Here is a 68,179-nt window from a genome sequence, read left to right on the forward strand (position 1 = left end):
GCTCATTGCAGTCCATGCTGTAGTTAGTCCACAGTACATTCAATAATTCTATTAAGGTTTTCTTTCACTCATGTTTCTGTGACGTGCCCTTTTTTCGCTGTAGTCGTATTACTCTTGATGCAGGATACGCTCGAGCAATCCACCATACTGGTATTCCCATCAACTGAAATGAAGGAAAGTAGTAGGTTCGGTATAATCGACCCCAAAGTTGACGGCCCATGTCTGACATGCTACGGTACCAATTTCCTCAATTCAGCGGAATTGAGGTTGATTACGTTATACAAACTGGAATGTACTGAGAACGCATCTGCACATGCAATGCAGTATATATCCAAGTATCGTACAGCAGCTCTAACAGAATAAACTACAACATCTTCAACCTTCCCGACCTGTTCCCACCAGTTATTTCGTTCATGTTCATGCGTCATGCAACAGAGCGTGCTCAACAATTTCTTGGAAGCTTACCGTAATGACGGCTCGGTAATCTCCGAACAAGTACTTGTACAGTCATTGAACTAGCTGATCTTGACACGACCATCTAATACTAAAAATTTAAAACTTGGTTGATGCTTTCAAGGGATGTGCACATGCAGTTGTTTGTTGCATACAGTGGTGCGTCCTACACGTAAACAGTCTAGGGGATACTTTGCTGCATATTTGGTGTCAATTTTGCAAAAACGGGTGAGGTGGCTGTGGTACAATGGTGGGTTATCTTCGAAAATGAACCCTCCGACCTTGTCACTTTCACTGTAAACCGTGGCATACAGCTTGCAAATATGTCAGATCGTGACGCTGAACTGACCCTTTCTTGACCGGTGTGACTCAGACATTCACTCAGGCATTTAGACAGACCTGAACCGCACACGCCCTCACCTGAACCGCACACGTATGCGTATGATTGGATACAGTAGACACAGTAGATGCTCGATCGTCTGCACCCAGGACATAAGGATCCGCCACACTCTACACGCCCAGCACTGCCCTCAAGCACTTATGAAGCCATCGGACTCAGCCTGATTGCAACTCCTTATCAAGGAGCGATAGGATTGTGCTTAAAGTGCTCCGTACGACACTGGGAAGAGCGCACCACCCGCCGTTCCTATCACAGCAAACTGGGTGTTATTATTTAGAATGTTGATGGTCTCCAAAATCTAGCAAAATCTTTGGGTTGTTTGCTCGCAGAGAGTTTTATCAGTCGGCGGTTGGATATCATGATATCATCTAGGGCAGCGGCCAGATCCAGACTATCAAACGCGTTTTGTGAAACTTCACAAACAATTTCTACTATGTGAATGTTCACAAACGCATGGTGTTTTGTGAATCTTCACAAACCAGTTCTACTATGTGAATTTTCACCAAGGCCGGGCACTCGGTTGTCCGTCCGCATGCGCCCCGCCGTCATCGCCAAGGCCGCCCACCCCAACCAATTGGCCTGCACCTGTGCAGCATCACTTCTCCTCAAAATTATATCTCTCCTGTATACTATCTGCAGCGCACCGCGTGCATCCCACGCCAAGTTCTTTTCCCGCGTTCACCGTTTTGTGTGGAGAACAATCAATGGGTAAGCATTTAGGTCGCGGTGCAAGAACCACCTCCCTGTTTCCGAAGCAGCCCCTTCTGGATCGGCATCAGCTCATATCTTCTGCGTCCAACAAATCGACACTTTCGAACGTGAAAAGAGCGCGAAAGCTCCTACAACATTTTGCTGGTGTTCACGAAGCTCGCAATCCGCTTGTTGTCGATCCTCAATCTTCGAAACTAGTTCTAAACCTCATTTCCCAGTACTGCAAATTTGGAACGCCTCTTGCACTCTGGGATGATGCCATGGGAGCTATCGTCTAGGGTCTCAGAATTTTTTATTCGGAGCACGGCCACACAGGAAACTGGACTATCAACTATACAACCAACCAAGCGCATGGCAATCTGTTGAACGGAAATCCAGACATCAGCTCTCTGCGCCGTGCGCAGAGAGTTAACTTGGCCAGATTGGGAAACGTTGCCCTAAAAGCACGCCCTGTAACTGCAGCTATAATTTGTGATCATGTGGAAAGGTTCTGGTTTGCTTTCACAGATACAAAAGCAGTAATCATGTCAGGGACTGCCAACTGCACGCAATCTTAGTTCTTGGTATTCATCTTGGACTGAGATTCGACGAGGTCAGCAAAATCAAGGTTGAGCACATTTCAGTCACTTCTACAGATGTTGTTCTAACGGTTACCGAAGCAATTAAGAACTCTACTGTGCCACGAAACTACACAATAGAAGAGTGGCCTGGAAATACTGTTTTAAGACATTCACTTTACATGGATCCGTTTGTCGCATTTATCACCTGGCTAGGGATTCGGGGACCGGCTCCAGGGCCGTTGTTTTGCGATATATCAGAAACAAAGGCTGGTGTTAAGCTAATGACGTCCAGACCACTAACTTCCGTGAAGTTTGTAACATTTTTCAGGGATAGGTTGGCTCGAATTGGGATTGGGCCTGCAGACTTAGTCATGTACTCAGGGCACTAAATAAAGCGTGGATCGGTACAAATATATCGCTCACTCGGCCTCCAGGATGAGAATATCATGGAGAAAGTGCAGATGTTTGGCCAAAATGCATACATGAACTACTTGTAGCATAAAAACCCCCAGCGATAGGGGTGTATGCGCAGTTCGACCGAGTCCCTTGTCGATCTGGAAGACGGGGGTGAAGCGTGACACCAGCTAACGGCACCGGGCAGCGGGCCCGGGTAGCGTGGTAGAGCGGGAACGGGGAGGACGCCGGTACGCGCGAGCGGTTCGACGCCTCGACGCCCCGGCGCGGTACTGGGTAACGGTCCAGTACCGACGGGCGAAGGCGGAGCCGGCTCGTGGGCGTACCGCGCGCGTCCTCAACCCGCACTCGGTGCCGCTCTAATGTAGTTAGCGAGCGCTACCTTAGAATAAGCGGGAAGTCGGACCTTGACGGTCGGTGGGTGACAAGTCCGTGCTTTTCCTCCTCCACCGTCGCCGGTCCGCTCCATATTTAATATACAAAACAATCTATAACACTATAGTACCGAAGTACTGTAGTGGACTACTGTAGTACAGATTGCACCGTACTGTAATACTGTCAGCCATCGGGGCTGACAGTACACGTGTGTGCGCGCGCTTCCGTCCCGCGCGTACACATGTGCACGTGTGCACGCGTGCGCCCTGCACGCGGGGGGGTACACGTGGCAACGCGCGGTAGTACTGTAGAGCATCGGGCTTTACAGCACTAGATCCCGTTGTTGATCTAATCTAACTAAAAAGCCCCAGAGGGGGTTATACTACACTACTGCTCTGCTTACAACGACTGCTCACCGAAACAGTTGCCTCGTTTTTCAAATGTAGAAGACTACATCACCCTCGCAAAACAAGTTGGTAGTGAGACCGGTTCATGGAGATGTGACTCCTGAGTGTTGAAAACGCTTTTAAGCTCTGTTTTCAGTTCTGCTCTTTCTGTCTCAGTTAGAAAATCCTAAATCTGCCTGCAAAACATAGACGTCGTAGAATAGCTGGCTCGCTAGGGCATCGTGATTGAGAGTATGCTTTCTCGCTCATCACAGTGCCACTTTGCACACCGATCCCCTCGTACAGTATCCCTTTCTCCCGTGACGAGGGGGAGCGTTCCAATCCCTTCGTAGCTACTTGGGTGCCATATCCCCACATACCAAAATGAAACGATCTCCTGTTCTCTTCTACGTGAGAAGCGGAAGAACAAGCACTCTCGATAGTTCTGAGGCACTATTCATGACGCACCTTGCTCATTTTGCTCAGAATTGTAGTCCTGGCATTCGCTATGATAACATGTGGTCTCGTCGACGATTCACGGCCTGACCTATCTCTCATGTACGGGTCCCGCAAAAACTACCCAACATGTTAGCCGTCCGCTAATAGTACAACCCAGGCACAAAGGCTACTCCGGAACGTTGCTCACCCACCGCGTAGTCGACGCGTAATAGTGTTTCTCCAGTTTGGAGAGTGCGTTTGACCCATTCCCGAGCAACTCTACCAATTCATTCAACGAGTGGCGAGTCCCTCCGTCGTAGACGCTGCGCATGAGCATACATTCCCTGTTCCTTTCTAGAAATTCCTGTACAATGACAGCAATTTTCAACACCGAAACCTAACGCAGAAGCTCATCAGCCGCTTTTGCTAAGTTTGCCAATTCCACCTGGGACTGGAAATCGGTCCGCGCATTGGTAGCCTTGTCTTGATTCTCACAGCAGCTGACCACATCCTGCCGAAAATGGAGACCAAACCAGCGAACAAGAGAGTTAATACACTTCATCCGCGCGCACTACAGTAAAAGATATTGTTGTGTCCGGCTTTGTAGTTTTTCGGAAAAGTTTTGTGGGTTTGCAAAAATCAAACATTTTTTTGCTCTGTCACTGGCTGGTAATTACCACCCCCCCGTCCGCACCCCGCCTTTCTCTAATCAGGACAGGGCGGTCGAGCTTACGGCAGAAGGCATTCGGGAACCCTATATTGGCAAGTAGCAAACACTCCGTTGCCCACCTGCGCCACAGAATTTCAACTAACCATTGTTCTAAGCGCAATGTAATCCCAACTAGCGCAGGGAACGACAGCGGGGCGCTGCACGCAATCCTCGGAGAAGGTTCGGGCAGCGTACAACCAGCGCTTGGACGATCAAGTCACGAAGGCGCTGAACGCGTTTCGGGTACGAATGCCCATTTCTTTGAACGGAGTCTTCATGACTTTAACAACATCCAGCATGGCGGGTGACAAGGTCGGGGTCATGAAAATAATAATATTAATATAATCTTTCTAAAATAAATATGTCGAACGAATCTATACACGGACCAAGCGTAGAATGGTTCACAAGTCTCGTGGGCGGCTAGGGGGACCTACCCAAAACTGTCGCCTTCCTTCGCGCTTTTCGAAGGTGGTAATTGAAAAGAAAAAAGGGTATTTGTCTGACTTGGTCGAAGGTGAGTCAGGCTTGCAGCCCTCTTTGCACTCTTTGCCACCATGCCACACTTCTCCTCTTTCGGATAGTCATATTCTCGATTGTTGACTTCAGTGCCAGTGCCATGAACAGAAGATCTGTAGTCATGTATCAACGGACTATTTAACTACGCCATATCCGAAGAAGCGTGCAGCTCATTGAAACCTCGGAAATATTGTAGTGGAACCTAGTTTAGTATGGGCGACAAATATAGGTCACGGTTGAGAGTGATAGAAGAGATTTTCTCATCTATCTGAAATATCGAGAGATTATCCTGCGCTCTCAAGCATGCTTGTTGTAGCAAACCGAAGAATTTTCCCGCTTCTAGAATACGTCATGTCTTTAGGGTGCCAGTGAACATGTGAATTTGAAATGTCTGTGACTGTTCACACATTTCGTGTGTGTGAACATTCACAGATATCAAATTCTCAGAAGTTTGTGAACATTCACAGAAATCACATTCACAAACGGTTGTGAACATTCACAGAAATCGCATTCGTAGAAGTTTGTGCACATTCACAGAAATAACATTCACTGAAGTACCTGTGGCACTGCGACGAAATGTTGGCACTGCAGTTCTGTGTTTGAAAGACTTTTAAAGCAGCCTATATGACGCTTTGAAACTTTAGTCCTGGAGATATCACTTCGACCGAGTCCTTCAACATGCAGAAGGAATTCTTCCAAGAAGGATACTTTGGTGATAATCAGAGCCCTTTTCAGAAACCGATAATAAAGAGCTTAGGTTGCCTGCTAAAGTTGAGTAGGGTTCGGGTTTGCGTTTTCTTTCTTTTGGTAAATGATATGAGCGGCTGTTTTATTCAGATGGATAGACATCTTAGTTGCGTCACAACCAACTTTCAGGCCAACACTGGTGAATATAGACGCAATAGGATCCTGAGAGATGTGGGACGGGTTTGTGATTTATAAACGCTTTGTATCGGAATGTGTGCGCTTGCCTGTAGCTTTGTTTCTTTTCTGAATCAGAAGTCTTTCAGTATTCGAGAAAACTTAGCTCTAATGTTGTACTTTGTACATTTTACAGAGAATGAAGGAATGTGGAAGGACATGTCTGTGAACGTATGAAGTGGGGCCTATTGTCCTCATTGAAGGTTGTTTCGACCTTGCCGACACCCAGTCATGATTGCTTCACTCAAGGATACAGATACAGGCATGGGAATGAATCCAAGACTTTGCTAACAATGCGAGAATAATGAAAAAGGGGAAAGTTGGGGCGAAAATCGCTTTGAAATAGGGTTCTTCTCGAGGTACCCGAAATCCCGATAAGTCTTATGTCGGGAAAATGTACCCCCTGCGAAAGAACTCCAGAAAATGCATATTTTCTCCGATGCACCAGGCATGACACTCCGTCGTGTTGTTGGCTACAAGCTACCGTTTCAGGCCTTTTTCACATACCTGAATGCTGTCACTCCTTTTTCGACGTGACTCGTCACGAAAGTGTCGGACTTTTTCCGTTACTTCAGGAGGTTTTTTGTCAGCTTACGCACTGAACTTCCCCCATTCTCTTGGAGCCTCTATTTCATCATTTATCATACCGGGCCCGTGGAACAACGTTTTTTATAAGGTACGGGGCTCTGCTAATGGATATGGCATCGCGTCGGGGTGTGACAGGTGTACAGGTGGAACTCGTGGATCTGATTCCGGATCCAACCGTTTTGCTGATCCAATATTAGAGTGGAGGCTGTAAGCCCTCCTTACATTAGTCATACTGTAATTATAGTACATTGTCACCGGCGGTACTTTACCCAACCAGCCGGTGCCAGCTTCCCGCTCGTAAAGTAAGCATTACCCGGCAGCCTTGGACCTCTGGAGCTACCACGACTAGCCTTTGGTAAGCCTCCTCGCCAGGTTGTCCTCTTTAGTTTGCTTCCGCTCGATCTTGGGTGTATGTTACCAACCTCCTTCGCGTTTCCTAATTCCCTTATTGTTTCTATCGATTCGCTATCCTTACGGCTATTCCGATTCTATTCCTCTTTCTATCTCTACCTCCTCTACCACAGCGCCTCCGGTCTACGCTGTTGCAGTTCACACTGCGTTGTCCCTCGACGGGACTGGTTTCCCAGGAGAGTCTCGGGTCGACGAGCCCCGGTCTGTACCCCGATCTATACCGAAAGATTGGCGGTACCACAGTGGCGTTCTGTGTAAAAATACTGGAGATATTATTCGGAAAATAATGACAGACACACGGTTCCCTTTTGACATCCGTATCCCTCCGGCGTACGGATAATAGACTTCAAGTCGAGACTGATGTGCTTTCTTTTTCTACCCGTTCTCTCCTCAGTAAACGACGGCGGAGCCCTTTCCTCATGTATGCAGGTATTAGATTGTCCCAGTTACAATAATTGCACCGCAGTTTTTCCTTGAAATGAGGTAGTATTGTGCAATTACTTCATTTATTACTTTGTTACGGATTTAAACTTATGGAGAGGTTGCGGCAGGATCGGTCACCCAGTTCTTCTATTCCTAATCTGCTGGGAAATTACGTGAAAAACACTGCCCCAACTGCCAATAAATGCCCGGTATATTTATGTCCTTAAAATCACGGGTAATATCACGACCAGTGGGGGAATTGGTGCCATTTGGCTGTATCAGTCAGCGAAGTTTTGAAAAATACAGTTGCTCAATAGGCGAAATTTAGAAAAGTAACAGTTCAGTAGGGGAAACGACAATTTCGCGAACCTTGACACAAGCAGTAGGATAACCGACTAATGTAAGCAAAAACAGTAGGGGAATTGACCCATCATGACAAATATAGTAAGTGAAATCTTCGTCGGCAAAAGCACTACTTCAATCATCTTTGAAAAGCTGACGCAGTTCGCATTTGCGAGCCGTATGTCCTTTCATATGGCACAACGAGCAGGTGTACGCGCGTTTTTGAGAGGCAGGGCCTGTTTCGTACCAAGAACGTATCCTTTTCCCCGCATTCCGGATTGGTCTCCCCCGGGGTGGAGCAAGAGAAACCGGTATATTGATTGCAGAACCGGATAAAACCTTCTCCTGAGCTTCTATTACCACTCCATCAACGTCGGTGGGCAATGGCATCCCAAATACCACACTTTCGTACTGTTCCTTCCTGGTAGCTGTCAGGTTTTTAGGTCCAATAAACTTGAACATATTCATAGTCCCATATTTTTCACAGAGATCGGCTGCTCCGTGCCAGCAAGGAAAACCGGATTTGTCTAGGGAATAAGCACAGCATTCGGGAGGTCTCTGCTCTTCTTTGGTAAGAACCACTCGCCTTGTTTGGGTGCTATCCCTTTGACTAACTACAGTCGCTTCCATATGATTAGTTCCATCTAAAAATCGGACATGCCTTTGGTACGGCCTTCTTCGACGGATTATTGTCGCCAAATGTCTTTCTATTTGTGGAGGAGCAGGCGTCGTACAATTGACGGCTAAATTTTGTCGTTTGAGGAATGACTTGCGCTGCGATTTGAGAACAGTTTTTAGCATCGACTGTCGTTCGAAGCTGCGAATTTGATTCTTGAGTGACGCGTTCATTTGGCTTTCAGCACCTTGTGATGAGATGACCCGTTCTTGTAGTCCAGCATATGCCCGGTAGAGATGAGCATCCGCAAATCGAGATAGGTATTTTGCCGTCTTCACTCCATGTGTCCGTTTCACGGCATCAAGAGCAATGCAGGATTGTAGTGCCCTGTACTTTGTACTGGGACAGCTGTCTTAATCTCGCCAAAATCGCGCTCGCCGCCACCACGTGTGCCACGGGTACACGTGGACCTCTGTCTCTCTGCCGGACCATACCGGTGAACACGTGTGAGCCCTCTGCCACCTGTCGGGCCTATAGGGGCCGTTACTTGATCCCCTCGGGGCTACACCCGTTATATTCTAGTTATTCTAATTTACAGTATAATTTATCTTCGTCATGATGACGACGGGGACTATATAGTCAACCCGATAATCAAAGTAAAGAGACACGAGGCCTCGGGTCTTTTACCTTGGTTTCTAGATTCCAGGTTGTAGCCTGGACTCGGTACTGGCTCGTCCATACCGACCGAGCCATCTACACCCCTGGAATCCCAACTGCCTTCCCCGCGCGCGTCGACCGAACTGCGCGAGCGCTACGTTAACTACGGTGCTGCCCGTTCTGTTAGTCTGATTTTCCTTTAATTCTTCCTCTTTATTGCTGACTCCAGTTCTACCTTTCTACCGCACAAGCCGCGCCCGGATCCCGGTTCCGGTCATCCACCGGGTGGTCTCCCGAATTCCCTTACGCGTACGAACGCGCGTCGCTCTGCCTACAGCCGCCATACGTGGCTGCAGTGCACGACAAGGATGGTGCGTGTACTGTGCGTTCAAACTGGGCAATACCTGCTGCTTTCTCCTTTCCCAATGCCTTTAGCATAATTTTCTTGACATGTAAAGGGTCTAGGAACAGCTTCGCATTGTCCATCACTTTCTCAAAAGAACAATCAATGGATTTTTCTTGATCCACAACAGTGAAGCGGCCCTGCACATCGAACCCGGACACCCTCTTTAGATTAGTGAAAACCATGGCCCACGATTCTTCGCACTCGGTTCCAACCGTGTGTGCAAACAATATTGGAACTAAATTGTGGTAGCATCATATCCTACCACTTCATAGCTTGTTCGGTAAGACTGCGGTCCGCATCCCTGGCAGTGAGAAGCACCAGCTGCTGTAGCCGCTCCACGGTACTTGCAGAAATGGGACACAATACTGGAGACAAAAATGAAGCCTGAATAATACTGACGGCCTTGCACAATGGCTGAGCAATCAACAACGCTTTGGTCAAATTTTGCATCATCAGGAACCTGCCCGTTTCCCTGTTGGCGGAATATGAATCTTGCGGTCTTCAAACGAATTTGTTTCATCTCGTCCGCTGAACAAGTAAACATTTCCACATGATGCCCCAATTCTCGTAGCAAGATGGCATAGCCTTGCATAGTTGCCATCTCCTCAAGGCGACGGGCGGCCATCATGTGCGATAAGTCGCTCTTAACAGCACGAAAGTGACGGAGAGCTGGCTGGCGGGTGAGGATTTGTTTTGCCGTGACAATAGATAAGATAAAATTTGTCGTGAAGAATGGGTTTTGTTGTAGTTCTGGAAGAAATAATCGAGCCACTTGTTTAGCCGTATAGGCAGATGTGCAGTTTCCGCTACTATTTTTGTCAATTGTCAATTCTTGCCCTAGGCATTTCTGCAGATGGGCTTTATATCGATGCAACCTCCAACTTCCAGTTTCAGATTCTCGGGGATACCGTAATGTAGCCTTGCATGGAATTTCTCGACACGTTAATGACACTTTTGTAGCTGTCTGGTGAATATTTACACCTCTCTGTACACCAAAAACGACGTATGTGCCCGACAATGCCGCTCACATTTCCATCTGGCATCCATTTCAAATCCCTCTACAGGTTGTTGTAGTACAACGGCGTGAAGGCCACGGCACCACCGCTGCCGCCCCGGCGTACAGTACGATGGGCTTTAAGCGGGAGAGGAACTGTAAGGAGTTATACTTACCGCAGACGGTCGGTTTGGAGTACAGTAGTACCCCACCGGCTACACGTGTAGGATCCGAACGGTAAGTAATTAGTAGTTAATGGCACAAATTGGCCAATTTAGCACAGTGGCTGGTATACAGTAAGTAACAGCTACTGTAGCGGAACAGGTGTCCTGGCGTCCCACTTAGGGGTTAAGACCGGGTGCACCTGCCCCGTTCCAGTAAACGGGAGGCAGACTCGCCTCCCTTCCGTTTACGGCTTAGTGTTAACACCGTTCCGGTTTTCCTTTTAGTCTCAGACTTCTAACCCGTGACCGGCCGTCCGGATCTAACACCACCGACCGGCTGCACGTCACCGGCCACGTGATACTTCCTTCTTTTCGAGTCCTTCCGTACGGTCTGCGTTCGCGCGTGGGTTACCCAGCAGCGCGCGCTCCCTTACCTCTAACCCCCCTCGTTTCCGAGTGGTCGGGACGAAGGTAGTTATACCACATGTGGTATACCTACCTTCGTCCCGACCACGTGCAGTTGAATTAAAACTGCAGTTGTAATTCAACTGCACGTTGGGGGCGCCAACTCTGAGAAGCTTTTCTCTCTCTCTCAAGTGCTTGAAGTGCCTCATCCAGAACTATGGATTTGTAAGCACGCTTACTCGCGGGAATTGGCTCCAACTTTTGGGTCTCTCTTGGCGCTTTTTGAAAGGGAGGGGTACTGTGTGATGTAGAAAAAACGTTTGGAGTTGCCGTATTACATTCTGAGAATGTTTCCGAAACACAAACAAAACTATCATCAAAACTACTGTTCCCAAAATTGTGAGGCGATTCGTGATCGCCTGACTGCCTCAAATCTATTTCGTCCCGAGGAAAGAAGCTATCGAAAATATCATCAACATCATCGCGGAATCGTTCAGGAGAAAAAAGGAGATTCATTGCCATGAAGATCTTCATCAATGACACCTTTGAAGCAAACAGTATCTGGAATCAAACATTTGCCGCCATTTAGACAACTCCTAGCGTACTCCTCGGCTACCTCATAGCACTTAGAATTTTTTTGGGTGCAACGGGTCGCACTTTCGACATTGACTGCCCCTCTTCTGTCTGGATGAACCTGCAGGCATAATCTCACATAGGCTCGTCGATTGTTCGAGAGAGCGATACTTTTCTCTCTGCTGTCTGGGAAAAACACTCTCAAGACAGAAGTATTTTCGGCGATCGCATCAATTCTCTGAAGCTGTTCATTGTCATCCGTACCCATTCTCAACGGACTTGAAGATCGGTAAGGTACCCTTGTTAGTTTAGGGTTTGGCGGTTTAGGGGGGAATGCCAAGACTGGTAGGATAATAAGAGGGCGGTGACGAGATGAGTAGGGGAAACGCATATCTGTGACAGATATGGCAGGATTTTTAGGGGAAAACCCTACTGATCCCGTCAATTGTTTTGTTTCGCTTACGGATGTGTAACGTTTCACGAAAATTCTCTACCAAAGGCGTCAAAAAAGAGTCTTCTCCTACTGTATGATTACTTTTCACCCATTTCTCCTACTGATCTTGAAATCTCCCTAAAGTCAACGCACGCCGAACCAAAACCCTTGGAGCACCCCTAGTGTCTATTCGACATCTGTCCTCATATGAGGACTGGTGCCTCATATGAGTACAGTGTTAACACGTGTCCCACCTTTTCCATGTTGGCGGGAAACCGAAACCGATACATCCAATCAAATCCACTGCGACCTTGCAAAGAGGGCCTGGCAAGAAAATCACGTATAAAAGACACGTAAACTTCCTGCAAGCCATTTTAGTAGTGTCACCAATCAAAAGCTCATTTATCAAAGCCACTCCTTTTCCACCCCATGGCCCCTCCAGACTTGCGACTCGTTCCCAATTCCATTGTCCATGCCAAAGCTAGACACGTTTTGGAACGTTTACCGTGCCGGCAGATGTACGGGTCGCAATGGAATTCCAAGGAGCTCAAAGGCATTGTCATCTGTACTGAAAAAAATGTCCGAAAGTCAAGACACAGACATTTATTAGGGCGCATTGGGAGGTGGCATCTGGAGAGACTATCAAAAGTGTGCTCGTGCCTCACGTGCGTCCAGGCGTGCCCCACCCTCGAGACACAAATGGAGATATTTTGCATCATGGGCGTCACGAGACCGATGACATCAATGAATTTGCCGAAGACACTGCAGATTCGGCGGGTATTTTACCACTCTCAGTGTGTGACGAACCGCTCCCGGTAGATAGTAATATGATTTCTCAACACAACGAAAGTCCTGTCTGTACCAGTGATTGTGAAATTACCGCAAACGGCCAGGTTTGGAAATCCTACAATGACGATGATCACATCAATGGAATGGTACGCTGCAAGCGCTGGGAGGTAAAATGCTCAGACGGGTATATGGTTTCAGAGGGTAGCGAGTGGCGAGAGAGAAAATCAATAGACTATTTCTTGATGATGTTTCCTATGGCGTACCTGCCAGCTATTGTCAACATGACCTCCAAAAGTTTGGAGGAGAACGGACACAAGCACACAACTGTATCTGAAATTCTGAGATTTTTTGGTGTGCTTGTGCTGATGACAACATTTGAATTTAGTGGCTCTCGACGCTTCTTATGGGAGACCAAACCCGCCACCAATTACGATCCGATCCCTAATTTTGGAAATATTATGCCAAGGAGGCGTTTTGATGCCCTTTTTGTGCATACGAAATTCAGCAGTGGTCCAATCAGAAACAGCAGCAATGGATCGTCAAATGACCGTTGGGGTATGGCCTCTGATTTTATGGAAGCCATCAACAATCACAGAATTAAAACTGTCACTCCGTCCGAACTGCTGTGCGTTGATGAGTCCATGTCGCGTTGGTATGGGTTGGGAGGTAGTTGGATTGACATTGGGCTCCCCCATTACGTCGCTATAGACCAAAAACCTGGAGCAGGATGTGAAATTCAAAAAACTGCTTGTGGCACAAGCGGAATTATGTTGCGTATGGAATTTGTGATGTATGCAGAGGACACAACTTAGAAAACATTCGAAGACGATATGAATCACGGCACAGCCGTTATCAAGCGATTGGTGGAACCTTGGGCGGGATTTAAAAGAGTCGTTATTGCGGATTCTTATTTTGCGTCAGTGCAAACGGCGGAAAAGCTCATGCAAGTTGGGTTGAGATTTACTGGGGTTATTAAGACTGCTACAAGACGTTTACCGATGTTATATTTAGGGCGTGTTGAGTTGAGTGGACGTGGGGACGAAGTTTGCCTTCACCCGACCATCCAACCAACAGGGACCTCTTTACTGGCCGTGTGATGGGTTGATAGGGCTCGAAGATACTTTGTATCCACTGCTGGATCGATGAGACCAGGTAAGCCGTATGAGAGGATCAGATGGCAGCAACAGGAGGACGGGCCCTCTCGAGTCACCATCAGAGTGAACCAGCCGCAGCTAGTTGAGCAGTACTACAGTGCATGTCCAGCTATTGACAGGCATAACCGCTGCCGCCAAGATGACTTGGCGATGGAAAGAAAAATTCAAGTCAAGGATTGGGATAAACGGGTTAGTTTGACATTGCTCTCGGTTTGTATAGTGGACTCCTGGCTAGTGTACAAAGGTGAGAGGGGGGCAAACGGGTTTATGACACAGCACGTTTTCTACGAGAAGTTGGCTGAGGGTCTGATTGATAACAAGTTTGGACCTTCCACTTTTCGAAGGGTTACAAGTGACAGTTTCATCGACGATGGCTGCTATGTTCCGAGCAGTGGAGTCGAGGAGCACCTTTTGCCCACCAAGCGTAGAAGACCCTGTCTGGGTGGGTTGACAAACACAGTTTTTCAGTGACGTTGCGCTGTGTGCCAAAGTCGAAGTTTTTATGCTCCGGCTGTCGTGATAAGGCCAAATTGGAATGTTTTATTTGCCACAGCCAGACAGGCCGTTGCTGCTTTACGAAACACATGGAAGCTGAGCACAATCAATAAAAGTATCTCACGGCGTCCTCGCCGACAGCGCACAGGACTGGCTACTTCTGCACAGTTATGTTTGTCGGAATTCTCATCTTCTCATCTTCGTTTAGTTGTGAAGGCGACACGCAGACCACGGTGGTACTTGAGGCGGTGCATTAGCACTTATGCTAGCATGCCTCATATGAGAAAAACGAGGCCTCATATGAGGAAAAATTGGTGTCGAATAGACACTAGTGGTTGAAGTAAATGAGTAAATTTTTGATTTTTGGAGATAGATTTGGTCACGACCAACTCTAGTGTCTAGAAGACCGGCAATTTGCCTCATATGAGGTCAGGCTTGGACTCATATGAGGCCGTTTTTTTGCAAAAATGTATACATTAAATCGAAATTATATAAAATCAGTTTAGACACCATTTCTTTAACCAATATTCCCTCGGTAATAGCTTCCTGCAAAACATCGGGATAGCAGTTATGAATACACAGAAATACTAAGAATCTAATATAGTTTCAACAATCGGATGATATTTTAAACAGGCGTTTTGGTTTCGAAGATATCAACAAAAAACGTTTTGATGTTTTTTAAAAAAGCTTCTTCTTTAGGTATTCTCAAAAAGCCTGGAAAAGACGTGCAGATCTCACCAAGCGCCACCCTTTCAAAGCGCAGAAGTCAACTGCGGTGGCGAGAGTATCTTTTTCCATTTTGTTCAGCTCGCACAAGTCGAGAAAAATTAAGTTGAAAAGTGACCTCATATGAGGCCATTTGCCACCTAGACACTAGATCTCTCGCGATACCGAACCCTTAGCTTGGTCCAGCTTCCATTATATCGCCCCGAGAATAATGTCCGCGTGCACCTTCCCACTCCCACCACAGCATCTTCCACCAAATCCCTTCTCCCGCGGAAACCCCTCCCCCCTTCCGTCCATGCATCCATGCCGGACGACTCCAACTCCTGGCGCATCCGCGTCCACCAAGCGCTGCGCTGCGCGGTCGGTGCGGCGGCCATTGCGGCCATCGCCCTAACCACGGGCGTCACCTCCGGCGGCATCCCGTCCCTTCTCTTCTTCATCAGCACCATCGCGGGCACACCCGAGAACCTGCAGGGCTTCCAGCTGCGCTCGGCCTGCTTCACCTACGTGGGCGCGCTGTTTGGCGTCCTGTCTTACGCCGCCGTCGCGGCCGTCACCTCCGACTCCAACATCGCCACCTTCTTCGCCGCCGTCCCCGTCATCTTCTTCTTCTCCTCCCTGCGCGCCGAGAAGGACCTCACGCCCATAGATATCAACAAAAAACGTTTTGATGTTCTTTAAAAAGCTTCTTCTTTATTCTCAAAAAGCCTGAAAAGGACGTGCAGATCTCACCAAGCTCCACCCTTCCAAAGCGCAGAAGTCAACTGCGGTGGCGAGAGTATCTTTTTCCATTTTGTTCAGCTCGCACAAGTCGAGAAAAATTAAGTTGAAAAGTGACCTCATATGAGGCCATTTGTCACCTAGACACTAGTGGAGTGAGTATCTCTAAAAAATTTACCATTTTGAGTAAATCTATCTCCAAGCAGCCGACCGGATGGAGACAGATTTACTCATTTCCGCAAATAGAGATGCGAGTAGAATTGCGCCACTTGGAAAAATTACCAAAAACCCACGCCAATTCTATTGACTTGGCGCGAGCAATGTTCTCTGTGCACAGGGAACACACTGTTTTCTGTGCACACGGAACACACTGTTTTCTGTGCACACGGAACACCGCCAACACCCCCATCCCAAGCTGAACTTACCCGCCACTACCACCCTCCTGCATTCTTCCTGACGCCCTACCTTCTCCCTTACCGCCCTTCCTGGAGGAAGGGCGGGGAGGAGCGCCTCCAGGGCATGATGGTGTCATGTGGGGCTTGAGGAGATGGGAACCGGAGACGTCCCCCACAGTATATCCGTACAGCACCACCACTACCATCCCTCGTACTGGATGACCGTCACGGCTGCCGAAAGATCCAATCATTGCACAACAAGTTTGAATTTGCCCTCTACCCGGTACAGTCGATGTCCCTTAATATGCGCTAGTATGGACAGAGGTCATTGCTGCGCATATTGCGGGCATGCGCATATTGCGGGAGTCTGCTCTGAGAGCCTCTCAGGGACGATTTTCTGAAGCAGACGGCCAAGTGCACCATCGGCTTCTATATGTGTATTCAGTAGTTTATGGAACCCTCATTTAATTGCTCTTTCTGGGGAAGTAATCTGCAATAACGGCCTGTCGATTGCAACATGGTTCTCTCTCGCGCCGGATGCGTATAAACGATTGCTTCGCAATTCGTAAGCCACGCAATGCTCCCTGAGCGTCACAATCCAGCGCCAATTGCTCAAGATCTGCGAACATGCGACTGAGTTCTAGTAACCTGGGAACTTGCTTTGGCACAGCCTCAGCAGCATTTTCATCCTCTTCTTCAGGATCCCCTTCATCCACGTCTTTGGGATCCTCAGGTTGCCCACGAGAAATAACGCCCTGAACGACACGCTGTATGTCCGCAATATCCTCAGCCGCGTCGTTACCCAGCGCTTCGACCACCTCTTCGAGCTCTTCCAGGCGTATCCACTGTCTGATGTCTGCACCCCTCTGCACTGCATCAACTCCTGTCCCTTCAAAGGCCGAAATATCGAGTTTCATGATGCACTCGATCATTTTCTCGTAGTCTTGCGCGAGCGCGCATGATTCAGCATCGTCATCTACCTCGGCAATCCCGTACATGTCCCGGATCTGCTTGTTGACGCCAGGAGATAGCGTTCGCGCCTTCAACCAACATTTTGCAATAGAGATAGGCTCCAGCTCTTTCCAGCACTCAACTAGAATTTCCATTGCGTCCAGAACGTGCGCAGAATAACCCTCAGCAATGCCCCGAGTACCAGGCGTTCGTCTCTTATACATCTCGCGTAGCTCGTCGCGCTCAGCAAACACCTCCGTTGATTGGCGCAGAAGAACATGACGATATCGCACTTTCACAGCTGCGATGATGCCCATATCCATGGGCTGGTGCACGCTGGTGCAATTTGGGGGATAGAACTCCACTCTCACCTGCCCGCGGGGATCCGTGATATCCATATGGGAGCCAGCATTATCCATGAGCAAGAGGACTTTATTAGAGGTTACACAGCGAACATGCACTAGAAAGACTTTGTGAAACCATACTTGGAAGCATTGTCCGTCCATCCATGCATTTTTTTGCGCCTGGTAGTGCATCGGAGGAGCTCGAAGGCGAAAACACTTCGGGTTCTTCGATTTGCCGATGGCAGAGAGACCAACTTTTTGCGAACCTGAAGCATTCGTGGCCACCATAAATGTCAAACGGTCCTTTGCTTGCATTCCCTTGATACCTCTCGCAGACTTTTTCTCCCCTGGGAGTACGTATGTCACTTTCGGAAACATGCGGAACTGGCATCCGCTCTCGTCTGTGTTGTAGATGTCGTCTGGGTTGTACAAGGAGCTGATGGATCTGATATCGTGCATACGTTTCTTGATTTGTTCATTATTGACGGATCCAGCTTCCCCATGCAGCCGTTTACTCTGAAGGCCACATTTCCCAATGAAATTTCGTACGTACTTTAAAGAGACTTTGAACTTTTTTAGGTGCTCCTTTCTCTCGGAAGTCATTGCTTTATCGTCAATAAGCGTCCGGCAGATCTTTTCTGCGTTCGCTTGCAACACATGCAACGTTAACGGCATACCGGCCTTCCGGTATCGTTTTGTGAGCTCCAGTAAAGCCTCATCGACCTCTGGGTACATCACCCGACGAACGCTTTTATGGTTGAAGTTCAGCACCCCCTTGCGCAGCTTCTCTCGGCGGGCGTAGATCCTGTTCACGCTACTAATGGTAGTGGTAAACCGTGATGCAAGATCTTGCGAGCGAGCACCACTCTCTTTCGCATGCACGATGGTAAGCTGCTGCTTCATGTTGAGCCGAGTTCTTTTGCCACTCTGCCGTTTGCGAGCAGCAGTTTGTTTTGATATTTTCTTTGGGACAGTGCCGTTCCAGTTCAACTTCGTCTGACTAGACTGCACGCTCAGCTGGGCCAAGATGGATGATCCGGCAACCGGCTCGTCTGATGCTCTCTCATCTACATAGTCGATGTCGACGCACTCGTCATCGACAAAATTCATGACTTCTTCGTCCGAGGGGATAGCATTCACAACCACAGATATCGGACGCACGCCACAATCGTAACACGCAGAGCAAATGCGTGGGCAAGATGAAACTTCTTCGTGGCCGGACTCACGACTGCAGATGGCATGCATTGGAACCTTGCACCCAAGGCATCGGTGGCCAGAGGTTGAGGGAACAGCGCGGTTCTGCCGACCCTTGTCATCCCACCCCCGGCACCCATCGCCTTCCGCACAGATGATCATCTGGAGGTGTCGATCGTCAGTCCTTTGTTCATCATCGCTTGTGTCGAAAGTGAATCAGGACTTGTGTGTGTTACTGTAGCTATGGTCCCCGCTCAGTTTCCGGTCATTTATTTCCCATATAACCAATCAGAGCAGTGTATATTCCCAACCCCTTCTGAGAGGCTCTGAGGGGCCCTAAATACGGACACGAGGATTCGCTGCGCATATCGCGGGCAATGCGCATAATCGGGGACGCATATTAAGGTACATCGACTGTAGTGTAGCGCCTAGAATCGTTATCTCCAAACGCTAAATTTCTCATATTTAACCTCGAAATATAACTAAACCAGTAGGGGTGCTCTTACTGCGGCGAACACGTGTCAACACGCAACTAAATTGCTCATTGCAGTGCAATCTCATTCCTGGAGATGGAAAATCGCGCAGACTTTCCTGGCACTCTTTTGTACTGCAGGATCCGTATCAGTTTTCCTTGCAGCCTGCATTGCTTGGCTTTGCACTTCATCAGACAGGAAGTTAATCACTTGGCCCTTATCCTTGAGACTCTCCCCAAGAACCGTCAAAACTGAAAACCCACTCACTCGGATCTTTGCATACTTGACATCGATCACGCCGAACTCAGCGAGTTTAGCGATCCTCACTGTCAACCGCGTGCTCCCATTGTGTCCAGAATGCCCAAACAGCACTCCCTCGTCCAAACGCTTCACCACCCGCTGCACAGCCTCGAGCACCCCTAACCGCACCTCCCAATGCCCTGTCTCAACACTCTCAAACATTGCCATTAAGCTCTCAATATGTTCAACCTGTCTATCCGCTCTCTTTCCACTTGCTAGTGCGGCCTCCTGGCATCCAATTGCCGCTACACACAGGCCTCTTCGCGCTTTCCGTGCCTTGTTCCGGGCATCCACAATATCCGCATCAGATCCCGTCTCCCAAATAGCATGAGCACCCACCACAGACTCATTTTCCATCGTCGTCTCCGGCGCCCACAATTCTGAGACATGGGAATTTACTTCCCCGAACATATCCAAGTCATCACGGCATTTCTCGAGTAACTTCGTCGCTGATTCGATCGCAGCCAATCGATAGTCTTTTCTCCCACGCTTGCATTCTTGCAGTAGAGTTCGTACGACAGCGTCCGCACCACCCGAAGTCTGCCACACGTCTAAATTTGAGTAAGCTTTGGCAATCGTTCCAACTGCTTCCAGTGCAACAATCTTTCCCTCCCAAATGTGGCCTGGCAAGGCTGCCATCAGGGCTTTTGCCGACTTAGCAAGATATTTTACGTCCACAGTCTCATTGGATGCATCCGCGAGTGCACCCAAAGCCGCAGCCGCACTTCGCTTCACGCGATATTGTGATGACTTCGCGAGTCGTCCAACACAGATGTCCGTGATTTCTTCTGCATATAGCCGAAGCCCTGCCTCCGTGCTGGGCGCACCCTCGCTCCAAACTTCTTTCCAGTTTGCTCCAGCTCCTTTCGCATCGTCATCGGTTTCGTAACGACCCATATAGGCGATAGGAAGCATAAGACTAGCGTGCTGACGGGCGGTGTCAGGAGACTTTCTCCAGAGACCCACCGCCAGAGACGATGCCAGTGATCGATCTCGAGCATCTTCGGATCCTGCGTAGTAAACAATTCTCTCAACAAGCTGTCCTACTTCTTCAGTATTTGACAGCTTGGCTGCACCTCCGACAGCAGAACACCATAGCTCCCTCAAATTCATATCCCGTTCCATGCCTGCTGCTGCAGAAGATGCGTTCATGAGCCTTGCCGCGTACGGCTCTACTACAATCGCGCGAGACCGCAGTATTGTTGAAAAGAACTTTGCTGTTGTCGCGCGCGTCGGAATACCGACGCCTATTCTGGATAGGCGGATCAGCTTTGGTATTAGCTTTGCGACTATGGACTCGTCAACAAATCCTGCAAGTCGATCTAAAGAATCCATTATCGATGATGTAGAGCTTGACGCAAATTCCACTCTGGCTTTCTGCAGTTCTTCTTTTTCGTCCACGTGAAATTGGGCGTAATTCAGTATCCCTGGTTCCAGCTCGGTGGCAGCTTCCAGTAGCGCCTCAACTAGATTCGGTACCGATGATGTCAAAGAGCTTCCTCCGTGCCTAATCACTTCTGTTAAGGTTTTTGTTGCCACTAATCGCACTTCGTCCACTTGATGCGTGAAGGCAGCGAGAATACCCGGGATGACAACTTTCATAGCTTCTGCTGCAATTTCCTCGCCTACCTGTGCGGGGTTGCACAAATGGACTGAAAGCTCCGACAATGAACGGCCTGTCCCTCCCGCAGCTTTCCGCACACTCTCTTTGATGTCGTCTAGTGCACGCAACGTGATAACCCATATTTCTGCAAGCATGTCCTTCATCTGTAGCCATGTTCTGGACACAAGTGCATCTCTAAGGGCACTACACGCGGCTTCTCTGCTTCGCCATTGACGAACCGTCATTGTATTCAAGCAGTAGCGGATCACGATGTTGAAATGTGCAGATATCGCTTCAGCAATAGTTCCTAAATCCGAGGCCTTGACGACCGCCTTAAGAACAGACCCCATGGCAATGCGGACTTGCTCTGTCGGATCATAACAGTACACGTATAGTTTCGGAAGGAGAGTTTTGACATGTGGACGGAGCTGTTCAGCAGCTGCTCCACTGTCCAGCAAGGCACCACCTGCGAGGGCTGCTCCCCTTCTGTTGTTCCAAAGAGCTGCGTGCCCTGCCAAGTCCATAAACTTATAAACAAGCTCTGGCTGCCCCATGTCTTGAGCAATGGTGCACAGCTCCTTGTACGTAGCTGACCTTCCCACAGTTTTCTCTGAAGTGTTCAATCCCCCAAGTTCCAAAATCGCTCCTTGATCCCCAGGCACAGTCGATGCTGCTCGTGCTTTCCCAGACGTCAAAGAGCGGACTAAAGTAGAAACCAAGTCCTGTTGCTGATTGAGCGGGCACATTTCGTAGACAAGCGCAACGCCACAAGAGGCCATCTGCTGCACAAAATCATCGCGATCTCCAAGCAAAACTGTAAACGCTTGTTGGATTTCAGGTAGCAGACCAGACAATATTTTTTGCTTGTCCTGGAACCTAGTTTCGTCATCCGCTGAACCAAACTGGAGCTCGGGGGAAGCCCTGCCCTTTGTCTTTGGCCCAAGCAACCTCAGAAGTGTAAACAGACAGACACAACCTCCTGCCCTGGCACCTGGTCTTTCATCCTGTGACAATTCGATGAGCGCCCTCGTTACCTCCTCAATATTAGAGGGTTTCCACTTCTCGCCCTCGTCATCACAGTTGACATTTCTGATCAATGTTAAGTCGGTCTTTACATTCATAATCAATGTCAAGTCCCCCATGACCGAGCTTTGGGACGATGGAATCGCATTGGGCTCATCAGCGCCATCCAACACAGGACTTGGTGCATCACATCCAGACGCACATCGAACCAAACTCTCCCCAGCAGTGAACCGGATTTCATCTTCCTTTCGATCCTTGCACACAGTCAACAAGGCTTCGACGGCAATTCTCTTGAAGGACCGGCGTGGTTCCCCGACGCATATCTTTCCAATGGAATCTGCAGCAGTCTCTACGAGACGAGCGTCAGAGTTGTGTGATTTGAGGATTCCAGCCAAAGAACTAATAGTTACCTCTCTGGGGGTTTGAGGGATGGGAAGCGCTCCGTGGATGCCGATATCTCCAACAGCTACACAAGCAGCCGTTCGTACTGCGTTTGAAGATTCGACAGCCAGTGTCAAACGCCTCGTGACATGCAGGCATATGGCGCTCACTTTATCAGCTGTCTCTGCATGGAATGAAAAGCCATCGCGACGCGACGTACGTGCAATTATTTGGCCAAGGGCAAGTGTTTTCGCAACTCTTTCATCTTCACCGAATCTGCCAGATGCCGCGCCAGACTCCTTAGGCTCAAGTCCACTTCCTATTTTCATTATCATGGCAAAAAGATCCTGTTCGTCCATGCTCTCTGACGCAATTCCGATGAGGATTGACAAAGCCCGTGCAACTTGCATGTCTCCGGCTGCAGACTTTTTCTGCAAGAGAGAGAGTATTTCCAAAATCAGGCCAGCATAGGTCCGCGACACGTATGGCCTCAAAGAATTTATCTTTGAAGCAAACAGAATGACAACTAGTGTAGCCCGTTCGAGCCCAGCTACCTTTGATTGAAGCGATGCCAAAAGAGCTTCTTGGGCTGTATCTTTTAGCATAGTAAGAGCTTTGAGATTTTCAGGATTCTTCTCAAGAAATGCTTCTATGACACCAGCCTGCAGGAGGGCTTTGGACTTTCCATTCAAAATGGAATGAATCAATGAAGTCAGCCCAAAACATAAATAGGCGCCGATACTCTTTGGGCCCATCTTTGGACCACTATAGCTGTCGTAGCATTGCACAATCTGCATCAAGAGAGGACGCTCTGTACTCTCCACGGGGCTGCCATCATCGCCACCAAATTCCGTTTTCACTCGCCACCGTTTAGGAGATAGGCCGTAGCTGGCATGCTGTCGCACGTCCTGCCGGACATCGGCGCAAGCAATTATGTTGACCAGTCGGGCATCGCAGTCAGCAAAGCTGAAACACTCATTCGCCCACTGAACAGCTGCAGCCCTTGCGGAGCTCGCAATATCATCGGAATTCCTGATGGTACTGAACACCGTCTGTAGTGCCGAATCTCGCTTCTCAGAAACATCTCCAAGCCGAAACCGTACAACCCTAGTAAGTGCTACGAGGGCATGTGACGCAGTAGTTCGCACCTCTGCTGGTAGAGACTTGTCCTGCGCTGCCTCAAAAAACAGCTGTGCAGTTACGCCATGTTCTCCCATAAGTTCCGGGACGCGAATAACCATTTCTGCTAGGCCAGTGAATCCGAATGCTCTCAGCTTGTCCGGAAAACTTGGACTCTCGCCAGTTGCATTGTGTACAAGCTTCATCATAACCTCCACAAAAGGCCGGGCGTTTTCCCTCAGCCCTGAGTCCGCTGAGTGTGCAAGCAAAAAGCTTACCCACTGCATTCCAAGGCCATGAAGCCTTGGAGGGACACCGGAGGTCAACAACGCCGCCTTCGACACGTCTAAGACTTCTGGAAAGCATTGCGCGGCAAGCGGCGTCTTGAGCAAAGCCTTTCCGAGTACTACTGTTCGCATAGGGGCCTCCGATAACGGATCTAAGTATATTTCGAATAGCATGTCGACGAGACCAGGATCTTCGCTGGAGAGTACATCAGCGCCAGGTAGCTTCTTGAGTGCCGATTCTCCTGCAGAAGAAAGCCTCGTGCGCATTGAGGTGCCAGCGGCAACCAGTAAATGCGGAAGAATCTTTGCGCATCGCTGCGCATCGTTCCCTGAAGAGTACTCCCCCGCCAATCGCACTATGGCTAACAACTGAGCTTCTGTCGGCGCCGCCTCCGTCTTCCCGCGAAGAGCACGCAAGGCGTAGTCGAAAAATGCCTCCGCCGAAGGCTCAGGTACCGTTTGCAAAAGCCTCCATAAGGCCACCCCAGGACCCGATGGAAACTCTTCAGCAGCATATGCGAGTGCTTCTAATGCGAGTTGTCTCAAGGCATTTTTGTTGCCTTCGGACGCAACGCGGTGGGCAGTTTCCAAAATCTTAGGCAGCGCCGTCGCCCTTTCTCTTCTCGGAAGGCTCTTGAAGCATCGTACGAGATAACCGCCCCTGAGGGCAACGTTGACAGTTAGAGCGGCTGCCTTTGGGTCTGCTGCGACTGATAGCACATCTGAAAAGGGAAGGGCGATGCCTGAGGAAGCGCGGACGCGAACATTTATGTGCTGCAGCGTTTCGATGATTTTGTCACGAGCGGGGGCGGACGGACTAGATAAAGCAGTGAGAAGTGCGGGAAGGAGACGGGATATAACTTTTTCAAGTGCGGCGTCGGTGGATGCGAGCGCCAACGTATTCAATGCTGACTCGACTGCCTGCAGCTCCGGGTCGCTCATTGCAAATGGCAAGGCAGGTGCGAGCCGGTACGCGGAAAGACCTGTTTCCGCGATGAGACACTGGCATGCGAAACAGGGCGAACGCAAGGATCGTCGCAAGAGAAAAGGTACGAAGCAATTATGAGGAGACACGGACTGCTGGAAGGCGATAAAAGAGACGTAGACCTTTCCAGAACGGTGGAGCAGCACTGGGAATCGATCTGAGGAATCTTCTCAACACCATGGGTCACTTAACCACTGTGCTAGAGGCCGCAAATGAAGAAAGGGCTCACTCAGCCTGCGCTCGACAAAGACAGACTGTCGATAATTATGCCTAAAAATAAAGAATATTTAACATTTAAAGTATATCTGCTATATATACAACTTGGTGAGGAGCTAAATTGAGTTCTCTTCGGAGACTCATCTATCAAACGATAACAATAACAGAGAAGATTGGCATTCCCTCTGCGCAAGAATGGAACTCAATACCAAACAGTTATCTGAACCTTTTTTTGGACATCTCGCCCTGACCTCGGCTCAATACTTCCTGGTCATCTACCTCGATCCGTAAGTCTACTCTTTTTGCTACTCTTGAAAGTAGGGCACACTGCAGTGAGGTTATTGGGAAGCCAAATTATGATCAATCTGGGGAAGCACCTGTCATCTATTGGTGATTTCGATATGCAAGTTATCCCAACGAGCGTGCAGCAATTAGTAATGTTTTGTTTATACTGAACCTCAAATCTCCATCTATATCGTCCTCATCCAGACGCGTTTTTCGAAAACCCCAATTTACACCATCCTTCCCATTTTCCTCGATGTTGCAGTAATCTTGTTCAGAAAATATACTACAGCCACCAGGAGCACTTGCATCACTAAAAACATTATCAACACTCCGTTCCCTTGACGTTCCGCGATAGATTCTTGGTGATCCAACAAATCAGCATGCAAATCATCATGCTTGTCGCCCATCTTCTCCGTTTTGTCACGTAGAACTTTGAGACTCGCATGCATACCTCGCAATTGCGACGTAAATCGATCTGATGCATACGTCAAGTCCCCCGCAGATTCTTTTAAGTGCGACAACGTCCCAGCTAATTCTTTCATGTTTGAACTCTGCTTCTCCAGTTCCGTCACTAGATGCACAGTCACGTCGCGAACATCTGTCAGCTTGGACGTCGTCTGCGCGGCGTCCTTCCCTCCTACGTTTTTTAGATCTTGTGTCATTGAGTCGAACACGTGGTAGATTTGTAAATCAAGGCTCCCTGCTAAAGACTCTGTAGGATTGTCAGACTTATGAACTCTCGTGCTCGGGTCGTTGGATACCGGAGCACGCGGAGCCTCCTTCTGTTGTTGTTGCTGATGTGGCGATTGCCGCTGCCGCTGTTGCTGCTGCTGCGGATCGCCATACTGCTGCGACTGATACTCTGAGCGGTAGCCCTCTCCCGAATGATCGCTCTCATCTATAAAACTGGCATCATGCACCTCATGAAGAGCGAAGAAGTGGCCCGTCTCGCCTGCAAAGGCAAGAACTCCACCTCCTGAGAAGGGCATTTTGACATTGGAGGCTTTAAAGCACGTATGCCAGCGATGCGGGCTGCGCGGGTTCATGGCCACTCCGACATGAAGATCACCATCAACAAACTGTACATAAACGCGAATCTGGGTATTCATCTCGAGCTGACAGCCGCGCGCCAACTCGGTATCAGATCCATCGGTATCCGGGTTCCACTTCTTGGTGCCATCAGACACATAGGCGTACATATACGGGACACGCCTACTCCTGCTATTCGAAAAAGTGTCAATAATAAGCCCCAAGCCTTGGACACGTTCATCAATACCCATGGCGGAGCCTGCCTTTGGGCGATCCTTGACAAAGAAAAAGCCCATGCCATCCGCAGCCTCGTGGCTCTCGCGGACGCTGTCGATCTGTACGTCAAAGTAGCCGTTGAAGTTTGCCGACTCTGTCCTGACGGCATTGTAGAAGATGCCCTGATTTGCTTGTGCGGCCGACGTGAGACGGACAATGTCGCGGCCGGAACGGGCGCGGGCAATTACAGTAGAGCCCAGCTGGAACCAGGCATCGACGGGATCGCCGCCTGCGGAGGGCTTGTAGGGGTGTCGGAAGGAGTGGTCAGGGTCGCCACGGCCCATGTACGGGAACTGGAAGATTTGAGGATGTCTTCGCTTGCGCTCATCGAGGGTGGGATAGCAGAGGGAGGAGCGAGGGAAAAGAAGGAGAAGCGCGGTGAGGGCGAGGAGCACTGAAACGCGTGGCGACGACATGGCACCAAGACTGGGATTGAGGCAGAGAGGGAAGGGGAGGGGCGGCGGATGAGGAGGGGAGGGAGGGATGCAATCTGGGAATTTTGGTTATGGCAAGTGGGGAGGGATGTGAAAATATGATGACAGAGAGAAGGTCAGTTAAGTGAGATGCAATGTGGATGTCGAAGAGAGATTCAGAAGGAGGGGAATTGAAAATAATAGAAGGGTCAGAGAGACTGATGGCGACTCGGTAGGGGTGCGACAAGGACGGGCAAGCGTGCTGCCGGATTCAGTGATAGGGTGGTGGATGCGGAATGTAGTGTGGTGGAGAAATTGCAAATCGCAACACGGCGCCACCACTACTCTCCGTGATGATTGAACGATCGCCCAATCACAATCCTACAGCCATCACATCACATTACGATATACAGTAGGTACCCCTCAATAGTGCACCCTCGTGCTATAAGCTATAGATACGCACTACTGTCAGCGCGAACTAATGAAGGTTTATCCACAGGTCACGGCCCACCGGCCACAAAATGCTCTGATATGAGCGTTTGACGTCGCTTCTTGCGCGCTTGCTGGTGATAGGCTTCAAACAGGGCTCGTTTGGCCCGGCGCAGTGCCTCTGAAGCATGCGGTCGTGGTCGTCATCCGCAACGCAGCGGTGTGCATCTACATCGGCATCGCCCACGTGCACAGGTGTACACGTGGTATGAATGGTGACATCGCTGAAAGGGGTGCACTTTTGGCCATGTGCACTATTGTAAAGCGAACTATTGAGGGGACCCCCTGTACGAGCGACGCGCAATTTTGAGACGGTCCAATTTAGTGCACAACCCGCTGGTTTTGGTGCCCCTCCCAAGAAAAAGTCAGAGTTAAAAACATTGAACATTTTAACAAAAACGTTACGCCACCCCACCCCTCCTGTGGGCAAAGGCATTCCCGCCTTACCTTTCTGACGCCTTCACGTCCGCCTTCACGTCCGCCTTCACGTCGGACTACACATACCATCGGCACAACCTCATCATCTTACTCTCACAACACCCCAGCTGCGACGATCTCCACCTTTGGCAATCGGCTCGCGAAAACCCCTTTGTTCGCCTTCCTCTCCACCTTGTACCAAAACGCCATATTCTCCAACACTCTTCCAAACGCGCAGTACCGCCCATCCAAGTATCCGCTATCCCCCGGTCTGGTATTTACAAAAAACCTCGAATCCCCGCGTCCGTCCACCCCTCTCACCATCGAAACCAGCCCAGGAATTGTATGCCTCACCCGCACGTTCTCCAATGCTAGACTCCCGTCCGCCGTCGCCGCCCGCCCGCTCCGTCCCCCGTTTTTCAGCACGTCTCCCAGCTGCACTGTCAACCCGGGCACCACCCTGTACACTGATGTCCCCACGTACCCTGACTGCAGTAGCGCTTTGAAGTTGGCTACCGTCGCCGGCGTCACGTCACCGTAGAGACCTATCGTCACCCGCTCTGCGACAGAACCGTCTAGACGCAGGTCGAGGAAGACACGGTCCGTGATCTTAGGCTCTGCGGAGCCGGGGTCGATGTCCTGCAGCGCTTCTTTCGCTGCCTCTTCAGTCGGGCTTGACAATTTTTGTCCTTCCTCCGAGGCCGCGGGAGAGAGTAATGCCAGAGGTAGTGCGAGTATAGCTGTCTTGAGGATTGTTCGCCTCGTAGGAACGCGCTTCTGAGAGCATGGTTGCGATTCCATTTGTACGCATGATCTGCGACGCGTTCGTCTTGACGTCGCGGAGCCTTGAAGTGAAGGTGCTTTGAGAAATGTACCTTGGCCGACGAAGCCGCAGCAAATTGCCATGGTGGATGTCCTCGTTTCCTCCATCAGGTTTGCACTTTCAGCTCCTTTCAGACAATCAGCTCATCTCAACGAGCGCCTAACTGCACATGGGGAAAAGAGCGCTAGGCAGTGCGTAGGTGTCGATCTCCGGCTGTGAAAGAGAGACTTCAGGAAAATTTGAGCTCATGTTTTTACTCCTGTCGGTGGAGCAAGCATCTTTTGGTAGGTTTTTTGATCCATTCTATTCCACGACCGCACTTTCCTATGTCATAAGTATAACACCGAGTAGCATGACATGGGACGGTCTCCATTGTTTTGGAGAGGAACCTTCATCCCTCTTCTTCATCGAACGCGTTAACTGATTGGCGAGGTACTTGACTCAGCTATACCGTATTGTATTAACTCATGGCCAGTCACGAAAACAACGGCTCACGAAATACCGCAGCTGATACTGGTGAAGCCATCCGCTCGCCTTCATCCCGAACAAGGTCCGCCGACGAGGCAGTCACACTTTCCCTAGCTTGCGAGCTGGACCTGCAACGTGCCAAAACAGCAGGCATGCTCGCCAGCGTAAAGACGAGGACAGCAGAGATAGCAGATGTGCTGGCGCGGGCGGAACACATGGCAGAAGCCGCCTTGCGGCCGCTCCAAGTGTGGGATGAGGCTCAGACCATCCTTGATGGAGGCTCAGACAGTCGCATAGAAAAAGAGAATGACTCTCAACTAGCCTGGGCGTTGGCGGAAGCGTCTGGAATCTGTGAAATGTTTTTGCAAAACGCTACAGGTGGTCGGGAGAGCAGTGACAATGTCATTCAACGGATTGATTGCTTGCTCGCTGCGCTTGATGCCGATGATAGGTGAGAGCACTGCGAGTTCCTACCTCCCGCAACCGTTTCATACTCTCATGTGCGCGCTTTTGTTCTCGAACACTGCCTAACAAGTAATTGCACCCCCACTGGAATGTCCACGCAGAAGGGTCTTTTCACTTACGGGAACCGGATGGCTTCGTGAAAAGCTACAAAGACTAGTCCAATGTTCACGGTCCGTGCACCACATAAGGAAACGCAGAAGTGTTATTCTCTGTACTGAGGGTGATCGGAATGTGCCTATATCATCTGGGTAGATACTCCATCTCGGTACTACGCGTCTGAACTCCAAGCCTGCGCTCCGAGCCTGCGCTCGCTGAGGACTGGAAATTTATTATGAATCTCAGGAGCAGTTGTATCTGACAGCAAGAAAATCATGAGTGGTATAAGCTTGAGCTGACTGCATCTCCAAACCCTGCTCATTTCTAATTGGATTCCTTCACTTGTCTGGGCGTGACCCAGCAAGCCGGGCTATCCATTGCTACTCTGCACCACTCCCTCTCACAATCGCGCAGAAAACCCCCTATGCAGCAAGTGGGACCGTTGCGTGCTTCAGTCTCAGCAGAGCGTCCACAAAAACCCTGAACCATTGATCCTTTGTCATCCGAGTATCAAACGCGCGAATGGAACACAAAGATTCCTCTGAAGGATAGGGGCCTCCTCATTGAATGTCTCATCAATTGCTGTGTGCGCTCAAGTAAATCACCTGGGCCCACGTGCTTTTTCCTTGATGACATTTTGAGACAGGTCAAGGCTGGTAATATCTGGAGCAAGGTCTTGGAACGCCTGTAGGTCGTCGCGGAAAACTCGAACCCAACCATTCGGGGCAAGTCCATGCACGACCGCTGAGGGCCCCTCGTGCCCTCCGATTTTGAGCACTTGACCCTCGTGCATCCAAAGTCTTAAGTATCTCTCGAGAATTCTTCCAGTGAAACCACGGGCGCTAAACTCATCGAAAAGTTTTTCAAAGGCTGTCAAGTATCGGGCAATAAAGACTTCTCGCATGCCCTTCGCGTTAACCGAACCCACGGCCTCCTCAACTGCTTGTAGTAAGCAAGCGGTTGGTTTAGCGTTCGTTACATTGACGCCGACCCCAACAGTGACATGGAATTCTCCGTTACGAACAGTTGCTTCGCAAAGCACTCCCCCAATCTTGACGTTCTTCGCAAATACATCGTTTGGCCATTTAATTCGAATACAAGTCTCCTGCCAAGATGGTTCGCTAGCAACAGCGTCCGCGACAGCGAGCGCGGCTACATATTGCAAAAAGTTGAGTCGCTCTGGAGAATCTCTCGGGATGCGGACTGCGACAGAGAGCGCAACGCTACCAGCTGGGCATTGCCACTCAGCACCCCGCCTGCCTCTTCCAGCTGTCTGCCATCCGGATAATGCAACTGCGCCACCAGCAGTTTCAGTGAACAGGCGTGTGAGTATATCTTGCGTACTATCTGTCTCGCGGCAATACAACAGCGTTTTGCCTACCCAAAACGTGGAAAGCTGCTGTTGAATTACGGCAATATTCAATCCAGTATCTGTCCCCTGTACGCTCTTCAAGCCTGTCTTAGTGTCTATAAGATACGGCGAGTATGGTCTTGCTGCTGTCTCCTCTTCTGTAAATATTCGAACGCGATGAGTTCCGCTGATGCTGAGGAGAGTGTCGCCATGCCTTTGCAGGAAGGCTCGATGAGAGTCGCTTGTGAGACAGTAAACCTCTATTCCCTCACCAGACGGCATGGCTCCGTAGCATTTTGCGTGGTCGCCCTGACCTATTATCTTGCTCCTGGATGCTCGGAAACTGAACGACCTGCACGAAAAAAGAACAGTCAGCGCCGGCGCCGGCGTGGTTGCCCCTGTGGGTGAGACTTAATTTATTTGGGATTGATGATTTTCCGCTAAAAGGTACATGTGCCCCTTAAATTCCGAACATGAATCCGTCATCCTATAGCTGTTGTCTAACTTCATACCATTCCGCCCGGAGGATAAGCTCTCTCCTCAAACAACAGGCGCAGCTGTGAGAACGCATGATCTGCCCCCTGGGTAAATAGCTGCTCAGCGTTTCACTGAAACCTTTGGAAAGTTGCAAGCAAGGAAAGCCGACCAAAATCCCAAGAAGAGTGTGACCTGCTTCACTAGTACGACCAGATGTCTGCGGTAGGTGAGCGCCCTGCGTCCGCATCGGAGGTGGAAAAATCTGCGGAGAACCACATACCGTTCAAGGACGACTGTACAAAGCCGCTAGAGAGGCTCTTCTCTTTTCTCAAGAAGAACAATCTCCCCGACGACCTTGCTTCCTCTGTACTGTACCAAGTGCATGAAGATTTAGTATTGGTCCGAAAATGGACGAACCTGCGTGTTGTGAATGGCGCTATGCGTCCATATTTAGCGGGAAGCGCAGCCGTTGCGTTTGATTCTGTTTTTCCCGGAAGGAAAGGTTCGAACGACGATGATGTGGACCGCACGCAGGTCATCATGCCGATGTCTATTCAAGAGAAGTTGTCGCCATTCAAACTAAAAGAGTTATGTAGGGCATGTATTCACCCGGAGACTGGCAAGAAGCTGCGATGCATGACGGTTGCAATTGTCGATGATGATAGTACAACTGCATACTACCGTATTTTCGACAGTTTTGCGGAGATCGTGCATCCCCAGTGGAAGCAAAAGAAAAAGAGAACGAAGAATGAAGACGTTGCAAACGGGACGGAGGAGAAGATTGGAGACGCAAACATGCAAGCTAACTCAGAGTCGGAATCTGATGAGTCGGACTACGACTAGTAATGAATACATATACATCATCCAAGAGAAGCATTTCCCGGTGTAACTTTTCAAGGTGGTAGAAAAACAAGTCTGTGTGCAAAGAACTGAAAGCCAAAGTGAAACAGAACATTCGCCCTGAGACAAAGTAATACGGGGGACGAAACGCGGTACGTGTGGTCATGCCTGCCAGAGCAGTTAGCCTTGGTAAGGTCCTTGCTGAAAGAAGCCTCCGTCGAAACCTGGGTTATCGTCCGGCTTCATGTCAACGTCAAAGTCAATCTGAGGGGCTTCGCTGCTCATGTCAAGAGCCCTAGTCAAGAAAATGTAATAAGGGAACAACATAGAGGTTCACATACGAATCAGTACAAGGCATGGCGGTATCACGCAACAGAAACTATAGTTGTAAATTCTACAGGCTTGACGTACTTCTGGGCTTCCGCAAGGTTGGAGCGGACTGTCTTTATGTCAGTGCGGATTTGTTCAACCTGGCGCTCAAAGTCTCCTGGTTGGGCCCGTTTCTTCTCCTGCTATCAGTGGAACGAGTACATCGCAGCAAAGACGAATGAAATAAAGATATATGTGAGACATTGTCCTTTGGTGTTAGGTGCCAGGAGGTAGACATAAACTATGTTCTTGAAAACATACCTGCTTCTTGCCAGCGGCAGAAGCCTTTGTGTTTTTCGACCCGGTCATTCGCGTATGTAGGACGCAACGCTACGAGACTTGACTTTCTACCTGAAAACGAGAAGCGCAAGTTCGGTGAGCAGCAAGTGTTGCCGAGAAGTAGGTAGACTTCAACGTGGGTGCACTCGACACTTGCTCGGGCCGCTTAGTGCAGCGCTGGCCTTGGCGGGACGCGGAGTAATGTTACAAACTAATGTGATGCTGTGGCGAATTGATGTGCGAATATCATATCGAAGGGAGAGAATTAAATTATTACAGTGTTGGCATAATGCCAAAAAATGAAGGATGCCGCCTTTGCTCCACCTTCGTTATCGTTATTTTTTCACTGGGCCTCCCAACATGCATGCCGATGACGTGGTGGGCGACGCCTTGTTGGGTCGCGTGATTGGCATCTTTCAGAAGCCTGTGCGCTGGTAGCGCTGAGATCAGTGAATCTTCCATGCAAACTCTCATGCCGAGTGCCAAAGGCAGACACATACGTGCGAAAGACATGCACAGCTACAGAATACAGGGGTCACAGTAACGAGATTCAGGTTCATCCCTGCACTAAACCGGCCGTTAAAATGGCTCGTCTTGGAGCGATAGGGGGCGATGTGTTTATGTGCAGATATCACCGCTAGCAATCTACTAGTGACACTTCTACAGCAACCGACTATAACGTACAGCTAATCCATGAAGCCCAGACTACCAAACGCACATGCTTGGAAACACAGCAAACTGTGCTCAAGTAATGTACGGCATAAATATAGTCTGTTTGTCCTTTCCATCCAACTCAAATTTGTTGATTAAAAAGCTGAGCTCGTCATCGATATCCTGGTCTTCCAACTTGTCTACCACCTCTCTTCTGTCCTCGCCCACGGTCTCGATAATTTCGCCGTCAGTATTCGCAGGCCTTTCGATATTGAGCTCACCAAAGGCGGCTACGAAGGCCTTGCTTGTTTTCAATGCCTTCTTGGCACTGAGAGAGCGTCCACTCTTAGATATGGCACGAGACTTCCAACTTGGCGTACCACTTCCAAGCAGACTTTCAAACTTGAGAGTGAGGGCATCAACGCTAATTTCCTCCCTGTAACGCTTAGGCACTGAGCATCGTTCAGTGGGTCGCTTCCGCACAACTAGCGGCGGTAAAGCGGTTGAGGAGGAGGATTGATTTTCTGGGTTAACCGATAAGTGCGAGGATGAAGCATGTCGCAATGTGGATGAAGAGAAGAAATTGTTGCTGCGAGGTCGGCGACAAGGGGACGTGTTTCCTCCCTGAGAGAGCGGCGGCGACCCCTCTGTGGCCTGCGCATGCTGAGATGTAGATGATGATGAGGCGAGGTCAGCGAACGACACGGTCTCTGAAGAAGTCGGGAAGGATGGGGGAGGAGATTCATGCGAAGAAGGCTCAGATGAGGGGTGCGAACAAGTAGACCCTATGCGAGATGCGGCCCCGAAGACATAGTTATGAGCAAAGCGGCGAAGACTGAGATGCGAGGCGGTAGAGCGACAGGCCGGGGTGTGCGGGGTGGGGGATGCGGGAGGCTGAACGGGAAGACGAAGCTGGACCTGTCCGTGGTCTGACATGGCGCCTCCGAATTTTCGGGAGGCGGTGGGGGGAGGGGGGCTTGGTGGGGCGGGGAGGTGGAGGTGTTTGTGCAGGGAAGGGGGGGGGGAGGTGGTGCTGGGGGTATGGGGAGGGGGGAGTGGGGGAGGGGGAAGCTATCGTGCATCCGGGGCGGGGCGCCTTTTTTGCTGTTGGTTGGCAGCTGGCCTCGCTGAGGACGCACTGAGCGGACGAATGAAGGCACGGCCATGGGCGTTCATTCGACGCCCTGACGAGTGCGAAAAAGGTAAAGACGCGTGTCTCACACCTATTCGTCCCACCCACCCGCGCTGATTTGGTCTGTACCCTTCAGGTCCAACTTTTTCGCTTTCATTTTTCTCTCTCTCTCCCCATTGGCCCGACACACCACGACAGAATAATACGAGTACAGTAGTCACATTCACACGTGGACACCTCTGCCCCGTGTACAAAGTCGCGCGCCTCTCCCAGACCAATCGCTGGAAGCACCCTACCTTCTTTCCCAGTACCTTCGAGCCCGCAATTGCCCTGCCCCTTGATCCCTCGCCCTCATTCCCCGCACCCCGCTTCCCCTCCCACCATGGATCGTCTGCAGCGTCTCCTCACGCAGAACCCAAATGCCATCTCGGCTGACGTCCCGATTATGGACACGGCCGAGACCGTCCATATCTCCTCGCTCGCCCTTCTCAAAATGCTCAAACACGGCCGCGCTGGCGTCCCCATGGAAGTCATGGGGCTCATGCTAGGCTCGTTTGTCGACGAGTATACCGTCAAAGTCGTGGACGTCTTCGCCATGCCGCAGAGTGGTACGGGAGTCTCAGTCGAGGCCGTCGACCCGGTTTTCCAAACAAAGATGCTGGATATGCTCAAGCAGACGGGCAGGCCGGAAATGGTTGTCGGCTGGTACCATTCACATCCCTCATTTGGTTGCTGGCTGTCGGGCGTTGATATCAATACCCAGCAGAGCTTTGAACAGCTCAACCAGCGTGCCGTCGCCGTCGTCATCGACCCGATTCAGAGCGTTAAGGGCAAGGTTGTCATCGATGCCTTCAGATTGATCATGCCTCAGATACACATGTTGGGACAAGAACCTCGTCAGACAACCTCGAACGTCGGTTATTTGCACAAGCCCTCTATCCAGGCCCTCATTCATGGCCTCAACCGTCAATATTATTCCATCGCCATCGCGTACAAGAAGAACGCCCTGGAGGAAGAAATGCTTCTCAATTTGCACAAGAAGAAGTGGATGGATAGTTTATCCGTCCGCGACTTCGAGCACCATTCGAAAAACAACGAGGACACAATCGCCGCCATGCTCGAACTCGCAAAGGCTTATGACAAGGCCGTCCAGGAAGAACAGAAGCTGACTCCGGAAGAACTTGTCATAGCTCGAGTAGGAAAACGCGACGCGAAGAAGCATCTAGAGGCGGATGTCGCCAAGCTCATGGGCGAGAACATCAACCAGTGTCTCGGTACCATGCTGGATACAGTCGTTTTCCGACAAGATGTCGCTATTATTGAATCATAGCCCCGGCCTTTCTATTAAAGTTCAACTGTCCGCCCTCGTCTTGACTTTATGACATGTTGGTAACCGTCACCATCGTCGAGACAGGGTAATGTACAAACTACTTTACAACTTGTTTGATGCGATGAGTCAGAATTCGTAGTTATGGGTCTTCGGATGCTGCGAGAAGCGCGCCTACGTCTCGTGAAATTCGCCTAAGTACTCGCATTGGCTCTGCTACTATGAGATTCGTCACACCAGCGCATCTAGCAAGTCGAAAGTCGAAATCTCTGCGTATCGTCCACGCGAACACATCTCTATGCTTCATCGACGCCGGGATCGAAGATTCCCGGAGTTGGCGAACAAAGTCAGGCCGCACCGCCGCAAGCCCGACATAAAGTGACGCCGTGTTAAAGTTATCCCCTTCAATCTTCGCCATCAGTGTTTTTCTTTTGTAGTGTGAGTACGACTGGCCCATCCCCAGCGAGTAGCTATACCCCATCGGCAGTCCCAGTTGAAACGCCTTGAGGGACGCTACTTGCTGTGTTGTAAACACAACTTGTTCTGGTTTGATAAAGTTTTTCTCCATGGCTTTCTTCGTCGCTTCCCTCAACATCGTACAATTGCTGCAGTGCGGCGAGTTGGCTTCAATCCCCGGTGCATAGCAGTTCTTTACATCCAACATATACTTTGTGCCCTCCGGCAGTTCGTCGAAAATCTCATTGAGCGTTGGCACCCGGTACGTGCACGGCACGCTCTGTCCACCGGCCGTCGTATCCGAGCAAAACTTGCCCTGTGCAATCTTCCCCCTCGGATCGCGCTCCGGCATCTTCACAGCCAAGCTCTTCACATAGTCCAACGGCCTCTCACACGTCAGCCCCGTGCCGTTTGTGGTACGGTCCAGCAAATCGTCGTGCATAGCCACGACATGGCCATCGCTCGTGAGCGAAATGTCAAGCTCGACGAAGCGCACGAGCTGCGCACCGTATCTCAGGCCGTGCAAGGTATTTTCCGGGTATGGAAACTCGCAGCCGCGATGTGCCACCAATGTGATATTCTCGCCTGTTCGCATGGCCGGCGGCGGCAGCACGTTGGCGGCGCAGAGGGCGACGCGCCAGCCGCCGGGCAGCATAGCGACAACGATTGCCGCGATTACGAGCACTAGCAGGACGCGGGGAAAGAGACGGATAAGAAAGCGGATGAGGCGGATATGGAAAAGAGAAGGCTGGGCATTTTCATTTGAGGCACGGCGGCGAGGGCGATATGACGGGAGCGAGGGCTCGTCTTCTTCGTCCGACGCTATCGAAAACTTGAGGGGCTTCTTTAATTCAGCCTCCTCGCGGGCGGAATGTCGCATTGTGTGCGGAGGACGGCGACGACGCACAGTTTGGGGGGTGGATGTGGCCGAGGAAAGATCGCGGTCGGTCATAGACCGACAGAGAGCGCTGAGACTGCGAGCGGAGGTAGGTTGGTGGCGCCAGTGGCAGCACTGTTGGAAACCATTTTTGCACTACAGTACAGCTGAATCGCAGTCGAGTTTGTACAGTAGCGATGTAGGCTACTGAGGTTACCGCGAGCAAGTACCTGTACAGTTTTTTTCTTTTCTTTATCACGGGGTATCATACTGTAGGGGCATATCCTAACGCATACGGTTGTGAGAAAATCGTTGTTCATGACGATATCGCTGATTGGTTGATTCCTTCGGACTACACTGTGGATACGGGTTCGGCAAATGTAATCAGCATGTGCTGGCGTCGATCGATGCTCTTTTTTTCTTTGCTAACTCAGCTACCTCCCGTCTATAAGTACTCATGCCGTACCCTTCTAGCTACGGGATCCATCGTTTCCTCCTCGCTCGTTTCCCTTTTTGCGGGTCTTTCAGCTGCCTTTTCCTTGCATTCGTCCATACTATGTACATCATACGTACGCATTGATCCTTCGATTCATCCTCCGAATTCGCCTCTGTCAGTGGTGATACCACTTCCTTCTTCGTGGGTCCAGCCCCCATTCCGTTACACTCGTCCTTTCGGTGCAGCGGCATGCACTTGCCATCTCTTTCCATGTCGCACGAATCGGCTTCTTCCCTTGATTCTTTACCCATCCGTCTGTTCGTCTTCCCGTGCATTCGATTGAGAATTCCTTCCTTTTGCCCACGTTATTGTCCTCTCACCCTTTCGCTTGTCCCCTTCTCTCACTGTCTGCCTCTGCATTCTGCTCACTGGGTGTCACTTCTACTCTATATATCGTTGTATAAGCGTACATGCGATGTGTTCTGTGGAGTCATGCGCGCGTGTTTCCACTGTGTGCCAGACGCACATATCCAATCAAATCATGTGATTATTATTTCAGTACCCGACTCTTCACAACGGTACAGTGTAGTTACAGTACAGAGTCTGTACTGTAACTACCGTATGTGAGTTTTGCAAAACTCACAGCATACCGAAAAGTTTTCGGTAAGAACATAGTATGTGAGATACACTTGGTATGTTCTTGTTGGTTGAAAATCAGATATCGTTGACACAGTCCGAACGGCAATTCAAAGCTTGAGAGCATGAACACAGTACAACAAGGACATGACACGTGTGAGCGTGTTTATTTATCTATCTTTCAAGGGGGGCCGATGCTATATCGCAGGGCAGGCGTCAAAGACTCTCACATTTGGGTGGGACATGATAGGGCCTAGCCGTGATAAGGCATAGTGAACACGTGTACATCACTCTCTACTGAACGTCGCTCACACGTATCATTCTTTGCGATGAGACACGCATCGCGAGTCCTAGACGTTTCCGCGGAAACAAAAAGGAAACAAAAACAAAGGTTTCTATTGCAATTCCTGAAAATATTGAATACATTACAGTATTGGGGTGTGACTGTACAGTATAAACCTTTCGGGCGGGTTGGCGCCAAGACTTGGGTTCAACTTATGACCTGAACAGTAAATGGTGACATCACCATGGCTTGCGTATCATCACTCTTCTCAATCGCCCGCAAGTACAATTCCGTAGCGCGAACTGCATTCGCCTCGACTCTCTCGGCACCCTCTACCAGCAGATTGGCGAGAAGCACCATGGCACTAACATCGTCGTCTTACTCAATCGCATCCTCAAACAGTTTCACAGCGCGCGGTGCGTCCCGCATAACACCGTCTCTTCCATCCCTTACTAAGATTGCTAGGTTTAACATAGCGTCTCAATCATGAGCCTTGTAGCATAACCCCCCCCTCTGGGGCTTTAAATTAGATTATATCAAGAACTAGATCAGCTACTGTAGAGCGTCGAGCTCTACAGTACAACCGCGCGTGTCCACGTGTACACCACGGGGACAAGGGACACGCGCATACACGCGCACACGTGTACAGCGCGCGAGCGAGGCGCGCACGCACCACGAGTAATACGTGTACTGTCAGCCTCGACATAGCTGACAGTATTACAGTGCAGGCCGACCTGCACTACAGTAGCCCACTACAGTACCTCGGTACTGTAGTGTTATGATAGATTGTTTTGTATATTAAATATGGAGCGGACCGACGGCGGCGGAAGGGGACAAGCACGGGCTGGTCCTCAACCGACCGCCAAGGTCAGTCCACCCAGCTTATTCTAAACGTTGCCTTCGCTCTTCGCGCGCGTTTAGTCGGAGCCGAGCCGGAGTGGACGCGCAGCACGCGAGCGAGCACGGAACCGCCTCCGCCCGTCAGCACTGGTACGTCACCCAGTGCTGCTCCGGGCCGTCGAGGCGTCGGTCCGCTCGTGCGTGCGCGCGTCCCTGCTCGCTCCCGCTCTACCACCGCTACCCGGGCCCGAGCCCGGTTCCGTAGCTGGTTGGCCAGCTTCACCCCTTCTCCGATCCGGGGTCTACAGGTCGAACTGCGCATACACCTCCAGTCGTCTGGGGGTGTTTATGCTACAGTGGTCTCCCGACCTAGAAGACCCCGAGATCTTTCCGAGAAGACTTTCTTTTTCCTCCGCCTCCGTACGCGTTGAGATGAGTCAAGAATACGCCACCTCGATCCGGTCCGAACCGGCGGATCCGAGGGCGGCCGCTTTGCACGCACCATCCCCGCCGTTCGGCGACGGCGACCCTGGTCTCCGAGACCGCGAACCGTCGCCCGAGTCCCCTGAAGGACAAGCGGCTGCGATGTTCGATCGCATAGCTGACTACATCGAGGAAGTCCGTACTTCACTCCGTATAGACGTGACGGACGCCGTCTACTCGCGATGTGTGGACGAGCTCCGCTCCCTACGTGAAGAGAGGTTCGATCGAGTCAGCCAGTCCTTGGAGAATCTCCGAGCACTAGTCGACGAGTTACACTCGCGACTGGTGCTCGTCGAAGACTCACGCCTCGCACAGCCCGTACTGCACGGGCAAGGTCGCCCCACGAGGCCGATCCCGACGAGACGTCCCGACGATCGACCGTCCCCGTCAGCAGAGCAGTTGGGTGCGTTCGCGCACCTCTCCGCCGAGCTCAACGCTACGCGACAGCGTGCTCGTGACATGGAACGGACCATGGCCGCAAGGCTGCCCGGTGCCCCCACGAGAAGGCCCGGTGGTGCCGTACCTCCGAGCACCGTCGCTCCGGAAGGTTGGCGTCCGACTGGCGCCGACGCTAGTCGGACTGCGGAAGGAAACCGTCCCCCGATGGGCGCGAATCTCGCGTCCGAGACCCAAGCATTGCCGCCTATCCCCGTAAGTAGGCGGCAGATGGACCGCGTATCGTACGCGGACGAACAGGACCGTGGAGGAGCCGCCCGCGGATCCGGAGAACCGAAGTTCTCCGTCGATCCCCGCTGGGGCGGCTACCCGCCGGCGAGTTATGCCGAGCATCCAGGTCCGGTAGACGTCCGTACGCTACCGGTTACCTCCTTCGGCACGCTAGGTCCCGCCGAGCCCGGGCTCGAGCCGGTGCATACGATGATTCAAGAGTTCAGCGCCGTCGCTGACTATCGTATGTACCGCTTGGATAACACCTCGAGGCTCGTCACCTCGGGTGACGCGGGACGGATCGCGAAGTACGTCCAACGCTGCCGTGGGATCCGCCCCACGATGAGGAGCTTTGACGGTACGGACCCGATCCAGCTCCTACCGTTCTTGAAGGATATTCGGATAACCTTCAACTCGCAACACCTGACCGAAGGTGTTGCCGTCAGAGTCCTCGCGCACTTCTTAGAGCGCGACGCGGAGCGCCTGTATACGAGTTATACGATGCATGGCCTCCGCGCCGGCCAACTACACGACGACGTGAGTTGGCCGGGACTCGTGAACCAGTTCCTGAAACGCTACCTAACCGACGACGTGTTAGGTGAAGCGTACGACGCCGTGGCGACGGCGCGACAGCAATCTCATGAAACGGAGAGCACGTTCGCGGACCGGCTCGAAACGGCGGCGTTCCGGTGCACGGCAGTGTTCTCCGAACAGTCCCTCGCGCACTACTTCGTGCGGGGACTCGCTCCTGCGACCCGTGCCGCAGTTTCCGAGACAGTGCAGCGGCTGCCGAGCCGCCAGAAAACCGATCTTCCGACCATCCGCCGTATCGCAACGGCAGAAGGAACCACTTACCGCGCTCGACGCGGTTTACCTCTGCCGGATTTGAAACCGGCAGGGAGGGCTGGCAGGACTACGAAGTCCGCCGCAATAAGTTCGCCCGCCTCTACCCTCCATGTCGGGGAGGATGAGTGGCAGGCCGACCCTGTCCTCATTAGGCAAGGAGCAGGGCCAGTAGGGGGTCGATCCCCTTCACCGATGTCGACCGGAACGACGTCGAGCTACGCGACCGCGTTCGCGGCCACTCCAAGAGCACCCAGGGGTACGGACCCCCGGGTCGCTGAGCTCGACATCTCAAACCGAGATACCGGAGGTGAAGCCCCTCGCGTGCCCCTCCTCACCGACGAGGAGGCGCGTCACGCGGCGACCTTCGCCTCAACGGACGGCAGCGCGTACGTGTGCTGGCTATGTCGTACGTACGGACACGCCATGTACGCCTGCCCGTTCCTGTCGCCGGAACAACGAATGTTCACGGCGTACAGGAACTACCGGTACCAGATGGAGACGCGCCCCGGGGCGCGCAATCTACTCCGGCAAGCGGTCGGCGAGGGTCGTCCCCCGCGTCAAGGTTTCCCGAATCGGTCGGGTGGGGGCGCTCGCTTCGCCCCCCGTGGAGGCGGGTATCGTCGTACCGAACTCGATCGTCGGGATCGGCCCGACTACCGCCAGGCCGACACAAGATACCCCCGCCAAGGAGGGAGAGGGGACCGAGACCGTTCTCGGTTACCCCAACAGGTACAGAATGCGATAATGTACCTGCAAGACTGGGTAGAGGATCCGTACCCCCTACCCACGGAGGGTCACGAAGGAGAGCCGACTCGCTTCGTTCCCCATATCCTGCGACGACCGGGCGCCGCAGGTTAAGACCCGGAAGTACCCGAGTACTTCGCCAAAGCTGCCGAGCCGCAGGGGAGGAATAGTCCCGACCCACGCGGCCGGCTACCCGGAGAAGACCTGGCCGTCGATAGCCAGGGGGGTAGCTCCGATAGCACCGGTAGTTCGAAAAAAGGGTAAAGACGGTTACGTACACGCGGTCGCGTGAGCCGTCTTTTCCCTATGAACTAGACCGGTCCCCGCGTGCTGGCCAAGGACACGGGGGGTATTGTCCGATAATACATCCCCCGCTATCGGAGTCGAGCACGGGGACTCCAGCAATGTTGCAGGAGAAACCCAACACCGAGGTCCACGTAGACCCGATGTTGGAATAAGGCACCACAGGGACACCCGACATCCCAGTGAAACGCAACGAGCGAGACGTGGTTAACGCCGACCGACACGAGTCGGTCGACCTCCTGACCCCGGTGAGCCCAAGGTCGCCGACGAAATGTCCGCCTCGTACGGACTCCGGCACCTGGACGGGCGTCACTGAGACGCGAACGTCCCCCGGCTCGAGCCGAAGGAAACGCAAGAGGGGCCAACGCCGAAGTCGAAGGCCCCGGCGGAACGACCTCACCGATAAGGTCGCGCCCAAGGTGGTAGATGACCTCGTATGCCTCATGACGTCGAAAATATATAACGTCTTGGGCTCCGTGGCCACCGAAAGCAACGCGTTTAAGCCCCACACGATCGCCGTCGACACGTGCTCAGGCTACAACTTGGTGAGGAAGGCCGACCTCCCTCCCGACTGGGCTCGCTACGCAATACGGGGCGCGCCATTACCACGCCTGGCTGGCGCGAACAGTAACCCGCTTCGACTTACGGCGGTCGTCCGCCTCGCGGTCCGGCTGCGGAACACGACGTTCCGCATACCTTTCGTAGTGGCGGAACAACTCGCTGTTCCCGTTCTACTTGGGACGGCGTTCATTGATGCGCACGTACGCAGCATCGACATCGATGGACAGAAGCTCGAACTTCGTCACGGTGGGTCGGTAGCCATCGTCAATGGGAAGGGGGAACCGACTCCCCCTACCAGGCGACATGGTCGCCAAACGAGTCGTCCGGAGGTACGCGAGGAGGCCCCGCAGGCGATCCGAATCGCCCGCTGGGCTACCATCCCCGCGATGTCGCAAGCCCGTGTGCGTGTGACAACCGCGGGGAGGGGTCTCGTGTTCCTGGAGCCCAAGCCCTCACTCCAACACCGCCATGGAGTGAGGCTGACGAATGGCGTCGCGGAAGTCCTGCCGAACCAGACATTCGAAGTCATCGTCGCAAACTTCTTGCGACGGGAGAGGCGGCTTCCGAAGCACACCGTCGTGGGATACGCGAAGCGCAACCCCCTCGCGATCCTCACGCCCGAACGTCGAGTTGCTGAGTGGGTCGCGCTCGCGTTGCATCTGACCGACTTGACCGATCAAGTCAGAGAGGTCGGAGCTGGCCGATCCAGCTCCGACGAGAAGGCAACCGCATGGAGTGAAGGGGTTGACCCGGACGAACGGTCACCTATACCCCAACCGACGGCGGAGGGTACTGTACCCCCCCAGCAGAAGGATCCCGAAAATCCACCGATGGATTGGGAAAAAGAGATTGACTTGTCATACATCGATGATGACAAGCTCCGTGGCCACGTGCTCGAGATGCTCCGTAAGCACTCGAGTCTGTGGAGCGGTGCGCTCGGAACGATCCAAGCCACAGAGCACCGCATTCCCCTCGAACCGGGAACGAAACCGATTCGTTCTATGCCCTATCGGAAGGGCCCGGCCATGCGCGAAATGGTCGCGAAGGAGGTCAACAAGATGTTGAACGCAGGGGTTATCGAACCCGCGAGCACCGAGTGGGCGTCCCCGGTGGTGCTCGTACCGAAGAAAGACGGCTCTCTTCGGTTCTGCGTGGACTACCGGCGTCTCAACGCGAAGACTGCAGCGGATTCGTATCCGCTGCCGCGTATGGACGACTGCATCGACTCGTCAGGAGATGCAGCCGTCTTTACGACGCTGGACTGCAATTCCGGTTATTGGCAGATCCCGGTCGCTCCCGAGGACCGGGATAAGACTACCTTCACGACACATATGGGTACGTACCGCCATTTGCGCATGCCGTTTGGATTAAAAGGGGCACCGGCCACCTTCCAACGTGCCCTCGATATCATACTCTCCGGAGTCCGCTGGCAAATATGCCTCGTCTATCTCGATGATGTTATCGTGTTCTCACGTACGGACGCGGAACACGCAAGGCATCTCGATACCGTCTTGAGCTTGTTGCGGAGTGCCGGCATCTCCCTCAAGCTTAAGAAGTGCAGCTTCTTCCGTCCCAAGGTGCATTACCTGGGGCACGTGATATCCCCAGGTAAGCTGAGCGTTTCGGATACGGCCTCCGACGCCTTCCGAACGTTCACGTTCCCGAGGACGCTGACGCAGGTGCGCTCGTTCCTCGGGGCGTGTAACGTGTATCGTCGCTTCGTCAAGGGCTTCTCGAAGATTGCCCGTCCGTTAACCGATATAACGTGCAAGGACTCGGATCACGATTTCGATAACCCAACGGAAGTTCAGCTTCAGGCTTTCGAAAGCCTGAAGGCTGCGATGATCTCCCCGCCGATCCTCGCGCTACCACGGTACGGCCGACCGTACCTGTTGGACACTGACGCCAGTGCATATCAACTCGGGTGCACCCTCCTACAGGAGCACGACGAGCCAAACGATTGGCGCCCCGTTGGGTACTGGTCGTACGCACTAAGCGATAGCGAACGGAACTACAGCGCTACGGAGCGTGAGTGCTTCGCCGTGGTGTGGGCCGTCCGCACACTGCGGCGGTATATCGAAGGAACCAAGTTCACCGTCCGGACGGATCACGACGCCCTCCGATGGCTCATGTCGCTCACGGAGAGCTCAGGAAGACTCATCCGGTGGCGGCTACGTCTGGCTGAATACGATTTCACCATTCAGTACCGCCCCGGGCGCGTGCATCAGGTGCCCGATGCCCTGTCACGACTCGTGTCGCCGAAGGTCGCCGATGACCCTCGCCCCACCGTCGAGGTGGATGACGACATCCCCACTTTCGACGGGGGCACGACAGTTCGAGACGTATCCAACGAGCTCGCGGACCACGCGTGTACCGCGAGCTGCGATCATCAGGCCGTCCATGTCTTCGTAACGACACGGAACCAAGCCGAAGCCCGAACAAGGTCGCGCGTACGGACGCGCGACGAACCGCGAGGTGACGACGAAGGCCCTGGTCTTCAAGGACCCAATTCGTTTTGGGAGGAGAACGACGAGTTCGACGCCGCCGATATCCAGCGCGCCGAAGACCCCGAGGCTGGCGCGCTCGACTCCCCGGTCGCCCCACCGCAGGACGACCTTCCGGCCCCTCTTACGATAGAGGAGATAGCCGAAGAGCAACGCGTGGATGACTTCTGCCAAACCGTTTTGGCACGACAGTCAGAGTCCGGGGACTCCGCGTTCTTGGAGGACCACCAAGGGGTGCTCAAACGGAGACACCCCTTCGACCCTGATATCGTTCAGGTGGTGGTACCTCGGACGCTCCGCGCCAGGCTCCTCCGCCTGTGCCACAACCCGGCCATCGCGGGGCACCCGGGCCAGAACCGTATGTACTACGCACTTCGACGCGAGTACTACTGGCCCCACCTGGCTGCAGACGTGGCAGCCACGGTGCGAGGGTGTCGGACCTGCGCGATGAACCGGGTCAAGCTGAGGAAACATCTCAATCGATTGAGATTGTTCCCAGCTACGAGGCCTCTCGAGAGCCTCGCCATCGACATCTTGGGGCCGCTCCCCAAGACGAAGACAGGAAAACGATTCCTGCTCGTAATTACGGACCGTTTTAGCAAGCTGACGCAAGTCGTGGCGCTCCGCACGATAACCGCATACACCGTCGCAGTTGCGTTCTGCGAGTCGTGGGTGTTCAAATACGGCGTCCCTCGCACGTTGCTTTCGGACAACGGCCCTCAGTTTAATGCCAAGTTCTTCCACAGCACGTGCCGTGTTCTGGGGATAACGAATTTGTACACTTCGGCGTACCATCCCCAGACGAACGGGCAAGTCGAGCGATATAATCGAACAATCGCCTCGATGCTGCGGAACTACGTAGGTGAACACCAGGACGACTGGGATGTGTACGTGGGGCCGCTTACGTATGCGTACAACTCCCACGTACATCGCACCACACGCACCACGCCGTTTGAGCTCGTGCTCAGCAGGCCCCCGACGGAGTTCTCGCTCCGACGGACGGAAGGCGACGCGCCCCCTGCCGACAGGGGGAACCCACGTGCCGAGTTCCTCAAGACCCTGGACTCGACTATCCAAAAGGCCTACGGAAGCCTTCGGCGAACGCAAGCTCGCTATAAACGCGACTTTGACAAGCGTATTCGGCGCACCAACTTGCGCCTCAAGGCAGGTGACTACGTATATCTGAACCCCACCGATGGGGGGAAGACATCAAACAAGCTGGCCTCCCCGGCTGTCGGACCGTACCGAGTTCTCGCGAACGACCAGCGCACCATCACGATCGATCGTGATGGAGTTACAGAGCGCGTCTCGGCAGACCGCTGCGTCTACGCCCCCCCCCCCCCCGGCGAACGCGCCAAAGGCTAGCACGACTACCCCCGAAGACCTTGCCGACAAGATCAATGAAGGCACACAGTATGCCGTCGAACGGCTACTCAAGCATCGCGTCATGGAGGATGGAACTACGGAGTTCCTCATTAAATGGGCAGACTACGATACTCTCACATGGACGGCGCGTACCCACATCCCCGAGGAGTTGGTGTCTCGTTACGCACAAAGACTCCGGGCGCGTACAGGGAGAGACCTCACCTCAGAAGTGAACGCGGACGTTCACTCTTGAGGAGGGGGCCCTCAACCGCATCGTTGCGAATTAAATTCCACCTCGAATTAAATGCACCCCGCGTACATGGGGCAAAAGGGGGACGCGCGAAGGGACAGCTGTCCCCAGAGAGCAGCAACGGAATAATTCGCGAGACGTCAAGACGTATTGGCAACCGAGTTCATCGAAAACGACCAGTTATTGCCGGCAAGAGGCAGGAGGGAGGATAGTACGTGCTGCCCTACGCAAAGCGGTCGCACCTCGAGGAGTAGAAGGCAGAGTGACGCGGTCGAACGCGAAAATGCCCTAAAACAAGTGCCCACGAAGGCATCGCCCGTTTCGTATTGACCAGAGGACGTCAAGACGTATCGACGAAGGTCCCGTAAGCAATCCAGAGGAAGCGAACAGCACGAGCTGCGCCCTGAGGGCACCTCGTCACGGACTGTGGGCAAGGAGCCCTCCAGCAGGGAGACGATCTCCCAGAGCGATATAGTCGCCCCGCGGTCGCCAGAAGTTCTGCCGACATGGGGACAGCTGTCCTGCACGCCCCGGTCCGGACCAGCTGCGCTATGAAGAAATGTTCCGCGATCCCGAGTCCCTCGCGACGACGAGAAGACGCAGCCCTGCATTAGGTAGCAACGACAAGTACGCCCCAGTTGGAATAAGGGGAGAGAAAGAGACAGTATGGGCCGCCGTCGGCTGATACACGCGAGATCAGAGCTCCAACAAACAGCCACCGCCATACCCTAAATACCGGGGAAAATATTGGTGAAATGGGAAATTACACTGACGGGCGGTTGCACGGGCAGGACGCCCAGACACGTGCTGTACGCAACAACGCGCAAGGGACGTCCGGACAGCGGCGCGTGGGAAGAGTACAGCGTGTACCCACAGATCGGCACACGCAAGCGGTGCCGCCCCCTTCATAATCGTCAAACCAACGGACGTCCGACGCACGGGTCGTCACGGACGCGGAGCGGGCACCAAGAACAGCAGCCCGAGGCGCTGAGCAAGAAAAGACCCTCCCGCGGTGGATACGGCACGCGAGCAACGAACGCGCCCCCGCCGTGGGCTCGCAAGCAGGGGGGGCTCGAGCTCTCCCACGACCGCGCTGACGCACAGCTCGGGCGTCGAGGGAGGAGCCGACTCCCTCCTCGTCCCCCGCATGCCAACGATCGGCCCCTTTCCCCCGCTCGCTCGCCCGAAAGCGGAGCGGGGAAGGCTACAGTACGGAGCGCGACGTCGCGCTGGGTAGCAGACAGGGCCGGACGGAAGGAACGCCCTACGACGGTGACGGGCGGACAGGAAGGGAGAGCGGAGAAGTTTTGCTGGCATCCACGAGAGTCCAGGCGTTTGGACTTCCCTCTCGCCGTGGGAGTACACACCGCCGCGCGTGCGCTCACGCGCGAAGGCGGACGCGGGTTATGAGGAGCAGCGACGTGCTCAGACCCTCCTGCCCGCGCGGATCAATCGAATGATCCCTCGAACTGGCCTCCCCGCCTTCCCACCGGCGGGGCGGCACGGACGCGTAGCTCGGGTGAAGAGGGAGGAGGCGACTCCCCCCCCATTCTCCCACACGCCGAAGATTTGCTTCGTCAACCCTGCTCGCTCGTCCGATTTCGGAGCGGCGGGAGACTACAGTGCGAGGAAGACGTCGCGCTGGGATTGAGGTACGCAGCACGCCTGCAGTGGACGTGCAATAAGGACGAGCGGGGACGTCCCGGTAGTGTCTACGAAGAGCCAAGCGAGGCGGACTCCGGTCGGACATGCACCCGACCGACGGCCGAAGGGCGGAGAGCGGGGCGCTCGTACTCTCATCTTCCCGTAATAGTACACAAATTCGCGCGTACGGTCACACCCGAAAGCGGACGCGGCTCACGAAAGCGAACAACAAGTTCTCACCTTCCGAGCCACGCCGACAATTCGGATTGTCACCCCGCTAGCCCTGCTCGCTTGACCATGAGCGACAACGACGGCTACTGTACTCAGCCGAGCCCGACGACGAGCTCGGGAAGAAAACCACGACGCGTTAGTGGCAAGACCGGCATCGCGCACGACCGGCCCCGTTTCGAGGACGGGAGAATGAACGCGCCGAAAAATACCGCGAACCTGACAGGTACGGACTGTCAAAAAGCATCAGCGAATACCACGCACAAGAGACGACGCATTCAGAGGGACGCGCCCTGGACGAGACCCCGACCGACTTAGCGCGAGGCGGGGGTATCGACACGCCGCGAACGACCCTGTCGTAAGAGAAAAAAAAAAAAAAGGAGGGGGATGTACAGAACACAGTTGAGCGTAAGCGTGGAGGGTGGGAATTAGTTCGACGGACGTCGTCGACCCACGCGAACCGCGGGCTCTTTGGAACGGTTGGGGAAGAGTCCACGGGGGCATGACATCCCCGGGACGACCCGGGGCACCCCCCGTGGAAGCCACGACGACCGGCGCAGGGGAAGGACCGGCAAGCGAGGCAACGCGACCCTCAGACGGAGACACCATGACCAGCGCCCCGAGACAACCGACGAAAGGCGACGGTACGATCGCGGCACGAACCGCGAGGAAGGGAGAAGATGTTCCGACGGAAGAAACGTCGACGCGAGCACTGAGTGAGCGTCGCTCGGATGGGTTGGGGGAAAAGAAGAGAGAGCCCACGCACAAACACGGGGAGCGAGAACGGCGGTACGATAAGAGAAGGGGGTCGGGACGACGTGCATCCACCTCCAGACCAGCGAAAGAGCCCTCAGACATGGTCGCCTCTACAAGCCCGAGAGTGCTGAACGCGGACGTTCAGTTTTGAGGGGGGGGCCGTGTAGCATAACCCCCCCCTCTGGGGCTTTAAATTAGATTAGATCAAGAACTAGATCAGCTACTGTAGAGCGTCGAGCTCTACAGTACAACCGCGCGTGTCGACGTGTACACCACGGGGACAAGGGACACGCGCATACACGCGCACACGTGTACAGCGCGCGAGCGAGGCGCGCACGCACCACGAGTAATACGTGTACTGTCAGCCTCGACATAGCTGACAGTATTACAGTGCAGGCCGACCTGCACTACAGTAGCCCACTACAGTACCTCGGTACTGTAGTGTTATGATAGATTGTTTTGTATATTAAATATGGAGCGGACCGACGGCGGCGGAAGGGGACAAGCACGGGCTGGTCCTCAACCGACCGCCAAGGTCAGTCCACCCAGCTTATTCTAAACGTTGCCTTCGCTCTTCGCGCGCGTTTAGTCGGAGCCGAGCCGGAGTGGACGCGCAGCACGCGAGCGAGCACGGAACCGCCTCCGCCCGTCAGCACTGGTACGTCACCCAGTGCTGCTCCGGGCCGTCGAGGCGTCGATCCGCTCGTGCGTGCGCGCGTCCCTGCTCGCTCCCGCTCTACCACTGCTACCCGGGCCCGAGCCCGGTTCCGTAGCTGGTTGGCCCGCTTCACCCCTTCTCCGATCCGGGGTCTACAGGTCGAACTGCGCATACACCTCCAGTCGTCTGGGGGTGTTTATGCTACAAGCCCTCTCCATGGCGTTCTCGAACAACTCGGCAGCGCGAGCTGGATTTGCCTCGACCCCCTCTGGGCCTTCCGTTAGCATTTGCTGAGGTTGACCATTGTGCCTCTATGACCGTGCCTCCCTCAAAACCTACCCTTCCCCATCAAGGGTAGCTCGTACCTATCATTAGTTTACTAATAGAAGCCCCGGAGAACATGAAACAGGACGAGAAGGCGGCCTCCGAGCAGAGCAGCCTCACCAGTCGTCAGCATGCCAACACGGCAACATCCTGTTCAGGCTAGGCAACCCAGCGAGGGACGGACGGGTTGGAGTAGGAAAGGATGCTGCAGGCGCTGTGAAGTTGTACGAAGCCGACGTCTTCCGATGTTCCCCTCGCAGGACGTACATGAACGCCCCTTGCCATGCTCCGTGTGGTTTTCACCCAACACGCGCTCTTATTCCCTGGCACATCTCTCAACCGACACCTTTCCTCTCTCTAGTCTCCCGACGCCTTTCTCTCTCCTCGCAAACCTATTCGCGGTCTCACAAAGGCCTCTTTTTCGGCACCTCCGGCAACCTCGGAAACGCCCGTGGCGTTGCCATCACCTTTCATACGGCCATAATACACTTCTTCCTTCCGTCAATCTCTTCCGCCTCTTCCCCTTGCCCCTGCATCCACTCCCACGGCCACGCCTCGCGCACACCTTCCAGCTTCCCGCCCAAGAGCGGGAGCTCGGTCGCACGTAAGATGGAAAATTCCATCATGTAAAACTCGATTTTCGGTCGCGTAGGGGGTGGGCATGGCCGAAGGATTGGCTCCTCGACGTCTCCGGGCTTGGCTCCGATGCTGATAAGGACGCATCGGCGGAAGGCGATGCCCTTGTCGTAGGGATCTGTCGGCCCTTCAGTCGTGTCATCAAAGTTTTAGTACCGCGGCTTCATCAAGGCAACTTCACGCACGTGATCTTCATAGTCTTCGCCATCGGCGGGGTCCCCGCGAACGACGGAAGTGGTCATATTCTCGAACAGCTCCTCAAAGGAGACGTTGACTTGGCCCATGGATTTGCTCTCGCGGAAGGGGTCTTGCAGCGACTCGTTCGGGCGGGTAGCAATATATATCTCTTTGAAGGATGTGACGGGATGGGTCATATCAAGGAAGCATAAAAAGTGGTAAGGCTGTTCCCGAACTTCAAATCTATCGGATTGCGAGCAACAGATTTCGGCCCAGGGGCAGCTGGCGTGGCAGCCGGGGGCAAATCAGGGCGCCGAGGAAAAGGCTATTTCGCAGAGAATGGCGGTGAGAGGGGAGAACCTGACCCGAGTATGCCATTGATGGGACTTTCATCAATTCCAAAATTAACACCTCTTTCGGGACTTAGAAGTGAAGCTACGGACTTCGGGTACTTTGTGTCGGTGATGAGCCTCCTGATAGCCTCCTTCGGGGCCGCAATCTCCTCAGCTCCAGCGCCCACGCTCTTCTGCGCGAAAATATGCCCCCACCTTTTTCCAGCGGCACGCACAGCTCGCAGCAAACGGGCATTTCCGCCAATGACCGTGCCATGACCGTGTCATCGTGTCATACCGCTTCCGATGCATCTTACTCTGCCCGACCTCCCCCGCCCTCCCCCACACGGACGTGACGTTGCGCAGGGCCAGCTCGCGCTCCACGATGTCGTGGAGGCGCGCCTTCTTGCGCGCGGCCTCGAGCGGCGTGATGTCCCACTGCGGCCTCACGATGGCCAGGACGAGCCCTGGGTGTAGCATAAACACCCCCAGCGATAGGGGTGTATGCGCAGTTCGACCGAGACCCCGTCCGATCGGGAAGACGGGGTGAAGCGGGACACCAGCTAACGGCACCGGGCAGCGGGCCCGGGTAGCGTGGTAGAGCGGGAACGGGGAGGACGCCGGTACGTGCGAGCGGTTCGACGCCTCGACGCCCCGGCGCGGTACTGGGTAACGATCCAGTACCGACGGGCGGAGGCGGAGCCGACTCGTGGGCGTACTGCGCGCGTCCTCAACCCGCGCTCGGTGCCGCTTTAAGGTAGTTAGCGAACGCTACCTTAGAATAAGCGGGCAGTCGGACCTTGACGGTCGGTGGGTGACAGGTCCTTGCTTGTCCTCTTCCACCGCCGCCGGTCCGCTCCATATTTAATGTACATAATAACCTATCATAATAGTACAGTACCGATGTACTGTAGCGGTCGGTCGGCACTGTAATACTGTCAGCCATCGGGGCTGACAGTACACGTGTGTGTGTGCGCTCTTCGGTCCCGCGCGTACACGTGTACTCGTGCGCCCCCTGTACTCGGGGTTACACGTGGTGATACTGTAGAGCATCGAGCTCTACAGTAACCGATCCGATTCTGAGTTGATCTAATCTAAAATAAAGCCCCAGGGGGGGGGTTATGCTACACGGCCCCCCCCCTTAAGCGGGGACGTCCGCGTCCACGGGTGCTCGCAGAGCGCAAATCATGGTTGACCGTATAATCGATACGGTCCCTTCTACTCCCTCCCACGACCCCGCTCTCGGGTCGGCATTCTCGGTGTCCCGCTCTGGCCTCGTTTGCGCGCGGGTCGATCTATCGCCCCTCTCTCTGGCGTCCCGAGACCTGGCCTCCCCTTCGTCGCCGTCGGCTGTTTTCTGCCGTTCGGTCGCGCGTGCCCCCTCTGGGCTCGCCTTGAGCGTCGACTCGTCCCTCCCTTCGGAAGGGTCTGTTCGTCTGCATCCGACTTGGCAGGCACCCTTTTCTTTCTGTACCCGAGAGCCGGCTTACTCCCTCGTCTGCTGGCTTGGCCCGCGTCCTTACGTCATCCATATGTCGCCCCTCACTACCTCTGAGGGCGCCCTGCGCGTCCTCTGGCGCCCCTTGGGATTGGATCGGACGCACCGGTCGTCCGCTCCCCGACCATGGGTCACTCCACCCCCGTCGAGGAGGTGGCATCGCGGTCGCCTTCGGCCGCTCTCAACCCTTCCGCGCCGCCGCTCTGGTGGCCTCCGAGGCCTCTCCGAAAGCCTCGAGAAACCCGAGCCTCTACAGTATCCGAGGAGTTGGATCCCTCGCCGCCGCCCGTCGCTCCGCCGTTGGCTGCGCCCGTCGGTGGCGCGAGTGATTCGCACGATGGGGAGCTCGCGGCATGGCCGAGGGATGGTTCGTACCGTCCCGTCGAGGGCTCTCACGGGGCCACTGGTAGTTGTCGGCGTCCCGGGGCGCCGACGCCTTTTTCCCGGCTCGGCAGGGTCGTGGAGGAGGAGGTGTCCGACATCTCCACGCAGTGGCTGGGCGTCCCCTTGGAGCGGTCGATTCCACTACCGCTCAGTCGCCTAAACTACGCGTGGCGTCGCCACGCGCGGTCGGGCATCACCGTCGGTGAACTCTTGAGGCGAGCGAGTTTGCGACCTGATCTACTCCGGATTCGCACCATATACGCAGGTGGCCGAGCTGAGGAGGCGTCCCTGGCCTTAGGGCGCTTGCTATCTGAGGGCCAGGGTGCCCCCTATCAAATTCCGGACGAGATACCCGGCGACAGGACGTTCGTCTATAGTGTAGAGGAGGCCGAGTACGTCGACCGGATGTCGACGTACCTCTTCCATCGGGGCCCCCGGGATCCCCGTCCTTTCGTACTTTCGGAGGTAGCGGGGCTATAAGTCAGCTCCCGTACTCGTGCCCATTCGAAGGCTCGGGCGGCCCTTCAAAAATCGGCCTGTTCCCTGATGCGCCTTCACCACATCGCGTTGGCGCCAACCGATTGGTCCGCGTATCGCAACGCTGCTGAGGAAGACGGACGCGTCTTCCCGTCAGCCGCGTTCGCCCCCGGTCTGTCCCGGAGCGACTTTACCCAGCTTCCCGCGGTTATAGGGGAGGCACTCCCGTCGTTAGGGGTCCATCCGTTACTCCCCTACACTCTGAGACACTTTGGCTTCGCTTGTAATGACCCGGTACACCCGGCTTACGCGGAGCTGGTCTACAATTTCGAGTGCGAATGGGCGTGGTCCCTATGCCCCGCCTTCATGGACGAGGTGTCATTGCATGGTAGGGCTTTCGTACAGCCCGTTGGCATGCTGTCCTTCCTTGGCCGGGTCGCGCCGTCGCTTCCCGACCTGACCTTGCACCCCATGGAGCGCGGCTCCCCGCACGTCCCATGGTCCTACTCCATGGTTCTCGATCTTATGCACCGCGCCGTGGCGGTGCCGGAGCGCATTCGGCGTTCTTGGACCGATTACACAACCAGCACCCGGAGCCTCTACGTGATCTACGATTGGAAAGGGGATGCTTTCGTAGCGCGTCCCAGTCCGCTCGGGTCGGCTCCTTCCCGGAGTAAGGGAGGCGTGGGGTCCGTTGCCCGAGCCGCGCGCCGGAAGCGGTACCGCGATTTGGATGGCGAAGCTCCGTCTGTCGCCTTCCGAGATGCACGTTCCCCACGCATTCCCTTCTTCCCTTCCGGGGAGGGGTACAGTGCCTTGGTAGACGCTCCGTCGGTTCTCTCGCCCCCTCTTGGGGCCGACTCATGTCGTGACGTGAGTCCCAAGACCACGTGCAGCCTTGATCTGAGTCACGACGAGATCATTGCTATCCCAGGGGTGGTCTGCGCTCTGGGCCGTTCGGTCGGCCGAGTTTGGCAAGTTGGAGGTCTGCTCCGAACACTGGCCGGTTGGTACATAGAGCGGAGTGACGAGGCTCGTCGCCTCGGTGCACAACTCCGCCATGCTCAGGGGGAAATCGAGACCCTTCGTGAATCGGCGTCGCGCCAGAGCAGCATGCTACAGCAGTTATCGGCCGAGCGCGATCGATATCGCCTGGAGCGAGACGACCTTCGGGCTTCCCCTACACACGTGCCTCTCCCTCAACTTCCGGACCCCTATGAGAGACGTGCGCACGACTCCTCGGTGGTTGGTGGACCAGCCGTCCCGCCCAGGTCGCGTCCGGGGTGGTCCTCCCACCCGGAGATAGCGCTTCCGCCCCTCCACGAGGTGGAGTCGGACGTGCCGTCGCACCCCAGCTACCGCCCCCCGGAAAGGCGTGCCTCCGGGTCGTCGGTGCTCTCCAACGGTGCGAACCGTTGAGCGGGCCAGCGTAGCGACCGGCCCTCTACATCCCTAGTCCTTTCCTTTCCCGTAAATCCCCTAAGGCAATTCCTCGCGAGTCTTTCTCCTACGCCCGCGGCAGTCGCCTCATTGGCGGCGCCGTCCGCCAGCGGGCGAGTGCGCGGGGACGCGAAGTCCGTATTCTATCTGGCGTCCCTCGCCTTCGGGACGAGGGCGCTCCGGACCCTGTGCCTCGGTTCGAGTGACGTCGCTCCTCTACGGGAGAGCCGCGCTTCGGCTAAAATTAACGAGCTCCCATTGGCTGAAACACTCCCGACTCTCCCGCCTGGCTTGAGGGGCGTGTGGGGCGAGCTCGTTCCTCTTGTTGTCTCCCCCCCCGCCTACGGGGGACCTACCGTATGATGCGAGGTACGGTTGCGTTGACGAGTTGCTCCACTACGTCCGTCACTATCCCCTCGTACCTGGTCCACAACGCACAGAAAATTCTGTACTCTTTTTCTGTCTCAGTCCGCCCTTCGACTTTCTGAGTTTCGATAACTCCCGCTAGGGCGATTGTCCTCGCCCCTCCGCGTTTCCCGACCGCGGGGAGGCATCGAATGAGCTCCCTTCGCCGTGGGGCCGCCGGCCCGGTTGTATTCTTCGCGTGCAGAGGGCGACCTGCGCCGGGGAGTCGTCCCTGGGGCAGCTGTTCGGGCTGTGGGTCTCTGCCCGCGTTCCTTCCTTACTATCATAATTACTCCCGACGTTCCCTCCCGTGCCCGAGCGGGGCGACTCGAAAGTCCCCGTTCGAGCCGGCAGTAGTTCCCCGGTGCTCCCTTCTCCGTGCATCCTTACAGGGCGCTCTGTGGGGGACTCAGCACTGCGAGGGAGGCTCGTCATACTGAGTACCAACCTCCGTTCCTCATTCGAATTTCGTTGGACCAGGCGTGTCGCACACTGTCCTTCGCATCCTCCGCTCACGTGCCAAACATGCAACTGCTAGGGTCGGGGACCCTCCCGTATCAGCATCAAAACTCACCATTGCTACCCTCTCGCCGAATCTAATTCGCAAGCTTCCAGCAAGCGCATGTGGCATGTTGGCGGATAGCGGGATCATTTGTCCCTCCTCAATAATTTCCGTCAAATCTTTGCCTAGTTTCCAAAGCCCAGTGGTTGTCTGCCCTGCTAGAATCCCTCAATCAGCCCATATGCTTCGTAGGACACTGTGGGTTCTGCGGTAGACAGCTTAAGCGCACCTTTTCTGCCCAGGACTGCACTGCTTCCGTAACTGCGCGAGATTTGAGCAGCATCTCCTCGTACTCATCGCTACTTTCGCTCAGGTCTGTTATGGCACCTCCAGCTCCGACACGAATGCGGTACGATTCCCCTTCGTGACGCGGTAGACATCACAAGAGGGGGTGCGTCGCGGCTATGAGGCAACGAAAATAAGAAAGCAGCCGTCTTGTCCGACCCTGATCGAGCCATCGCATCAAATCATCTCCGGCGAGTTCGTTGGGCTTTTCCCTAGGGAGGCGTTGGAAACGGCACTCTGTCGCCTTCTTTGCTTGGCAGAGGGCCATGCATATTCCCCTAGCCTCGTGTGAGCCTGGGCGTGGGTTGTGTGTTTCATCAATCTTCGACTTGTCTCCCGGGGGGGCTTGCTCAGACGGTGCTCCCGCCCTTCTTGGTCGTCGCGTACGCGGGCGCGCGGTGCGCAGGATTTCTCGCGGCGGCCATAGTCGGCGGTGGCGCACGATCTTCTCTTGGTCCCTGCCGCGCGCACAGAACAAGATGTCAGATTCAGTGCCGTGGAAGGGAAAAGGGGGTGTGCAGGCGTCGTGTTTGGCTGGCGTGCGTAGCGACCGCGTGTTGCGTTCTCGAATACGCGTTCGTGTTGCGTGATTCGCATTCATACGGCGTCCCCATGATGCCGCGGTCGGGGAGGGGGTGCTGGCGTCTGCAGTCTGCGGACCGTGGTAGCCTGAGCTACCTCCTCCTGATTGCGTGGCCACTTGACGGCGCTTGACGGGGGCGCGCTCTGCATGCCCCTCCGTGGACCTCGTCATCCGAACCGAAATTGTCCATTGTCTCCTGAACTGTGGCGGCGGCGTCGGCGCCAACACCGCGTTCTACGTCCCCACCTCTGTCTCCCTCAGCGAGCCCTTTCCTTCCGCGCGTTATTTGTTCGGCGCGTTGGGCTTCTCCTGGGGGAGGGTCGCCCTTAGTCAGCGCCGGCCCGCGCTTCCCGTAGTCGTTTTCGGGCGATCATCTGTTGGGCGGCATGCGTTCTGCAGTCGACATAGCTCGCAGGGCGCACATAAATTATAATGGAGTGGTCAGTAGCGGAGACTGTCGTGGTATCGCGTCCTTCTGAGCCCCTCACCTTGGGCGGCGGGGGCGCGTAAGCGCGCAGGTGGCTCGCGTTCTTCTTCCCTTCGTCCGTGGCCGTCTGGTCCGATTGTGTAGGTGGATAGAGGGAGACTGCCGCTTGAGCGGCGTGCCGTGGGTCGGGATTTCGAGAAATCCGCTCGGTGCAGGCATACGATTCCGTCACCCGCCCGCCTCCCTTTCCGGTCGAGGGGGGGGGCGGACGTGCGTACACTCACGCGCTCATTCGTTGTACCCTCGGGCAGCGCCGTCTGGGTTTGCTCTTGCTTGTCGCCCGGCGTACAGTACCCCCATACGCCATGCGCGTGCGGGTGTAATTGCCCCGTTAATTTTTTCGTTATTTCCAGGGGGTGGTGGCGGGGTGATTTAGTGATGACGCAACCGGTGTTGGAGCATGGCGCGCACTCGCTCACGTGCGGCGTTCTCATCCCCCGTAATTTTCCCTAATATGGGGCATGTGTCGGCGGCGTTTTTGGGGTGTCTCGCGTCTGTGCGTATATACTGGTACCCCTCAGGCTGAGTTGCTTTCGCTTACCCCTCCTTCCATAACTATCCTCGCCACTGCTGTGGCGAATGCAGCCTCGCTCGTCTGTGCATCTGCCGACGCGTGTTGCGCGCTTCCTCGTGCACGACCCACACCGGGAGGGTCATGATCCGGTCTTCTGCCGGGCTCTCCGACGCGGGTGCTGATGGAAAGCTCGACGTGAGCCTCCCCCTTCTCGGTTATACCGGGACCGAAGCGACGGGCATTTTTGGTCGCTTACTCTGCCCACCGAGGGCTCTCGTGATCCCACTGTTGATCTCCTTGTTCGTGGGGTGCCCCTCCTCGCCGTGGTTGCTGGACTTAACGGATCGTCCGGCAATCCTGTTCGGGGGGGGGGTCGTCTGACTTTTCCGATCCGAACCGGGTTTCGCAGTCCTCGTAATGTGGGTCATTACGAGGGCCCAACATTTTTTCAGGCAGTTCGTACTGTCCTGTTCTTATGTCTCGCGTCCTTGACGTCCGAGAAGTCAAGACGACTTGACTTGAACGCGTCCCCGGTTGTGACCCTCCGATAGGGTCCGCCGACCTCCTTCGCTTCCCGTTTTAGTCTGTTCGTGCAGGCTGGGGTTAATCCGCGAAGGAGCGGTTGAGGGCCCCCCCCTTAAGCGTGAACGTCCGCGTTCATGGTTTAGGTGAGGTCTCTGCCGGTACGTCTCCGGAGGCGTTGGGCGTAACGAGACACTAACTCCTCCGGGGCGTGAGTCCGCGCAGTCCAAGTGGGCGCGTCGTAATCCGCCCACTTGATGAGGAACTCCGTGGTTCCATCTTCCATAACTCGATGTCTCAGTAGCCGTTCGACGGCATAATGCGTTCTCGCGGTGACCTTATCGGCGAGGTTCCGCGGGGTCGTCGTACTTGCTCGTGGCGCGTCTATCGGGGGCGGTGCGTACACGCAGCGGTCGGCGGAGACTCGCTCGGTGACCCCATCACGATCGATCGTGATGGTTCGGCGGTCATTGGCGAGCACGCGGTAGGGTCCGACAGCGGGCGAGGCGAGCTTGTTCGATGTTTTAGCCCCATCGGTGGGGTTGAGATATACGTATTCTCCGGGACGGAGCCGGGAATTAATACGTCGTATGCGCTTATCGAAGTCGCGCTTGTAGCGAGCCTGCGTCCGACGCAGGCTCCCGTAGGCCTTCTGGATAGTCGAATCCAAGGTCTTGAGGAACTCGGCACGTTGGTTCCCCCTATCGGAAGGGGGCGCGTCGCCGTCCTCTCGTCGGAGAGAGAACTCCGGCGGTGGCCTGCTGAGCACGAGCTCAAACGGCGTGGTGCGTGTGGTGCGATGTCCGTGGGAGTTGTACGCATACGTAAGCGGCCCCACGTACACATCCCAGTCGTCCTGGTGTTCACCCACGTAGTTCCGCAGCATCGAGGCGATTGTTCGGTTATAACGCTCGACTTGCCCGTTCGTCTGGGGATGGTACGCCGAAGTGTACAAATTCGTTATTCCCAGAACGCGGCACGTGCTGTGGAAGAACTTGGCATTAAACTGAGGGCCGTTGTCCGAAAGCAACGTGCGAGGGACGCCATACTTGAACACCCACGACTCGCAGAACGCAACTGCGACTGTGTACGCTGTTATCGTGCGGAGCGCAACGACTTGCGTCAGCCTACTGAAGCGGTCCGTAATCACGAGCAGGAACCGTTTTCCTGTCTTCGTCTTGGGGAGCGGCCCCAAGATGTCGATGGCGAGGCTCTCGAGGGGCCTCGTAGCTGGAAACAATCTCAATCGGTTGAGATGTTTCCTCAGCTTCACCCGGTTCATCGCGCAGGTTCGACACCCTCGCACCGTGGCTGCTACATCTGCAGCCATGTGGGGCCAGTAGTACTCGCGTCGAAGTGCGTAGTACATACGGTTCTGGCCGGGGTGCCCCGCGATGGCCGGGTTGTGGCACAGGCGAAGGAGTCTGGCGCGAAGCGTCCGAGGTACCACCACCTGTACGATATCAGGGTCGAAGGGGTGTCTCCGCTTGAGCACCTCTTGGTGGTCCTCGAAGAACGCAGAGTCCCGGGACTCTGACTGTCGTGCCAAAACGGTTTGGCAGAAGTCATCCACGCGTTGCTCCTCGGCTATCTCCTCTATCGTAAGAGGGGCCGGAAGGTCATCCTGCAGTGGGGCGACTGGGGAGTCGAGCGCGCTGGCCTCCGGGTCTTCGGCGCCCTGGATGTCGGCGGCGTCGAACTCGTCGTTCTCCTCCCAAAACGAATTGGGTCCTTGGAGAGCGGGAGCTTCGCCGTCACCTCGCGGTTCGTCGCGCGTCCGTGCGCGCGACCTTGTTCGGGCTTCGGCTTGATTCCGTGTCGTTACGAAGACATGGACGGCCTGATGATCACAGCTCGCGGTACAAGCGTGATCCGCGAGCTCGTTGGATACGTCTCGAACTGTCGTGCCCCCGTCGAAAGTGGGGATGTCGTCATCCACCTCGACGGTGGAGCGAAGGTCATCGGCGACCTTCGGCGACACGAGTCGTGACAGGGCATCGGGCACCTGATGCACGCGTCCGGGGCGGTACTGAATGGTGAAATCGTATTCAGCCAGACGTAGCCGCCACCGGGTGAGTCTTCCGGAACTCTCGGTGAGGGACATGAGCCATCGAAGGGCGTCATGGTCCGTCCGTACGGTGAACTTCGTGCCTTCTACGTACGGCCGTAGTGTGCGGACGGCCCACACTACGGCGAAGCACTCGCGTTCGGTAGCGCTGTAGTTGCGCTCACTATCGGACAGTGAGTACGACCAATACCCCACGGGGCGTTAGTCGTTCGGCTCTTCGTGCTCCTGAAGTAAGGTGCAGCCGAGTTGGTAGGCACTCGCGTCGGTGTCTATCATGTACAGACGACCGTGCCGGGGCAACGCGAGGATCGGCGGAGCGATCATGCACTTCTTAAGGTTCTCGAACGCCTGAAGTTGCAGCTCTGTGGGGTTATAGAAATCGGGATCCGAATCCTTGCGCGTCATGTCGGTCAAAGGACGCGCAATCTTTGCGAACCCCTTGACAAATCGGCGGTATACGTTACACGCCCCGAGGAACGAGCGCACTTGCGTCAATGTCCTCGGGAACGTGAACGTCTTGAAAGCGTCGGCCGCTGTATCGGTCACGCTCAACTTGCCTAGGGAGATGACGTGCCCCAGGTAGTGCACCTTCGGTCGGAAGAAGCTGCACTTCTTGAGCTTAAGGGAGATGCCGGAACTCTGCAGTAAGCTCAAGACGGTATCGAGATGCCTCGCGTGTTCTCCGTGTGTACGGGAGAACACGATCACGTCATCGAGATAGACGAGACATATTTGCCAGCGGACTCCGGAGAGTATTATGTCGAGCGCACGTTGGAAGGTGGCCGGTGCCCCTTTGAGTCCAAACGGCATGCGCAAGTGGCGAAACGTGCCCATGTGCGTCGTAAACGTGGTCTTATCCCGGTCTTCCGGAGCGACCGGGATCTGCCAATAACCAGAATTGCAGTCCAACGTGGTGAAGACGGCTGCATCTCCTAACGAGTCGATGCAGTCGTCCATTCGTGGCAGCGGATACGAATCTGCTGCGGCCTTCGCGTTGAGACGCCGGTAGTCTACGCAGAACCGAAGAGAGCCGTCTTTCTTCGGTACGAGCACCACTGGGGACGCCCACTCGGTGCTCGCGGGTTCGATAACCCCTGCGTTCAACATCTTGTTGACCTCCTTCGCATCCATTTCGCGCATGGCCGGGCCCTTCCGATAGGGCATAGAACGAATTGGTTTCGTTCCCGGTTCGAGGGGGATGCGGTGCTCCGTGGCTTGGATCGTTCCAAGCGCACCGCTCCACAAACTCGAGTGCTTACGGAGCATCTCGAGCACGTGGCCACGGAGCTTGTCATCATCGATGTATGACAGGTCGATCTCTTTTTCCCAATCCATCGGTGGATTTTCGGGATCCTTTTGCTGGGGGAGTACAGTACCTCTCGCCGCCGGTTGGCCTAAAGGTGACCGTTTGACCGGGTCGACCCCCCTGCCCCCGGCGGTGGTCTCATCGTCGGAGTTGGATCGGCCAACTCCTACCCCACCAACTTGATCGGTCAAGTCGGTCAGGTGTAGCGCGTGCGAGATCCCCTCGGCGACCTTACGTTCGGGAGTGAGGATCGCGAGGGGGTTGCGCTTCGCGTATCCCACGACGGTTTGCTTCGGAAGCCTTCTTTCTCGTCGTGAGAAATTCGCGACGATGACGTCGAAGGTCTGATTCGGTAGGACCTCCGCGACGCCATTCGTCAGCCTCACTCCATGTCGGTGTTGGAGTGAGGGCTTGGGTTCCAGGAACACGAAGCCCCTCCCTGCGGTTGTCACACGCACGCGGGCTTGTGACATCGCGGGGATGGTAACCCAGCGGGCGATTCGGATCGCTTGCGGGGCCTCCTTGCGTACGTCTGGCCGACACGTGTGTCGCCCGTGTCGCCTGGTAGGGGGAGTCGACTCCCCCTTTCCGTCGACGATGGCGACGGAACCGCCTTGGCGTAGCTCCATTCGTTGAGCTTCGATGTCGATACATCGCACGTCCGTATCGATGAAGGCCGTGCCGAGAAGGACCGGCACGGCGAGCTGGTCCGCAACTACGAACGGAATTCGGAACACCGTGTTCCTCAACCGCACCGCCAGGCGGACGACAGCCGAAAGCTTGAGGGGGTTGCTATTCGCGCCTGCCAATCGTGGCAGAGGTGCGTCGTGCACGACGTAACGCGTCCAATCGGGGGGAACGTCGGCCTTCCTCACCAGATTATACCCCGAGCACGTATCAACGGCGATCGTGCGGGGTTTAAATGCATTCCCTCTGTGGTTATCGAGCCGACGACGTTGTAGATCTTCGACGTCATAAGGCAAATGACGCCGTCGACAACCTTCGGGGCGACCTTATCGGTAAGGTCGTTCCGCCGGGGCCCTCGATTTCGGTGCTGGCCCCGCTTGCGTTTCCTTCTCCCCCTTCCTTGGGGCGTCCCCGGATCAGTGACGCCCCTCGGATTACTCGAGTCCGTATGACACGGACCTCTCTCCGGCGACCTTGGGCTCGCGGGAGTCAGGGGGTCAACCGAATCTTTTCGGTCGTCGTTGCCCCCGTCGCCATCGTTACGCCTCACCGGGATGTCGGCTGTCCCGGTGTCTTGTTCTCCTAACGTCGGGCCTTCGGAGGCCTCGACGTGCGCTCCCTCCTGTATCGGCATTACAGGAGCTCCCGTGGCCGCTTCCGGAAGCGGGGGATGTATTATCGGACAATACTCCCCGTGTCTTTGGCGAGCACGCGGGGTTGGGTCTAGTTCGTTGGGAAAAGACGGCTCACGCGACCGCGTGTACGTAACCGTCTTTACCCTTTTTTCGAACTACCCGTGCTATCGGAGCTAACCTCCTGGCTATCGACGGCCAGGTCCTCTTCCGGTAGCCGGTCGCGTGGGTCGGGACGATTCCCCCACTGCGACTCGGCGGCCTTGGCGAAGTACTCGGGTACTTCCGGGCCTTGACCTGCGGCGTCCGGTCGTCGCAGGAAATGGGGGACGAAGCGAGTCGGCTCTCCTTCGTGACCCTCCGTGGGTAGAGGGTACGGATCCTCTACCCAGTCTTGCAGGTACATTGTCGCATTTTGTACCTGTTGGGGTAACCGAGAACGGTCTCGGTACCCTCTTTCTCCTTGTCGGGGGTATCTTGTGTCCGCCTGGCGATAGGCGGGTCGATCCCGACGATCGACTTCGTTACGACGGTACCCGCCTCCACGGGGGGCGAAGCGTGCGCCCCCACCCGTTCGGTTCGGAAAACCTTGACGCCGAGGACGGCCCTCGCCCACCGCTTGCCGGAGGAGATTGCGCGCACCGGAACGCGTCTCCATCTGGTAGCGGTAGTTCCTGTACGCCGTGAACATTCGTTGTTCCGGCGACAGGAACGGGCACGCGTACATGGCATGCCCGTACGTACGGCATAGCCAGCACACGTACGCGCTGCCGTCCGTTGAGGCGAAGGTCGCCGCGTGCCGCGCCTCCTCATCGGTGAGGAGGGGCACGCGAGGCGCTTCGCCTTTTGCGCTTCGGCTCGATATGTCGAGCTCTGCGACCCGGGGGTCCGTACCCCCTGCCACTCTTGGAGTGGCCGCGAAGGCGGTCGCGTAACTCGATGTCGTTCCGGTCGAAATCGGTGAAGGGGTTCGTGCCCCCACGGGCCCTGCTCCTTGCGTAATGAGGACAGGGTCGGCCTGCCACTCATCCTCCCCGATATGGAGGGTCGAGGCGGGCGAACTTGTCGCGGCGGACTTCGTAGTCCTGCCAGCCTTCCCTGCCGGTTTCGAATCCGGCAGAGGTGAACCGCGCCGAGCGCGGTACGTTGTACCTTCCGCCGTGGCGATACGGCGGATGGTCGGAAGATCGGTCTTCTGACTGCCTGGCAGCCTTTGCACAGTTTCGGATACTGCGGCACGGGTTGCCGGTGCAAGTCCCCGCACGAAGTAGTGCGCGAGGGACTGTTCGGAGAAGACTGCCGTGCATCGGAACGCGGCAGTCTCGAGTCGGTCAGCAAACGTGCTTTCCGTCTCATGCCATTGCTGTCGCGCCGTAGCGACAGCGTCGTACGCTTCACCTAACACGTCGTCCGTGAGGTAGCGTTTTAAGAATTGATTCACGAGCCCCGGCCAGCTCACGTCGTCGTGGAGCTGGCCGGCGCGGAGGCCACGCATCGTATAACTCGTATACAGGCGCTCCGCGTCGCGCTCGAGGAAGTGCGCGAGGACTCGTACCGCAACACCTTCGGTCAGGTGTTGCGAGTTGAAGGTGATTCGGATATCGTTCAAGAACGGCAGCAGCTGGATCGGGTCCGTACTGTCGAAGCTGTGCATCATGGGACGGATCCCACGACAACGTTGGATGTACTTCGCGATCCGTCCCGCGTCACCCGAGGTAACGAGCCTCGAGGTGTTATCCAAGCGGTACATACGATAGTCAGCAACGGCGCTGAACTCTTGGATCATCGTATGTACCGGCTCGAGCCCGGGTTCAGCGGGACCCAGCGTGCCGAAGGAGGTAACCGGTAGCGTACGGACGTCTACCGGACCTGGATGCTCGGCGTAACTCGCCGGCGGGTAGCCGCTCCAGCGGGGATCGACGGAGAATATCGGTTCTCCGGATCCACGGGCGGCTCCTCCACGGTCCTTTTCGTCCGCGTACGATACGCGGTCCACTTGCCGCCTACTTCCGGCGATAGGCGGCAAGGCTTGGGTCTCAGACGCGAAGTTCGCGTCTATCGGAGGACGGCTTCCTTCTGCAGTCCGACTGGTAGCGGCACCAGTCAGACGCCAACCCTCGGGGGCGGCGGCGCTCGAAGATACGGTACCACCGGGCCCTCTCGGGGGGGCACCGGGTAGCCTTTCGGCCATGGTACGTTCCATGTCACGAGCACGCCGACGAGTGGCGTCGAGCTCAGCGGAGAGGTGCGCGAACGCACCCAATTGCTCTGCGGACGGAGAGGTTCGGTCCTTGGGTCGTCTCACCGAGGTCGGCCTCTCAGGGCGACCTTGCCCGGACGGTCCGGGCGAGGCGAAATGGGAGTCTTCGACGAGCACGATCCGCGAGTGTAACTCGTCGATCAGTGCTCGGAGATTCTCTAAGGACTGCGTCACTCTATCGAACCTCCCTTCACACAGGGAGCGGAGTTCGGCCATACACCGAGTGTATACATGGTCCGATACATCGATCCGAAGGGAAGTACGGACTTCCTTGATGTATTCGGCTATGCGTCCGAACATCGCCGCCGCTCTTTCCTCGGAAGAACCGAGCGACGGTTCGCGGTCACGAGGACCTGCGTCGCCGTCGCCCGACGGGGCGGATGGGGACTGCACAGCGGCCGGACTCAGATCCGCCGCTTCGGAGCGGATCGAGGGCTCAAACTCTTGGCTCATCTCAACGCGATCGGTTCGCGGAGGGAAGCGGAAGTCTTCTCGGAGATCGGACTCCAGGGTCTTCTAGGTCGGGAGACCACTGTAGCATAAACACCCCCAGCGATAGGGGTGTATGCGCAGTTCGACGGAGACCCCGTCCGATCGGGAAGACGGGGGTGAAGTGGGACACCAGCTAACGGCACCGGGCAGCGGGCCCGGGTAGCGTGGTAGAGCGGGAACGGGGAGAACGCCGGTACGCGCGAGCGGTTCGACGCCTCGACGCCCCGGCGCGGTACTGGGTAACGATCCAGTATCGACGGGCGGAGGCGGAGCCGACTCCTGGGCGTACCGCGCGCGTCCTCAACCCGCGCTCGGTGCCGCTCTAAGGTAGTTAGCGAACGCTACCTTAGAATAAGCGGGCAGTCGGACCTTGACGGTCGGTGGGTGACAAGTCCGTGCTTGTCCTCCTCCACCGCCGCCGGTCCGCTCCATATTTAATGTACATAATAACCTATCATAATAGTACAGTACCGATGTACTGTAGCGACGTACTGTAGCGGTCGGTCGAAACTGTAATACTGTCAGCCATCGGGGCTGACAGTACACGTGTGTGTGTGCGCTCTTCGGTCCCGCGCGTACACGTGTACACGTGCGCCCCCTGTACTTGGGGTTACACGTGGTGATACTGTAGAGCATCGAGCTCTACAGTAACCGATCCGATTCTGAGTTGATCTAATCTAAAATAAAGCCCCAGGGGGGGGTTATGCTACACTGGGAACCCCGCACCTGTGCCGACGTCGACGACGCGCAGCCTGCCGAGCTCCGCGCGCTGCATTCACCTCTGCACATCACTTCCGCGAACAGCCGTTACAGCATTGGGTGTGACTGTACACGTCTGCGAACAGCCGTGCGGACAGCACCACCCCGTTCCCCTCATAAAGAGAAGTGAACACGTGTACTTTACAGAAAAGTGAACACGTGTAACGAGCCGTCCCCATTTTTCTTGCTACACCTAGACAAACGTCTAGGAACTAGATTTTTTCTTGCTACACCTAGACTAACGTCTAGGACCACGTATCATACGTACCATACGTGCCATATGTGTGTGCCCGCACATAACGATGATAATAAAGTTGGTGGTGCCAGAAAGAGTCCGATGCCTCCGACCACTGTTGGGGCGGAGGCGACGGCGGCTTTATTTGGTTCTGACTACGAGCCGCCCTATTGGCAGTGCCCTATTGGGGTGCTGCCTTATCTAGGTGAGACCGCAGAGGTTCAGACAGGCCGAGCGTCCTTCTGGGTTCCGGGTGGAACCACACTCCCCCCGACGCGAGGTCTGCTCTGTGTGGGGGGTTGTATTTGGATGCTTTGTTTGTGTTTTGTATATAGCATCGT

General features: G+C 54.6%; 12 protein-coding genes; 4 read left to right on the top strand and 8 right to left on the bottom strand.

Moving 5' to 3' along the window:
* Positions 1 to 19,108: 19,108 nt before the first annotated feature.
* On the bottom strand, positions 19,109 to 24,116 carry CHC_T00006150001 (hypothetical protein). XM_005718251.1 is given in 2 exon segments: positions 19,109 to 19,220; positions 19,221 to 24,116. The coding sequence occupies 1 exon segment, from the start codon at positions 24,114 to 24,116 to the stop codon at positions 19,221 to 19,223; it is 4,896 nt and encodes a 1,631-aa protein (XP_005718308.1). The 3' UTR covers positions 19,109 to 19,220.
* A 472-nt stretch (positions 24,117 to 24,588) lies between these two features.
* On the top strand, positions 24,589 to 24,915 carry CHC_T00006151001 (hypothetical protein). The gene has a single exon (XM_005718252.1). The coding sequence runs from the start codon at positions 24,589 to 24,591 to the stop codon at positions 24,913 to 24,915; it is 327 nt and encodes a 108-aa protein (XP_005718309.1).
* A 564-nt stretch (positions 24,916 to 25,479) lies between these two features.
* Positions 25,480 to 27,056, bottom strand: CHC_T00006152001 (hypothetical protein). XM_005718253.1 is given in 2 exon segments: positions 25,480 to 25,562; positions 25,563 to 27,056. 1 exon segment carries the CDS (start codon positions 27,054 to 27,056, stop codon positions 25,563 to 25,565), a length of 1,494 nt encoding a protein of 497 aa, XP_005718310.1. The 3' UTR covers positions 25,480 to 25,562.
* Positions 27,057 to 27,863: 807 nt separating this feature from the next.
* CHC_T00006153001 (hypothetical protein) lies at positions 27,864 to 28,049 on the bottom strand. The gene has a single exon (XM_005718254.1). It carries the CDS (start codon positions 28,047 to 28,049, stop codon positions 27,864 to 27,866), a length of 186 nt encoding a protein of 61 aa, XP_005718311.1.
* A 24-nt stretch (positions 28,050 to 28,073) lies between these two features.
* On the bottom strand, positions 28,074 to 28,889 carry CHC_T00006154001 (hypothetical protein). The gene has a single exon (XM_005718255.1). It carries the CDS (start codon positions 28,887 to 28,889, stop codon positions 28,074 to 28,076), a length of 816 nt encoding a protein of 271 aa, XP_005718312.1.
* A 360-nt stretch (positions 28,890 to 29,249) lies between these two features.
* On the top strand, positions 29,250 to 29,705 carry CHC_T00006155001 (hypothetical protein). Its single transcript, XM_005718256.1, has one exon. The coding sequence runs from the start codon at positions 29,250 to 29,252 to the stop codon at positions 29,703 to 29,705; it is 456 nt and encodes a 151-aa protein (XP_005718313.1).
* A 272-nt stretch (positions 29,706 to 29,977) lies between these two features.
* Positions 29,978 to 32,178, bottom strand: CHC_T00006156001 (hypothetical protein). XM_005718257.1 is given in 2 exon segments: positions 29,978 to 31,839; positions 31,840 to 32,178. 1 exon segment carries the CDS (start codon positions 32,176 to 32,178, stop codon positions 31,840 to 31,842), a length of 339 nt encoding a protein of 112 aa, XP_005718314.1. The 3' UTR covers positions 29,978 to 31,839.
* A 1-nt stretch (position 32,179) lies between these two features.
* CHC_T00006157001 (hypothetical protein) lies at positions 32,180 to 32,482 on the top strand. Its single transcript, XM_005718258.1, has one exon. The coding sequence runs from the start codon at positions 32,180 to 32,182 to the stop codon at positions 32,480 to 32,482; it is 303 nt and encodes a 100-aa protein (XP_005718315.1).
* A 1-nt stretch (position 32,483) lies between these two features.
* On the bottom strand, positions 32,484 to 33,287 carry CHC_T00006158001 (hypothetical protein). XM_005718259.1 is given in 5 exon segments: positions 32,484 to 32,659; positions 32,660 to 32,774; positions 32,891 to 32,991; positions 33,110 to 33,157; positions 33,158 to 33,287. The coding sequence occupies 3 exon segments, from the start codon at positions 33,155 to 33,157 to the stop codon at positions 32,660 to 32,662; spliced, it is 264 nt and encodes an 87-aa protein (XP_005718316.1). The 5' UTR covers positions 33,158 to 33,287; the 3' UTR covers positions 32,484 to 32,659.
* Positions 33,288 to 33,597: 310 nt separating this feature from the next.
* Positions 33,598 to 34,954, bottom strand: CHC_T00006159001 (hypothetical protein). Its single transcript, XM_005718260.1, has 3 exons — positions 34,918 to 34,954; positions 34,007 to 34,719; positions 33,598 to 33,813 (listed from the first exon to the last, which is right to left on the bottom strand). Exons 1-3 carry the CDS (start codon positions 34,952 to 34,954, stop codon positions 33,598 to 33,600), a joined length of 966 nt encoding a protein of 321 aa, XP_005718317.1.
* A 338-nt stretch (positions 34,955 to 35,292) lies between these two features.
* CHC_T00008390001 (probable 26S proteasome, non-ATPase regulatory subunit) lies at positions 35,293 to 36,348 on the top strand. XM_005718261.1 is given in 2 exon segments: positions 35,293 to 36,240; positions 36,241 to 36,348. The coding sequence occupies 1 exon segment, from the start codon at positions 35,293 to 35,295 to the stop codon at positions 36,238 to 36,240; it is 948 nt and encodes a 315-aa protein (XP_005718318.1). The 3' UTR covers positions 36,241 to 36,348.
* A 31-nt stretch (positions 36,349 to 36,379) lies between these two features.
* Positions 36,380 to 37,645, bottom strand: CHC_T00006160001 (hypothetical protein). Its single transcript, XM_005718262.1, has one exon. The coding sequence runs from the start codon at positions 37,643 to 37,645 to the stop codon at positions 36,380 to 36,382; it is 1,266 nt and encodes a 421-aa protein (XP_005718319.1).
* Between the last annotated feature and the right edge of the window lie 30,534 nt (positions 37,646 to 68,179).

This window comes from Chondrus crispus, genomic scaffold, assembly GCF_000350225.1.
Source record: "Chondrus crispus Stackhouse genomic scaffold, scaffold_37, whole genome shotgun sequence".
Taxonomy (NCBI): domain Eukaryota; phylum Rhodophyta; class Florideophyceae; order Gigartinales; family Gigartinaceae; genus Chondrus; species Chondrus crispus.

Excerpts from the sequence above, each read along its gene's own strand:
- CHC_T00006150001 (XM_005718251.1), bottom strand. The coding sequence starts at position 24,116 with ATGCGCACGAGGCTTTCTTCTGCAGGAGAATCGGCACTCAAGAAGCTA.
- CHC_T00006151001 (XM_005718252.1), top strand. The coding sequence starts at position 24,589 with ATGCCTGAGGAAGCGCGGACGCGAACATTTATGTGCTGCAGCGTTTCG.
- CHC_T00006152001 (XM_005718253.1), bottom strand. The coding sequence starts at position 27,056 with ATGTCGTCGCCACGCGTTTCAGTGCTCCTCGCCCTCACCGCGCTTCTC.
- CHC_T00006153001 (XM_005718254.1), bottom strand. The coding sequence starts at position 28,049 with ATGGTATGTGTAGTCCGACGTGAAGGCGGACGTGAAGGCGGACGTGAA.
- CHC_T00006154001 (XM_005718255.1), bottom strand. The coding sequence starts at position 28,889 with ATGGAGGAAACGAGGACATCCACCATGGCAATTTGCTGCGGCTTCGTC.
- CHC_T00006155001 (XM_005718256.1), top strand. The coding sequence starts at position 29,250 with ATGGCCAGTCACGAAAACAACGGCTCACGAAATACCGCAGCTGATACT.
- CHC_T00006156001 (XM_005718257.1), bottom strand. The coding sequence starts at position 32,178 with ATGACCTGCGTGCGGTCCACATCATCGTCGTTCGAACCTTTCCTTCCG.
- CHC_T00006157001 (XM_005718258.1), top strand. The coding sequence starts at position 32,180 with ATGCCGATGTCTATTCAAGAGAAGTTGTCGCCATTCAAACTAAAAGAG.
- CHC_T00006158001 (XM_005718259.1), bottom strand. The coding sequence starts at position 33,157 with ATGACCGGGTCGAAAAACACAAAGGCTTCTGCCGCTGGCAAGAAGCAG. Across the intron at positions 32,992-33,109 it reads CTGCCGCTGGCAAGAAGCAG|CAGGAGAAGAAACGGGCCCA; the intron begins GTATGTTTTCAA and ends TTCCACTGATAG. Across the intron at positions 32,775-32,890 it reads AACCTTGCGGAAGCCCAGAA|GGCTCTTGACATGAGCAGCG; the intron begins GTACGTCAAGCC and ends TTTCTTGACTAG.
- CHC_T00006159001 (XM_005718260.1), bottom strand. The coding sequence starts at position 34,954 with ATGAACGCCCATGGCCGTGCCTTCATTCGTCCGCTCA. Across the intron at positions 34,720-34,917 it reads TGCCTTCATTCGTCCGCTCA|GCGCCATGTCAGACCACGGA; the intron begins GTGCGTCCTCAG and ends GAAAATTCGGAG. Across the intron at positions 33,814-34,006 it reads ACGGCGAAATTATCGAGACC|CTGTACGTTATAGTCGGTTG; the intron begins GTGGGCGAGGAC and ends TTCATGGATTAG.
- CHC_T00008390001 (XM_005718261.1), top strand. The coding sequence starts at position 35,293 with ATGGATCGTCTGCAGCGTCTCCTCACGCAGAACCCAAATGCCATCTCG.
- CHC_T00006160001 (XM_005718262.1), bottom strand. The coding sequence starts at position 37,645 with ATGACCGACCGCGATCTTTCCTCGGCCACATCCACCCCCCAAACTGTG.